We start from the raw sequence: 72,089 nt of genomic DNA on the forward strand, positions 1-72,089 counted from the left end.
TACGCGTATGGTGTGTGTGTTTTGTGAAATTCTGACTCTGCTGGTACGCGTATGGTACGCGTATGGCCAGCGTGACTTGCAAAGTTTTGCTGTTTTGTGATTTAAAGAGTTCAGTGATGAGTAACTCTTATAATGCTGATCTGTTTGGAATGATGTCTGATTTATGATGATTAAGATGAGATAAATCGTATGATTGATTAATATATGATTTTATTTGAATGATGCAATTGTACATATATTTGAACATACTTGATGATCATGATGTATAATGATGTATGAGTAAAGATGATGCTACTCATAGTGAGATGATGATGTTGGTATGTTATATATATATGTGTTTGCATGCATTCATAATCATAGTTGAGGGCTGTATCCTAAAGATGAGAGGATGCAGTGAAGGGCAAGATTCCCATTGTGTGGAATCTGTGCTGGCAGGGCCGTATCTGGATGATGATAGATCGGTCGGTGGATGATGTCCACTGGTGATGTTGGTACCACATGCATAGTGTCAGTTTCATACATGTGCATGATTTGTTTTATAACATGATTATATACGTTATATGATGACTTGTCTGTTTATCTGTGGATGTGTGGTTGATGATTGTCTGAATATGAAACAATTGGATGAATGATATAACTATGAAATGTTATTATTTATGATGCAATAACATTGGTTAACTGTGATGAGACTCACCCGTACTTGTTGCCCTTTTCAGATTGAGGATAGCGGCGCGACTTGGTGAGGATTAGCTCATAAGTCGGTTTTTAGTTATAGTGTCAGTGTCATGCTCTGGTAGATGTAACACTGGGAACGCGTTGTTTTGGAGTTAGATTATAACTCTATTTTGTTTTGTTATTTGTAGTCTTATACATTAATGATGGATGTTTGACTTGATGAAATATTTCCGCTGTGTAAAACATGAATTGATTAATGAGTTATAATCTCAGGTGTTTTCAGTGAATGCATGATATGTACCGACGTGTGTCTTTATTTATTTTATGATATGTGACACCTCTTGTATGTTTACTCTGATTAATAATTGTCTATATGTCGCGGGTTATTAGAGGGGTGTTACAATAGTGGTATCAGAGCATAGTCGATCGTTGTGATCAGAGTCTTAGTGTCAGTCTTTCCGTGTATGCGACTAATACGAGTTATTTGTCGATACTTTTGTTCTGACTGGGTTGTTTGTGTTAAGCAGAACAATGGCTGGAAGAGGAGGAAGAAACGATGATGCTATGGCTGAGGCTCTGGGCATGATTGCTAGTGTGTTGGGAGGGAATGCCAATGGAGCTGCGATTGGTGCTGACAGACAACTGAACAGTTTTCAGAGGAACAATCCTCCATTGTTCAAAGGCACGCATGATCCTGAAGGTGCTCATAAATGGCTTAAGGAGATCGAGAGGATTTTTAGAGTCATTGACTGTGCTGAGGATCTCAAGGTGAGGTATGGTACTCATATGTTATCTGAGGAGGCTGATGACTGGTGGATGTCAACCAGAACTGAGCTGGATGCTGGTGGTACAGCAATTACTTGGACTGTATTTAGAAGGGAATTCCTGAGGAGGTATTTTCCTGAAGATGTCAGAGGCAGAAAGGAAGTTGAATTTTTGGCACTGGTTCAAGGTAATATGTCGGTACCAGGGTATGCGGCCAAGTTTGTGGAACTGGCAAGGTACTATGTGCACTATAATGATGATGAAGCCAGTGAGTTCTCAAAATGTGTCAAATTTGAGAATGGTCTTCGTGATGAGATCAAGCAGGGTATCAGGTACTAGAGAATCCAGAGGTTTGTTGATCTGGTAGATTGTAGCAGGATTTTTGAGGAAGATAACATCAAGCTGAGGTCATCTCACTCTCGCGAGTTGGTTGACAAAAAAGGGAAGAAACATATGGATAGAGGTAAGCCATATGGTAGAGGTAAACCTGCTGATTGGAAGAAACCCAGTGGGGGAGATTCTAGTGCTCGTATCAGATGTTACAATTGTGGTGAGATGGGACATCGTAGGAATGAGTGCAAGCTTGATCAGAAGAAGTGTTACAAGTGTGACCAAGTGGGTCATATTGCTGCTGACTGCAAGAAGAGGGTTGTGACTTGTTACAACTGCGGTGAAGAGGGTCACATCAGTCCTAATTGTCCTAAGCCAAAGAAGAACCAATCGGGAGGAAAGGTTTTTGCTTTGACCGGGTCAGAGACTACTCCAGAGGACAGGTTGATTAAAGGTACGTGTTTCATTCATGGCACACCTTTAGTTGCAATTATTGATACTGGAGCAACTCACTCTTTTATTTCTTTGGATTGTGCTATGAGGTTAAATCTTGAGATATCTGACATAAATGGAAGTATGGTTATTGACACTCCTGCATCGGGTTCAGTAACTACTTCGTCTGCATGCTTGAACTGTCCGGTTGATATTTTTGGTAGAGAATTCGGGATGGACTTAGTGTGCCTTCCGTTGAAACAACTCGATGTAATCCTGGGAATGAACTGGTTGGAATTCAACCGTGTTCATATCAACTGTTTTGCGAAGACGGTGATTTTTCCTGAAGAGGTTAGTTCTGATAGTCTGGAAATGACAGCTAGACAGGTGAATGAGGCTATCGGAGATGGTGCAACAGTGTTTATGTTGTTTGCATTGATGAATGTGAAGGAGAAAGTGGCGAGTAGCGAATTGCCTGTTGTGTGTGAGTTCCCAGCAGTTTTTCCAGAAGATGTGAATGAATTGCCACCGGAAAGAGAAGTGGAGTTTTCTATTGATTTGGTTTCGGGAACTAGTCCCGTATCGATGGCACCGTATCGTATGTCGCCGTCTGAATTGGCTGAACTGAAGAAGCAGTTAGAGGAATTGCTTGAGAAGAAATTTATTCGTCCTAGTGTTTCGCCGTGGGGTGCGCCTGTGTTGTTGGTGAAGAAGAAAGAGGGTTCAATGAGGCTGTGTGTAGATTACAGACAATTGAACAAGGTTACTATCAAGAATCGGTATCCATTGCCGAGGATCGATGACTTGATGGATCAGTTGGTTGGGGCATGTGTATTTAGTAAAATTGATCTGAGGTCTGGGTATCATCAGATTCGTGTGAAAGACGACGATATTCAGAAGACTGCCTTTAGAACGAGGTATGGACATTATGAGTATTCTGTAATGCCGTTTGGAGTTACTAATGCACCTGGTGTTTTTATGGAATATATGAACAGGATTTTTCATCCGTATCTCGATAAGTTTGTGGTGGTATTTATAGATGATATCCTGATATATTCTAAAAGTGAGAAAGAACATGCGGAACATCTCAGAACTGTGTTGGAGCTGTTGAAAGAGAAGCAACTTTTTGCCAAACTGTCGAAGTGTGAATTCTGGTTGGAAGAAGTCAGTTTTCTTGGACATGTGATTTCTAAAAAGGGTATTGCTGTTGATCCTACAAAGATAGAAGCTGTGTCTCAGTGGGAAGCTCCGAAGTCAGTGTCAGAGATTCGTAGTTTTCTTGGTCTCGCAGGTTACTACAGAAAATTCATTGAAGGGTTTTCAAAGTTAGCATTGCCGTTAACTAAACTAACCAGGAAAGGACAAGCTTTTATTTGGGATGCAAAGTGTGAGGAAGGATTCCAAGAGCTGAAGAGGAGGTTAACTAGTGCTCCTATTTTGATTTTGCTGAATCCGACAGAATCATTTGTGGTTTATTGTGGTGCGTCACTGATGGGTTTAGGTGGTGTATTGATGCAGAATCAACAGGTGGTCGCTTATGCGTCGAGACAACTCAAAGTGCATGAAAGGAATTATCCGACTCGTGATTTGGAGTTGTCAGCTTTGGTTTTTGTGTTGAAGTTGTGGCGACACTATTTGTATGGTTTGAGATTTGAGGTGTTCAGTGATCATAAGAGCCTGAAGTATCTCTTTGACCAGAAAGAGTTGAACATGAGGCAGAGGAGGTGGTTAGAATTTCTGAAGGATTATGATTTTGGTTTGAATTACCATCCGGGTAAGGCAAACGTGGTTGCTGATGCTTTGAGTAGGAAGACCTTGCATATGTCTATGCTAATGGTGAAGGAATTGGATTTGATTGAACAATTCAGAGACTTGAGTTTAGTGTGTGAAGGTACTCCTGTTAGTGTCAAATTGGGTATGCTGAAGCTGACTAGTGGTATTCTTGAAGAAATCAGAGAAGGTCAGAAAGCTGATGTTGAATTGATTGATAAGTTGACTTTGATTAATCAAGGCAAGAGTAGTGAATTCAGAGTCGACGAGAATGGTATACTGAGGTTTGGTGACCGAGTTTGTGTTCCTGATATTGATGAACTCCGAAAGCGTATTTTAGAAGAAGGAAACCGTAGTGGATTGAGTATTCATCCTGGTGCTACCAAGATGTACCATGACTTGAAAAAGTTGTTTTGGTGGCCGGGAATGAAGAAGGAAATTGCTGAGTTTGTGTATTCTTGTTTGACTTGCCAGAAGTCGAAGATTGAGCATCAGAAACCGTCTGGGTTGATGCAACCGATGTTTATTCCTGAGTGGAAGTGGGATAGCATCTCAATGGATTTTGTGTCGGGATTGCCGAGAACTGTCAGAAATTGTGAAGCTATTTGGGTCGTGGTAGACAGGTTGACGAAGTCTGCACATTTTATACCGGAGAGAATGGATTATCCGATGGAGAAGCTGGCTCAGTTGTATATTGAGAAGATAGTGAGTCTGCATGGTATTCCTTCAAGTATCGTGTCAGACAGAGATCCGAGGTTTACATCTAAGTTCTGGGAAGGTTTGCAGAAAGCTTTGGGTACTAAGCTGAGATTGAGTTCTGCTTATGATAAGTGCCAAAATGTTGTTATTTTGAGTATATAATTGTGGCACTTATCGATTCTATTCATTCCGTTTTTGTAATAAAATCCCCACTTTTGTGTATATATTCACATTATTTAGTTTTCATATGTTTTATATACCGTTTAATAGTTTTTCCTTTGTTTTTATAGGTATTCATGCTTATTGGAGCCTCGAGGAATAAAGTGTCGAAGGCACGGCTCCGATTGCGCGATTTTGGATCAAATAAGCAAGTTTTGTGCAGAGAGCGCCGCTGAGCGGCGTGTAAGCGCGCTTTCCAGGGGCGAACCAAATTTCCCTGGCCGCTAAGCGGCAACTCTGGCCGCTAAGCGGAGGCCTGTTTACTGTTCTTGATATTTTTGTAATACGTGTAGTCCGCTAAGCGAGATTTGGCCGCTAAGCGGCCGTAGCAGAAATTGTCTTTATATTTCTTCATTTGGGACATTTCTAGGATGGTTTTGGAGAGTTTTTGGTTCCAACTCCATCATTTTCATTCTTAGATTAGGATTAGCTTAGAAAATAACACCGGGTCATGCACTTGGAAGATCGGAGGTGGATTTCTCATCAACCGGAGCTGACAAACCGCGAGATGTTTGGTTTATCTCTTCTATTCTCTGTGTATTTCTTTTGTGTTGGGTTTGTTTGTATAGTTACTCGAATCTTATGTATATTTACCGATTATAATGTTATATTTAACTTGCTTTACAAATCTGTGTTGATATTATCCTGGATTTTTGCTCTATGCTGGGGATTTAGGGTGCTTTAGAGATAAACTTCTTGAATCCTTATCTAGGATGATAATCTGTTGGTTCTGAACTCTAGAGATAGATTTAGAGCTAGCATTCACCGTTTGTATCTGTACGTAATGCTTTCGTGTTTGAGCGGCGCGCGAGAGATCGCCGACGCGAGAATACGGATGTTCTCGCGACTTCGCGTTAGAGATAACCTTAGTTGTGAGATGATCTCGTTTGTGCTCCAGAGATGGACGCTTATGTGAGAGATACGTGATGACATAGATGAGTATCGTAGGTTGAGTATAACGGGTTGGTAAGTGTATGTTTGTGAAGAGTGAATATATTAACATTCCTGATAAGTTATTTCTCTTCTAAGAATGTGTTCGTTATTCTTTCCTGTCTATATCTTTGTTTACTTTTTTCTCATTCAATCCAAAGCTCGAAATCATAGAAACTATTGAATGGCATCTCTCCATCTCTGTGGACGATAATTCCCGGATCAATATTTCCAAATCTTTCTTTTGTTGCTTGCCCTATACTGCATTCAACAAAATGGCGCCGTTGCCGGGGATGGTTGTGATTGCATCGCAATAGTTTTCGTGGTTTTGAGCTTTGTATATATTGTATAGTTTCACTTGTATATATACTTACTTGTACATGCTTACTTGTTTATGTTCACCATATAGTTTTACTTGTATATGTCACATACAAGTATACTTTTGTTGGTGAATGTTGGTGAAACATGTTGATCTCGGATGATCTCTTTAATAACAAATCTTCACTTTTCAACTTGTGAATCCAACATTCACCAACTTTACCTTTTTGTATGATAATAGTTGTTTGTGTTTCATACTTGTGCATATGTGTTTGTTTATGTATATGGTTGTATATTTTTGTTTTTATGTTCGTTTAATTGTTTTATATATTTGTACCCGTAACGTTTGTTGAGTGTTTGGTTAGGACACTTTCTTTAGGCTTGTGCGGTGAGATGTCACCATGGCATGACGAGAGGAGGCTACTTTCCAAACACCGAAACAATAAAGGCGTCGAGCTAACGACGTAAAACAAGCGCTTGTTGGGAGGCACCCCAACGGTTGTAAATTTTGTTTATTTTTATGTTTAAGAGGAATTTAGGTGAAGTGGAAGAAAATTTGAACAGCTGGTGCAGTTCTGATTTTTCTGGTTTTTCTGTCATCCGCTAAGCGAGCCTAGCTCCGCTAAGCGATGACAGTAAAATTTTGTTTTTCTTCTCTGTACCAGTGGGGTTCCCATTCCACTTGGTTCACTCCTTTTCCCACTTTCACCAAGGCTAAGTAGTTATAGATACTAGTTTTATTTTTCTAATTCTTTTTTTGGTTGTTTGTATTCAAATTTTGTTCGGTAATTCGAAGATTTTTGAGGTGATTTTCCAAAGCTTGAGTGTTTCAACTTGCGGATGTATGGTAGGATGTTGTTTTTGAAGTTGTATCATTCAAGGTACTCATTTATCGCTTTCTATAGCATAACATGTTTAGGAAACTTTTCATTTGTACAATTACCATACCATTCATTCTTTTGCATTACTTGCTCGTTGATTGAATCACTTTAGTTCCCAAACCATAAATGTGAGGAAGCTTTCCATTGTTTACATATGCTGGAGGCCACAATCTTTGTTTTAACTGGATTTTATTATGCTTAATCTTTTGTTTATGTTGATTTTATGAAAGCATGAAAAGGATCAAGGCATTTTGTTTCATTTTGAGCACAACCACCATAACCAAATAGTCAATTCACCTTGTGAGTGTGTGATCATTTGTTAACCCTTTTGAGCCTTTTTGTCAATGTCCATGTTGTTTTTCCTAAATACTTATTTTGAGTGTTTAGTTCTCATTTTTGCATGGATGATTGATTCTTTGTTTTCTTGAACCCTCAACCATAATTTTTGGTATGAATTTTTACCTTGCCTTAGAAAGTAGGGAGTATTCATATGATGGTGTGGTTGAATTCAAGTTGGGGAGAGTAATGATTATGTACTTATTTGGTTGTTGCTATGAGGTTAAAAAGAAAAGAAAAGAAAAAAAAATTGAAAAGGAAGGAAAAGAAAAAGAAAGAAAAAATGTGAAAAAGTTTTGAAAAACAAAAAGAAAAGAGAAGCGAATAATTGTGCTAATAAGTATGGTGATTGGTTTGAGAAACTTGTGGTTAAGGAGTAAGTTTAATCGAGATTTTGTTGCTTAGGACTTTGTGGATTGATCACTCCCTTAGGTTTAGGCAAATTTTTGTTTCGATTAGCCTTAGGACATATCCCTTGTTTGTTAACCAAGCCGCATTACAACCTTGAAAAGTCCTTGTGATTCCTGCTTTTATATCTTCAATGTGATTTTTGGATGAATGCATAATTTAATCTTTTGTTTGCAAGATTGTTGGATGAGTGTTAAAAGTCCTTCACCTTTGTGTGTTCTTCATCCATTGATGAAATTTTGCTAGGTGTGATTCATGAGATAGCATGTATTGTGTTAGAATGTTTTGTATGCTTTTTGTGCTTAGGATTAGTTTCATTTACATGTTGTCGTTGTAGGATAGTGGTAAGTATTTACTTTGTTTATACGTTTTTGTATTGAGCCATACATTTGTTTTTGGTTTTCAAAACTTGTTGATTCACGATTCTTTGGTTTATTACTTTTGATTCTTTGATTTATTTGACATTGTTTGAGGACAAACAAAGTTTTAAGTTGGGGAGAGTTTGATAAGTGCCAAAATGTTGTTATTTTGAGTATATAATTGTGGCACTTATCGATTCTATTCATTCCGTTTTTGTAATAAAATCCCCACTTTTGTGTATATATTCACATTATTTAGTTTTCATATGTTTTATATACCGTTTAATAGTTTTTCCTTTGTTTTTATAGGTATTCATGCTTATTGGAGCCTCGAGGAATAAAGTGTCGAAGGCACGGCTCCGATTGCGCGATTTTGGATCAAATAAGCAAGTTTTGTGCAGAGAGCGCCGCTGAGCGGCGTGTAAGCGCGCTTTCCAGGGGCGAACCAAATTTCCCTGGCCGCTAAGCGGCAACTCTGGCCGCTAAGCGGAGGCCTGTTTACTGTTCTTGATATTTTTGTAATACGTGTAGTCCGCTAAGCGAGATTTGGCCGCTAAGCGGCCGTAGCAGAAATTGTCTTTATATTTCTTCATTTGGGACATTTCTAGGATGGTTTTGGAGAGTTTTTGGTTCCAACTCCATCATTTTCATTCTTAGATTAGGATTAGCTTAGAAAACAACACCGGGTCATGCACTTGGAAGATCGGAGGTGGATTTCTCATCAACCGGAGCTGACAAACCGCGAGATGTTTGGTTTATCTCTTCTATTCTCTGTGTATTTCTTTTGTGTTGGGTTTGTTTGTATAGTTACTCGAATCTTATGTATATTTACCGATTATAATGTTATATTTAACTTGCTTTACAAATCTGTGTTGATATTATCCTGGATTTTTGCTCTATGCTGGGGATTTAGGGTGCTTTAGAGATAAACTTCTTGAATCCTTATCTAGGATGATAATCTGTTGGTTCTGAACTCTAGAGATAGATTTAGAGCTAGCATTCACCGTTTGTATCTGTACGTAATGCTTTCGTGTTTGAGCGGCGCGCGAGAGATCGCCGACGCGAGAATACGGATGTTCTCACGACTTCGCGTTAGAGATAACCTTAGTTGTGAGATGATCTCGTTTGTGCTCCAGAGATGGACGCTTATGTGAGAGATACGTGATGACATAGATGAGTATAACGGGTTGGTAAGTGTATGTTTGTGAAGAGTGAATATATTAACATTCCTGATAAGTTATTTCTCTTCTAAGAATGTGTTCGTTATTCTTTCCTGTCTATATCTTTGTTTACTTTTTTCTCATTCAATCCAAAGCTCGAAATCATAGAAACTATTGAATGGCATCTCTCCATCTCTGTGGACGATAATTCCCGGATCAATATTTCCAAATCTTTCTTTTGTTGCTTGCCCTATACTGCATTCAACAGCTTATCATCCGCAGACTGATGGACAGACTGAGAGGACGATACAGTCATTAGAAGATTTGTTGCGTGCTTGTGTGTTGGAAAAAGGTGGTACTTGGGATAATTACCTGCCTTTGATTGAGTTTACCTACAACAACAGTTATCATTCGAGTATCGGTATGGTTTCGTTTGAGGCTTTGTATGGTAGGAGGTGTAGGACGCCGTTGTGTTGGTACGAATCTGGTGAGAGTGCTGTGATTGGTCCAGAAATTGTACAACAGACTACAGAGAAGATTAAAATGATTCAAGAGAAGATGAAGGCTTCTCAGAGTCGTCAGAAGAGTTATCATGACAAGAGGAGGAAAACACTTGAGTTTCAAGAGGGAGATCATGTGTTTATGAGAGTTACTCCTATGACGGGGATTGGTCGAGCATTGAAGTCAAAGAAGTTGACTCCGTGTTTTATTGGACCATTCCAAATTTCTGAAAGAGTGGGAGAAGTGGCTTATCGTATCGCTTTACCGCCGATGCTTGCAAATTTGCATGATGTGTTTCATGTGTCTCAGTTGAGGAAATACATTTCGGATCCGTCCCATGTGATCCAAGTAGATGATGTACAGGTGAAAGATAACTTGACGGTTGAGACTTTACCTGTGAGGATTGAAGACCGAAGACTGAAGCAATTGCGAGGCAAGGAAATAGCTTTGGTCAGAGTAGCTTGGGGAGGACCAGCTGAAGGCAATGTTACCTGGGAGCTAGAGAGTCAGATGAAGGACTCTTATGCAGAACTTTTTACCTGAGGTATGTTTTCGAGGACGAAAACTCTTTTAGTGGGGGAGAATTGTAACACCCGTATAATTTTATTATTAATTTAATTGGAATATTGAATTAATAATTAGAATTATAAAGATTTTGTGGAAATAATAGAAAATAATGGTTTATGGCATTTGGGCCATGTGAGTAAATAGTAAAAGAGGGAGGGTGATTTTATAATCCTTTTTACTAAATTATTATTTTTCATAAAACAATTGGATTTGGGAAGGAAGAAAGAACGTGAAAGAACAGAGGGTTGAGAACACGAAGAACGAGAAGGAGAGCTGTAGAGGGAGAGACCAAGGATCAAAAACTCTTGTCTAAGGTAAGGGGAGACTCTCCATTTAATCTCTATTATCGTGTTATGGATAGTGATGTCGATTAGGAGTGTTGTTTGGATAATTGATTCTGTATTCTGGATTTTCTGTTGTGTTCACCATTTAGATTGGATCTGTGGCTGTTAAATCCCTAATAACTGAATGGATTTAGAGTATGATGAATGAATTCGATTATAGAATCATACACTGTGATTGTTGGGTGAATTGTGTGATGTTATTATTTGAAATTTTTTGGTTTTTAGACCCAAATCGCAGGCTGTACAGGTGAAATCGCGAGGAAGACGAATGGGTAAGTTGCAGGTTTCTGTGAACTGCTGCCCATTTGCGTATGATACGCGTACGGTACGCGTATGGAGGGGACGGTACGCGCATGATACGCTCCCCAAGTGTGCATTAGGTTGCACCATCTGCTCATACGCGTATGGTACGCGTATGGTGACTGGCAGGTACGCGTATGGCAGGCTGATACGCGTATGCTTGTGCTTTGTGTGGAAAAATGGTTCTGCTCATACGCGTATGATACGCGTATGGTGTGTGTGTTTTGTGAAATTCTGACTCTGCTGGTACGCGTATGGTACGCGTATGGCCAGCGTGACTTGCAAAGTTTTGTTGTTTTGTGATTTAAAGAGTTCAGTGATGAGTAACTCTTATAATGCTGATCTGTTTGGAATGATTTCTGATTTATGATGATTAAGATGAGATAAATCGTATGATTGATTAATATATGATTTTATTTGAATGATGCAATTGTACATATATTTGAACATACTTGATGATGATGATGTATAATGATGTATGAGTAAAGATGATGCTACTCATAGTGAGATGATGATGTTGGTATGTTATATATATGTGTTTGCATGCATTCATAATCATAGTTGAGGGCTGTATCCTAAAGATGAGAGGATGCAGTGAAGGGCAAGATTCCCATTGTGTGGAATCTGTGCTGGCAGGGCCGTATCTGGATGATGATAGATCGGTCGGTGGATGATGTCCACTGGTGATGTTGGTACCACATGCATAGTGTCAGTTTCATACATGTGCATGATTTGTTTTATAACATGATTATATACGTTATATGATGACTTGTCTGTTTATCTGTGGATGTGTGGTTGATGATTGTCTGAATATGAAACAATTGGGTGAATGATATAACTATGAAATGTTATTATTTATGATGCAATAACATTGGTTAACTGTGATGAGACTCACCCTTACTTGTTGCCCTTTTCAGATTGAGGATAGCGGCGCGACTTGGTGAGGATTAGCTCATAAGTCGGTTTTTAGTTATAGTGTCAGTGTCATGCTCTGGTAGATGTAACACTGGGAACGCGTTGTTTTGGAGTTAGATTATAACTCTATTTTGTTTTGTTATTTGTAGTCTTATACATTAATGATGGATGTTTGACTTGATGAAATATTTCCGCTGTGTAAAACATGAATTGATTAATGAGTTATAATCTCAGGTGTTTTCAGTGAATGCATGATATGTACCGACGTGTGTCTTTATTTATTTTATGATATGTGACACCTCTTGTATGTTTACTCTGATTAATAATTGTCTATATGCCGCGGGTTATTAGAGGGGTGTTACAATAGCGAGGATAAAACACGTATTCATGCGGTAAATTGGAGCACAATTATTCAACCAAAGGCATTGGGAGGTTTGGGCCTTAGAAATTTATGTCATATGAATCAAGCCTGCATCTCAAAGCTTGGGTGGAAGATGATGGAAGGTAGTAATGCCCTTTGGTGCCAGGTTGTGAGAAACAAATATGGCAGAGGGAGTGACTGTCGCGGTTCAGTGTTTGCTAAGGCACATGATTCGCATTTGTGGAAGAATATTGTCAAAGTTTGGCCCATGCTTCAGGCAGCAAGAGGTTGAGAAATTGGGAATGGTAGGAATGTTAACATTTGGAACGAATGCTGGCTCAAGTCGGGTTTGATCCAATCTATAAGAAATAGGCATAATGGAGTTCTGTTGTTAGAAAATGTGGTAGATTTGGTTGATGATACTAACTCATGGGACTTGCCGCTCCTGAGTAGGATGTTTGACCAGAGGACAGTTGGGGAAATAATGGCAATTCATCCTCCTCATGAAAAATTTGGGGATGATAGCTGCATTTGGAGGATCTCTAACAATAATGTTTTTTCCATTTCAAGTGCTTATAATTTATTTGCAGGGCTGAACCATGGAACAGTTGATGATATTTGGGTGAAGATTTGGCATTTGCAAGTTCCTGAGCGAGTTAAATCCTTTGTTTGGTTGATGAATCACGGGAGACTAATCACTAATTCCTACTTACACAGGCTGATGCTCTGTGCACCATGGTGCGATCTTTGTGATAATCAGGCTGAAGATATGATTCATGCCTTGAGGGATTGTCAAGCTGCTACTACTATTTGGAGAAATCTCGTTAAAACAGATAAATGGCATGACTTCTTTTCCTTAGATATGCAGGACTGGATTCAAGATAATCTGCTGCAGCAATTCAACACTTTTGAGGATCTCAATTGGTGTGACATTTGGGCCACAACCTGCCACACCATCTGGTATTGGAGAAATAAGAGGATTCATGACGAATCCTTTGTTATGCCGAACAATCTTCATTTGCAGGTGATTGTGAAAGCCAAGGAATATGGAGCGAGTGCAGCGCTGCATCGCGTGATTACTGCCCAGCACCAAGTAGTCACTAGTGTAATGTGGAAACCTCCACCTCCTGGATGGATTTGTGTTAATGTAGATGGCGCTGTTAATCATAACCTGGTTGCTACGTGTGGAGGTGTCATGCGTGATGACAAAGGTTGTTGGATAGGAGGCTTTTCAAAATATATTGGAATTTGTAGCAGTGAGATAGCAGAGCTGTGGGCAGTGTTAGAAGGTACTAAATTTGCCATTGGAAAAGGTTACAATAGGATTGAGCTTCAGTCAGACAACAAAAACATCGTTGCGAAGCTCAATGATACGAGTAGTCAGAATGGAGTAGCTAGTGGACTGCTTAGAAGTTTAAAGATTCTTATTGCGGAGAATATAGTTGTGAAGTTCACCCATGTCTTCCGTGAGGCCAATAGATGTGCAGACGCTATATGGCCAAAAAGAGTTCTCTTCATGATCCTAGACCTCATTTCTTTCAAGATTGTCCGGATTCCCTGCTTCCCCTTGTAACTAAGGATTTCTCGGGAGATGCAAGCTCTCGAGTTTCTTTCTTGTAATCTTTTCTTTCTTTTGGGCTTAGGCCCATCTTTGTATCAAAAAAAAAATAACTTATTACAAATCTCCTTGCTAAAAAAATAAGAACCACCATAAATGTTGTCCTATTAATACTACTATAAAAAATATATTTTTGTAACACTTTTATTACGATATAAAAAGTATATTTTGTAACACTTTTTATTATGATAATTTAACCAACTAAAATAATATATATTTATGAAACACTTTTTATTTATTTTTTAAATTCCGTAGTCACAGTTCAATTAAATGACCGTTATGATACGTGAAGTAGTGACACACTTCAAACATAATACATACAATTTTATGTTTTTTCGTTAAAAAAGGATGTGTTGACTTAACTTTTAGTTTCAAATAAAAATTAAATATGTTTTACCACTGTTTATATTAACAACCGTAGTTAAATATCATAGCAGTTCACCACGGTTCTTTTTATCAACCGTGATGTAATATATTATCTATAAAAGCTAACTTATATCAGTTGCGATCAGATTGCGCTCAAGGGAAACTCTGATTTCTCTCACCTCATCCCAATTTCTCAAAACTCCAACATAACATCTCCAACTAGTATGAATCAAGAAAATAAGTCACGAGTCCTTACAAGAGGAAACAAATAGATCATTTCTTTGTCTTCATTCTTCACGAATCTTTTCAATGAAAGGTATGTTCGTGAAACATTTTATGAATTATGATATTGTTGTTATTCAAAATATTTTTCGTGTTTTTCTTGTTCAAAATATACGTGAAACATTTGTCTTGATCCAACCTAGGATTATTGTTTTCTTGTTGTTAAGATGAGATTGTAGTTTTTATATTATGATTATTAACTTGTGCCCTTGGAGCACATGTTAGCTTTTTCCTTTATATTATTATTTTTGTTGAGATAAGTAAAGGGTTTAAGTTATTGTTGAGGTATATGTTGTTGTTTTCTTAATGTAAGTTGTTGTTTATGTAAATGTAAGTTGTTACTTTTGTTGATAAATGTTGTTGTTTGTGTTATTGTAGATTTTTCTATTAAGTATGTTAATGTTTTTATGGAGGTATGTTGTGGTTTTGTTAAGGTAAACTCGTTATTGTTTTTAGGGTTAAATATACAACACCCCCTGCAATATTAATGATGTTTGATTTTAGTTTATGGTAAAAAAAAATTGTAATCCCTTGCAATATCTAAATTCGTTCAATTACCCCCTGACTGCCACATTGCAGCAAATATTCTCTCAAACTGCCTATGTGACAGTCCACGTGGTACTTTCTTTTAATTTAAATTATTTTTTAAATTCATGTGGAAATTTTAGTTTTTAATTTTTTTTAAAAAAATCCTTTTCTTTTTGAAATTTTAAAACTGTTTTTATTATGAAGGTGTAAACTTATACAACACCCCTGTAATGTTAGCGAATATTTATTTACCCCCATAATAAAAACAGTAACAAAATTATAAAAAAAATTTTCAAAAATATATTGTTAAAAAAAGTTGTTTTTAAAAATTTATTCCACGTGTATTTAAAAAATAATTAAAAATTAAAAGAAAATACCACGTGGACTGTAACGTAGGCAGCTAGAGAGAAACTTTACCAGGGGCTAATATTACAAGAGGGTGTTGTATATTTAACCCTTATTTTTATTGATCAATTTATTAGGTATGTTGTTGTTTTTGTTGAGCTATGTTGTTGTTTTGTTAAGGTAAATTTATGTTTTTGTTGAAGAATGTTGTTGTTTGTGTTATTTTAGATGTTTTTATTGAGATATGTTGATATTTTTATTGTTAATGTTACTTTTTGTACATTGCAACTTTCATTTTGTTCAGCCCATTAGAATATGAGTTTATTATATCGTATGTGGTTTTAGTTTTTTACCAACCCTTCGCAAAATATATATAATCTTTCTAATTGAATTAAAAATAATAAAATGAGATATTAAGTTATATTAGAAAATAACTTACACTAATCAATATTTTACGAGCTTTCTGCAGCATATTATCTATATCTTACTCTTTAAAGGCTAAACTTTGATTCAATGCTTCTAATTCTTCTGCTATCACTTTCTTCACTGCTAGTTTTGTCTGCAAAGTAATTAATACTTTGTTGAATAAACTAGTAGAGAAGAAAGTGTTAGTTGAAAAATTAGAAGTATTGAAACAAATTTTAACCATCAAAGAGAAAAATATGAATAATGGGTTGTATAAAACTCGTAAAACATTGATTAGTAATTTGTCCTTCAAATATAATTTAATTTGTCATATTATTGATTTCTAAATCAAATTAAAAAATAATACGGTTAGTGAACAGTTGATGAAATAAGCATTTCACATAAGGTATAATAAACTCAAGTGAGCATATCACCACGATTGGTATCTATAACTGCAGTGAAATATTGTGCCCTTCATCTTTCATTATGATTAGAAGTAACAACTGTAGTGAAATATTGAGAAATCTGGAAAAATGTTAGCGTTGGGTATCGAATTCCTGAGCTCAACCTATTATTACAATTGATTTATACAACCATAGTGATATGTTACACACTATTGTGTTTTTATCACGACTATTAGCCCGTAGTGGTAAAGATGACACATACTACCACACCATTCGTTACCACGGACCACCATGGAATCCTTCTCCAACAATGATAAATCTTCTTTTTATAGTAGTGTGAATGCATGAAATTTTTAGTCATTGCAAACCATAGTTTTAAATTTGACTAAAAAACTTGCACTTTAAAAAATGTTTAGAGTTCTCGTACTTTCCATATCCAACTCTACACCCTAACCTTTCAACATTATTTACTACCTTTTTAAATTGTGTTCAATAGGTATTTTAATATTAATTATTTTTACTGTTATAAATAAAAAGTAAACAATAATAATTTGAAAGTAATTTATATAACATTAATTAAAATAAATTTTAATTAATTAGATTGTACGATTGAAATATAAATAGTTAAAATTTCATTAGAAATTAAAGTAGCAATAATTTTCGAATAAATTATTTTTATACATATGATAAATATTATGGTTCAAGTGAAATACCTTTTAAACAATCTAATACATATATTTGAATTGTCCAAGAATTTATTCTTGAAATTATGGTGTATCCCTATAATTTTGGTAATCAAAACTATTCAAAATTTTTATAAGATTTTAATATTATTTTAAAATTTTCAAATTCACTGACATGCTTCATAAAGAAAAAATCTCAATCCATCCCCTGAATCTCTTAGTCATCTAGCGAAATTTCAATTATACCCTCTGCTTCAGTAGATGTATATCCGAAAGCATTTTTTTTTATAAAAAAATTTAGTTTTTTCCGTAGGTATATCTACGGAAGCATTTTAAACTAGTGTATGTTGGAAAAAAATATACATAAATTCAGTTCAGGGATTGTACCGTAGGTACATCTACGGAATGGCTTAGAGCCAGAATATTCCGTAGATGTATCTACAAAAGTATCCGGTATAGTTTGAATCAGCATGATCACTCCCCCATTGTTACATTTCTTCTTCAACACTCACTCTCACCACCATAAAAAACCCTACTTCATCAATATCATTTTCCACTCAAAAGCTCTAACTTTTTGGTGCAACAAATCAAAGGGAGCAAGAGAAGACTGAATTTATGGTAAATAGCCATCTTTATCCATTGCATTACTCACATTATGCATCATTTTTCTGCAAAAAGTTACGTTGCTTCCGTAGGTACATCTACGGAACGTGTTGAAGATGAACACCTTCCGAAGGTGCATCTACAGAACATGTCTGTGTTGTTATTTCAGCAGTCTTGTAATTTTGCGTTATTGGTTACGAATAGGTATGGTGCACCCCAATAATATCTCAAGAGAATTAGTTCCTTTAGCGGATGTTTCTCCAAATGTTGAAGGGGTAGTCGTAAAGGCGGTAGATGTCGGTGGTGACTTTAATAACAAGCAAGAGTTTGATGACCGGGAAAGCATGCTCACATGGATTCGTAAGAATGCAACTAACCTTGGTTTCAGTGCAGTAATAGGAATATCGGATAATGGTATGGCAAAAGGAAACTCTTTCGTAACAATGTTGTGTGAAAGAAGTGGGAAATACCATCCTCCTCTAAGGAAGTTTAAAAGAGATGACACGAGTACTAGAAAATGCGAGTGTCAGTTTAAAATTCGTGGTTACATGGTGGCTAGCAAAAATGGAGATTTTTAGTGTTATTTGTGGTTTGCAAAACCATGACATGTGTGGAAAATTACAAGGTCATCCTAGTGTATGTCGGCTCAATCCGGAAGAGAAGACATGTATTAATGACATGTCCTTGAATCTTGTCCAACCAAAAAATATACTTTCCACATTGAAACGAAATGAACCCGACAACATATCAAATATAAGGCAAGTGTATAACATCTGGTACCACAATAATAAGGCGGTTAGGGGAGATAGAAGTGAGATGCAACAACTATTGAGGATGTTGGATGATAACAAATACGTCTCGCACTATAGAGCTTGCGACGATGGGGTTACGGTTCGAGATATTTCTTGGACTCATCCGGATTCGATAAAGTTGTTCAACACTTTTTCGACAGTGCTCCTTCTCGATTATACCTACAAGACCAACAAGTATCGACTTTCATTATTTGAGATGGTCGGTGTTACATCCACTGAGAAGACATACGCTGTTGGTTTTGCTTTTTTGGAGTGTTAAAAAGAGGATAATTTTAAGTGGACATTAGAGGTGTGTCAGTCACTTTTGAAGGAACAAGTCGAGATGCCAAGGCAATTGTTATGGACTGCGATACCGCTTTGATGAATGCGGTGGCAAAGGTAATTCCTTCTTCTAATGCATTACTTTGTCGATATCACATAACATGTAATGTGAGAAGTAAGGTTAAATTCGTGGTCGGGACGAAACAAGTAGATACCGAAGGTGGAAAATCGGTGAAGCTCGGTGTGATTGTTGAACGAATAATGGATACATGGAATCATATTGTAAATTCGTTGACAAAATAATTATACGCCGATTCCTTCATTCAATTTCGAAAAGTGTGTGAAAATTATCCTGATTTATTGAAATATGTTGAAAGCACCATTCTTGATAAGGTGAAGGAGAAGTTTGTATGTGCATGAACTGATAATGTCTGACACCTTGGAAATGCAACCACCAATAGAGTTGAATCGATACATGCTATTTTGAAAAATTGATTAACTAATAGCAAGGGTGACTTGTGTCGAGATTGAGACACCATAAATCTCATGATCAAAAACCAATATAATGAGATACAAACCATATTTGGTCGGAGCATTACGGTGTTGGAACATCAATTTAGGGACAATATTCTCTATTCTCAATTAATCGGAAATGTGTCTCGGGCCGAGTTAAACTTTATTTTTCACGAGGCCAAGCGAGGTGAAACTGTTGGTTCTGATAGTGTAAAGTGTGGTTGCACTATTACTAGAACGTATGGTCTCCTGTGTGCTTGTGTTATTACTAAAAAAGTGAGACTAGGTGAGCCAATATGAATGAACGAAGTTATCCCTCATTGGAAAAGACTTAGTTTTAATTATGATGGTTGCATCGATGGAGAAAAATTGAATATCTCTATTCCGTCCTAATTGGAAGTGATACAAGAGAGGTTTTCGATGGCCGATAACAACATGAAACTTCTCATCAAAGAACAATTGCGGAAGATTGAATATCCCGAAACAACCGACATGAAAACGCCTTCTCAACCGGTTAAGACAAAGGATGCTCTGAAGAAATTGAAGCCTACATCGGATGAAAACTCGACTACACGTGCTGCTTCGTATTGTGAGCATGTCGATAAACTTTTTCCCGACTCACGGACTCCTAAATTTCAAAAATCTCAAAAAAGTTCAAACAAAGGAGCTCACATAAGCAAACCGGCTCTGACACATATCCCACTAAAAATTCCAATCATTGAAGAGATGCTTATTCCGCCAAAAATTCCATTCATCAAAGAGATGCCAATTTTTATGCACCCTTACATCGAGCAGATCGTAGATGTTACAGGGGAATGGTAATTGCGGTTACTGAGCCGTCTCGGCGTTGCTTGGTAATGGAGAGGGTAGTCATACACTTGTCTGTCATCAAGTCATCCAAGAGTTGAAGACACATAAATACTCGTATACCCGGTTATATGGAGAGGAAGTTAAATTTGAAGCAGCTAACGAAGTTCTTGTGCCTTGGATGGGCGCTTACGCACCTGTGTCAAAATGGATAAAATTCTCGAAAATGGAACATCTTATTGCATGCGCCTATGATATGGTGTGCATTGACTTAACGCATTATGGTTTTTCGGAAACCTTTTTCCCACTCCGCACCACACCGCCTACAAATTCAAATGATCGCATCATGTGTAATGGATGACTTGTAAAATCGACGCTTCATATCGGGATGCCCCATATCACCTACATTACCGGAATGGACGCTTCATCATACCGTAGATGTCGAGATGTGGCCGGGTGTTTTTGTTGATAGGATGAGCGAATTCAAAAGATTAAACAACTTCGAAAAAGAATCGAATAAGAAAAAGTCAAAACTGGAACCACCAATAGATTTAGCCGGTGACAATTCGTTTGATGTATTTTCTAGTTTCAAAGTGTAATATATGCACGCTTTTAACATTTCAATATCATAATTTTTGTCAATTATAACATTGCACTCTTTACTTTGTATTTTATTTCCCTACTGCTACTGCTATTTAACTATGTTCTGTTAAAAAACTAACAGGGAAACTTCCGTAAATGTATCTACGGAAGTCTCTTATTTGGAAATTTATGGGTTTTTTCCGTAGGTACAACTACGAAAGCAAAACATCTAGCATCCTTTCGTGGATATACCTACAGAACATTCTGTTACAGAGAATGTGTGGTCCATATTCACCTAGATCTTCTATAAATTTGGGGTTTCTAATGTTGTCTTTCACACAAATACAAAAATGTCTCAATATGAGTACAACATCCGTTGTCATGTCGCAAGTGTCTCCTACTCCGACGGCAGAACACCCAGGTGGACAATCAAAGTGCAAGAACACACCTCGCTCAAAGATATCATCGAAGAAATCCAATACCGCCTACCTAACAGTGACAAACGGAAGGTTGTGAAGCTCGAGTATCAGTTACCTTCATTTGACGACAGAGGGAACGTCGTTTCGTTTACAACAACTTTGAGCTCAAGAATCAAGCGGATGTTTTGGCGATGTGGCGAACGTATGAAGGTTTTGAAAAGAAAATCTCACTCGAGTTCGTAGCAACGATCCAAAGAACGGTCAGGATAATTTTAGAGATGTACAAGCGTCCACCAGGCTATTGATATGTAATATTTAATTTTCTATTAGAATTATCGATGTAATACTGACCAATTTTAATTTAAAAAATGTTTCTTTTCTCGTTACAAATGTTGTTTTTTTGGTTTCCTGGTTATGGATTTATTTCGTAGATGTACTTACGAAATGTTTCGTATGTGCATCTCTGGAACATATTTATGCAAATGTAAAAAAAAGGTGCTTCCGGATGTACATCTACGAAAGCAGAGGGGTATTTTTGGAAGCACGCATGGAGGATAAAAGATCCAAGGGGTGGGGTTAGAGTTTCTCTTTATAAATCTAGTAAAATTTCAAATATTATTTCAAATTAAAAAGCCAATCAAGTATAGAAACTCTCCCCTCTCTCTAGCTTTTGGTGTTGTTTTTCCTCATGCACTCTCTCTTCTTTTTCTTCTTCATGCATCTGTTTTTTTCTTCATCATTAAACATAACTCACATACACTTAATTTGATACAAACCTTTTGGCTATTAGGGAGATAGCGAGCAATATCCTCACCCTACTCAGAGATAATAATAATTAAGAATGTTATTCGATGATGCAAAGTAAATAAAAGAGATTTGTATGGAGAAGAAGAATCTTTTAGTAGTATCGTTATCTCATTCGTTATGCTATAACGTCTATATAAGGTCAAATTGGTTACAAGCCAACCAATCATTAGCCAAGAGAATCTAACCATTGATATGTCAGTAAATCTAATAACTTCACAGACTCAGGATCTATCCATAATATATCATTAATAACATTTGGTTCCTCCTTGTTTTTGGTTCAACATGTGTATTTCTCATCATGAATTAGTTTTAACAGATGTTGCATTTCCATGGATGGACCTATGATGGTAGACGAATATATAGATATTGCCTTATACACATTGTTATACTCGTTAGGTTATTATGATCTCTATCTTTCAAAGCGGCAACTATGTACCTTGGCGTCATGTTGTATTTGGTCATTTCATTCACAAACTCTTTCATAAGATTTTAAACGGCCTAATATGTCATTACCCAGTAAATTATTTGCTAGTTCATGATTATGAATACCATATCTAACCGTTATCTTCCATGCACTGTCGCTTGACACAGATCTCAACATAAATGGATATTTACATTTTATACTAAAAGTATCTTCAAAGGAATTCTAGTTCTTATAGTTTCCTCCTCCCAGGCCATAATCAATTTATTTTTTTCTTCCTTTGAGCTGATTTGCTATATTAGAACAAATAATAATAAAAATAATAATAACATGTTATCTCCCAATAAATTATGCACATGATAACACGTCGGTCCAGGAGAGAAATGTCTATCAATTAAAACATATAATGAATGATTTATATAAAAAATACCAAAAGTCGATTAAATATTTTACAAGATAAAAACAATTGTAAGTAAAACATACAACATCAATGGTGAAAAACTAAGTAAAACCGGTAAAAAAACATTCACCTGAGATGCGAATAACAAAAGCATGTTGTATTGAACTACCATATTTTTTAGAAGAGGGCTAAAATACGGTATATCAAATTTTCAAAATATCTTAAAAATCACTATAAGTTTACAAATATATGTGCTATTCGCATTTTACAAGATATTTAAAAGAAATCGATAAAAAAACATATTAGATTTTTAAAAATATAGTAAAAATTGAAATCAGGTTTTTAAATATCCGATAAAAACATGAAATTTTGACTTATATCAGTAAACTGTATTTTTTAAATGTACAACCGGATTTTTGACTTTTTATAACTTCTTTGAAAGTAAATTTTTTTAAACCAAATATAAATTTGAGATGGAATACATAATTGAAAGAACATTTTTTTCAATATGTAAAATTGGGGTGTTAGATTTAATAGGAAGAGTGTCATGATAAATCCTCCTAATAAGGGTGTAAACGTTGGGCTTAGTTGTCCAAAGCTAACTTAAGCCTATAAATAATTGCAACGAGAAATTTGGTCTTTGAGCTTAAAATAAAAGAGTAATCTTCTAGGCACTTCCCTAATTATACTCCATACCCCATAAAAAAATTATTGTTCTCAATATATCTTATTATTTCCCACTTTTTACTCCATATTTGATCCGAAAGTTAATTTTTTTTCTCCTAAAATCTTGAAATATGCAAAATATACACTAAAATCCAAAACATTTAGCACGAGTTGAGACGAGTACAATTTTAAGAAAAATATATTTTTTCTTATCTTTAAAATTAGTCAAATTTCCGGAATGCCTTTATTTCTACACTTTTTTGAAATATCTGAAATGTAATAAACATTTTATTTCTTCAATCAAAAATAAAAAATACAGCAGTTTTTGAATATTTTGGAAGTTTACGACATTTCCAAAAATTGAAGTATGTGGAATTTATTTTTTTCTTCTCTTAAATTAAGCTATGTAGGATGATGTTATAATACACTAATTGTCTGTGAATTATATTAAGGTGTTTACTACTGCAGAAGTATATTTAAGATCAGTTGGTTTAATATATGAATTATTTTTTTTATAGATTTTTTCAACTCGTAAAGACGCATTGTTATTAACACTTATAGTTGAAAAATAATATGAATTGATTATAGTTACTATTCGACCTGACTCGACTAATGAAAAAATCAGGAAGGATAGACAAGAAGATATTGGAATGTGAAAGAGGCAGAGAGTTTAAAAAGAGTAGAAGTTTAACAATTATGCGTTTCAAAAGGATTATATGTCTACTCATGTTAAGATGATTTTCTCTAGACATCCTATTATAGAGCATCTTTAAGGGGCTCATGATGGATCCCTAGAACATTGAATCTTTTCAAGGGTCTTAGATCGGTCTATAGGGGCGAACAGATGCAGGTTAGAGGTCATATCATCCTCGAAACAATATTTTGGTTCGGGTGCAAGTGCCAAAACCATAAAGGTAAAGTATATCGTAGTAGACACCACATCCCTCTATAATATCATTGAGGGAGCCAAGGTCGCGAGCACCTTATGAGGAAGGAGAAGCAGTATCACCATCCTGTTTATGGGGGACTACGTCCTCTAAGAAGAGATTAGCGAGGTCGAGGTCGGATTTGCGCTCGAGATAAAGAACGGTGGAGTAAACATTGTGGTCATCGTCGTGACTGGCCATAATGCGATTCTTGAAAATTTCTTTGGTCTTTATTCGCTGAGGAGGAGAAGACGGGGAGAGGAAATAATTTCCACAGTCGGCGACACTGATCTGACCTGCTTATCAGAACTAGAGATGGGCCAGGGACGTCTGTACAATGTTGGTGATGATGAGGAGGAAGGGGTGTACCTACAAGGCACTCCGACGATCAAGTAAGTAGGAGCACAAATACGTTTTAGTGATTCAAGGTTTTGAAATTGTGTTACCTGGCCCTCTCAAATGAAAGGGTTTTTACATTAGTCCACATCTTTGGGTTGGATCGCAGAGCTAGGCCCAAAATGCGTGACTGCCAGGATTCTATGAGTATGTTTAGGAATCTTGGGAGACTGCCCGAAACTAGCTATTGGCCGGGATGTCTAGCTAGCAGAGGGTCATCTGCCCCCGACGAAAGAGTAGAGGGCCATCTGTCCCCGCCAGAAGAATAGAGGAAATAACTTGCTATAGGCGCAGGTGTAGTGCGGTTACGTGGGGTGGAGCTGCAAGGTTAGCACTATAATGCTCAAGTATGTTTGTGAATAATACGAGGTAAAGTGTGTTTTAAATAAAGTCATACATTTTTGTTGTTCACCATATGGTATATATGCAATGGGTATTAGTTGGGCCTATCCCACATTAGACAGGTGGATGACCCAAATCAGTTTTGCCCAAGGCTTATGATGATGTGACGCACAAGTAGTCTTTTCAAGAAATTGAGCTAAATATTTTTAGGTTAGCTCCTGTGTTGAGAAGTGGAAGATATTTGTAGACATCTACGTTAAATGTCAGCTTCATCATTGAAATGTTTTGTAGGTTATAATTTATAAAATATAAATTAAAAAATACCATTCAAAGCCATAATACATTTTAATATTATTTTCAATTTTTATTTCTTTTTATTAGTGAAATTAATAATCAACCTTTATTTATTTTATATTAAACGAATTATGTTGTTATTGTTTCCAAATATTTTTACTGAATTTTCGATCTACTAAAATGTTTAGGCCTACCAACAATCACACAATTAAGAATGAGAATAGGTCAAATTTACCAACAATCACACAATTAAGAATGAGAATAGGTCAATCCTACCAACAATCACACAATTAAGAATTAAGAATGAGAATAGGTCAATCCTACCAACAAAGTCTTTAGTTTTTATCTATATAAATCTGACTTTGTTTATTTAATAAAAAAGTTAAATTTAGGTTAAATTTTCAAAGAAGCGTTTGGTACAAGCCCTAAATCACAGTTTCTTCATTGTTTATGAAATGTCTAAATCATTAACATGTGTAATACATGTTTCATTCTCCTTTCAGACGGTACTGGTCTACTTGCTGGAGCCATAAATCACTTTATAACATGTGATGAGATGAACCTCCAAAGGTTTGACATTTAAACTCCTATAATGGCTGTTAGCTTTTCCTTCAAATTTGATAATTGATGTAATTTAACTTATATATAGTTATCTTTTAGTTGATTCTGCTATGTGATTTCAGCTTTGTGATTAACCTATTTTCATACAGCTGCAGATTAGTCCCCGGGCATGTGCATCGTATGCTTTTGCTTTACTAGTATTATATAATATAACAGGGCTGCACTCTGCACTACTTGAAGGTAATTTACAAGATTACTGTCTAAAACTTATATTATCTATGATGCAACACTCTCTTCTTAACATACTATTTCGAAGATCAGACTATTTGTAAATACATGAAATAAATAAGTTCATCAACATAAATTTATTATTCTTTAACTGTATGATCATTATAATTATACTGGAGATTTATATTGAAGCATGAAATGACTCTTAAATTAAAAAAATAAAAAATAAACTTAAAAAAATAAAAAATAACACGAGAAAGGAAAGTAGTCGCTGCAGTTAAAAAAAAATCATTAAACAAATAACACTGAGATTGGTAGATAGATCCATTTTGTGCTCAATTTTACTATTTTCTTTTTAACAATGTATATTTTTACTGGAAAATACACTGTTAGAAGCCAAAATCCAATACCTCTGATAAATCCAACATTTGCTCGTCAATGGCATTATTGAAAAGTTTAATTGCCTAAAGGAAAACTTAAAAATTGCATTGGTGGATTTATAGGACTATTGGATTTTGAAATCTAACCGCGTATTTTCAGTGGAAATATATGTTGTTCAATAAAAAAATATTAAAATAGAGCACAAAATGGATTTGTCTGATGATTAATTTTAGCTGCTGCGGTTGCTTTCTTTGTGATGTTATTTTTGATTTTCTTACCTTATTTTTCTACTTTACTAGTTCCATGCTACAATTTAGATAATACCATTGTAATAAACCTAAAGTTAAAGAACAATGATTTTATATTGATAAATTAATATGTTTAATGTTTTTACTAAAGCTTTGAAGCATACAATAAATGATGGTGGTTATGCATTTCACAAATTTGAATGTATTCTTTCGGACTTATCCTTAAGTTGTTAAATTAGAAATAAAATTGATAGAGTGAGTCTGGAGATACATCTCTTAATTAGTTGCTAGACAAGTCGTCTATCCCTAGACTTAGGATTTGTCATTAAGGGGTCTTGGTTTGATCCCCCTTGTGTAATTTGTCTTCTCTTTTTGTTTAATGATATCTTCTTCTTTTGGTTTAAAAAAAAAGTTGGAGCGTGTTTTGGTGTGATCACAGTGCATCTAAAAAGGTATTTTCGAAAAAATCATAGAGAAACTAATTTTTTTTTAAAAAACATATTTTGTATAATTCATTTTAAAATTTATTATGTTTCTAATTTATTTTTAATAGAAAGTTAATAATCAACTTTTATTTTTTAAATGAAAATTAATAAAATTTATTTTGAAGATCAAACTATTTGTAAATACATGAAATAAATAAGTTATCAATATAAAATTATTATTCTTTAACTTTATGATCATTATAATTGTACTGGAGATTTATATTGAAGCATGAAATGACTCTTAAATTAAAAAAATCAAAAATAAACTTAAAAAAAATCAAAAATAACACGAGAAAGGAAAGTAGTCTCTGCAGTTAAAAAAATCAGTAAACAAATAACACTGAGATGTGTAGATAGATCTATTTTGTGCTTAATTTTACTATTTTCTTTTAAACAATGTATATTTCTATTGGAAAATGCACTGTTAGAGGTCAAAATCTGATATCTCCCAATTGTTCGTCAATGACATTGTTGAAAAGTTTAAATGTCCAAAAGAAAACTTTCAAAACTGCATTGATGGACTTATGGGACTATTGAATTTTGAAATTTAACCGTGTATTTTCAATGGAAATATATGTTGTTCAAAAAAATATATTAAAATGGAGCACAAAAATGGATTTGTCTAATGATTTATTTAGCTGTTAGTTGCTTCCTTGTCATGTTATTTTTGACTTTTTTACTTTATTTTTTTACTTTACGAGTTCCATGCTACAATTTAGATAGTACCATTGTAATCAACCTAAAGTTAGAGAACAATGAATCTATATTGATGAATTTATATGTTTAATGTTTTTACTAATAGTTTGAAGTTTGAAGCATACAATAAATGATGGTGGTTATGCAAATGTGGCATGTTTTTACTAATGTTAGCAATGAGAAACTCGCTCTCGCGCTGCCGTTCGTAATGGTCTGCACCGTTATGTACGTCATAAGACGCTTTCTATTGTTGATATGATTAACGAGTTTGCTGAAGCGGTTGATTCTGAGGATGATGGTGTTGTTGTTAAGTATGGTGGATCGGTGAAAGCTCAGAAGATTCTTGCTGATATTATCGAGTCTATTGCTGCTGCTGTTTATGTTGACGTGGATTTTGATCTTAAAAAATAATGGGTGGTATGGCTATTTCTAAACTTTTTAGATTTGTTTATTCATTTGTAAATAGGTTAGAGGAGTTTATGCATTATTCATGCTTGTAATATTTTGTTGGCAGATAATAAGAGGTCTTTTGGAGCTGATAATTACACTGCAAGATTTGGAACAAAAACCACAACCGGTGACAATGCTTTACTAGATCTGCCAAAAGAATGGTAAAAAAGTTGACATAGAACAACACAGAAATAATGCCAAAATCATTGCCAATGTCTATGTTGACGGAGAGTTGGTTGCATCCGCTTCCTCAGATCAAAAGGACATTGCAAGACTTGAAGCTGCCAAGGCTGCCTTGCATAAACTAGAACGCTTACTACCTGCCACTACCACGATGCCTGACTGTTGTGTCGATATTGATGATACCTTTGAAGTTGAAGCTGCAAAACAGAAGTTATACGCCATTTGTGGGACGAAAAAGTGGCCTAAACTGGTATACAGGTAAACACGGCTAGTCTGCCACAATAATTGTTTTTGGAGAGTTGATATTTTCTACTACCTGATTGATATTCCTTGTTATTTTTAATTTGTTCTTTAAGTTGATTTGCTTGTGTCAAGCTTTAAACTGATTTCTTACTTCTTTATAATGTTTGACATCATTGAAAAAGATGAAGGTACTCCTCAGGATAAAATATTTGTCAATGCTGTTCAGATAACTACTCCGGCTGTTATACTCAAACTGCCCGGAGACGGAAAAATCTCGAGTGAAAGATGCATAAAATTCTGCAGCTTCCTTGATGGTTCGGGCCTTACAACAACACAAATATCTGTGACGATTGTTGTAACTAGTTATTTATTTATTGTCTAGTATACCCATGGAACTATGCCTCCCAAAGTATTAGTTTTAAGTTTGTGTTAGTTTATGATTTGTGAGAAATGGATGTTGAGTGTTGTACTAGTTTAAAGTCTTAGTTAGTTTATGACTTGTGAGAAATGGATACTAAGTGTATTACTAGTTCTAAGTCATATAGCTTGTGATTTGTGAGAAATGGAAGTGTAATAGTAGTTGTAGTATAAGTTTAGTTATGCAATGACAAACTTTTAATTTTTGAATGAATTGATTTTGGAAAAGTGATTTTATGTATAAGTGAGATGATTATAAAATTGTTTATGTTTGGATACATTTACTTTAATTTTTCAAAAGTGAATTGAACAATAAAATTGTAAAAAAAAACTTTAATTTCCTAAAATATGTAGAGAAGTAGTGATGGCGATCAACAAAACAACTCTGCATTTGTGCTATAATTACATATTCACTCACATTTTTAGAAATCATAACACAAAATTAGTTTAAAAAAAGTTCTATTGATCCTTTAATTACTAATTTTGCAGTTAATTTTCTGTATTAATATTGTTGTAGCTATAGCTTCTTGAATCCTTTAATAATTTAACCACTCTCTATTAGTTGTGTCATAATCATAAACATTCTCTTTGGAGGTTATTTATTCTCTTAATTATTACAACGGTTGTCGTCCTAAGAACTCCATTGATTGAGTGAACTTATGGATTAGTAGGACTCCATTAAGATAGAAATAACTCACTCTATTATTGTTGGTTACGTGAAGATATTCATCGTCTTTGTCATCATTAGCTTTGACGAAAACAAAAGAATATTATCATGAAAGAGAGATCAAAGAAGAAAAAGATTTAAATCATCTATTCATGTGCTAAGCCATGGAAATATTATTTTGATCGAGGTGCTTGTGGCAAATTAATTTAGTGGTTAAACATTTAGTGCTCAAGTATCTCACATCATCTAAGATTTTAGAAGTTTATTTAGTCATGTTTTCATTCATGAAAGTTTTGGAAAATTAAAGAAACTTGATGTTTTAAAACACGCCAATCGATTGTCATACATGTCATAATCAATTGTCACTTGGTTACTGACTTTGAAAGAGCTTATTTTAAAAGTTTTGATGACAACAACACATGACAATAGCTTATCACCATCGATAATAACCAAAGCATCATATAAGATACCTTAAGATCAAATGCTTATACAAACAGATAATATCCAACAAAATCTTGAAGCTACTCTAATAAAAAGTGTGAAAACTCGTCAAATCATGTCAGTCAGTCAATCCAAGTGAACTAAGTACTGTAAAAATAACATAGTAACCTAACAGTATCAAGGCAACTCTCACAGAAACTTCAAAATAATTTTCTAAGCCAAATACAAGTAACAAAAAATCTATCTAAAACCTGTTCTAACTATCTAGTCGATTAAATATGTGTGCAAATCGATTAGCAAAACTTTTTCATATATCTAATCAATTGTGCCACTTGCATAATCGGTTAGAAGATTGATGATCGTTCGTGAAATCAACAAAGATAGAACATTTAAGACTTGCAACGACTCTATATCCAAACCTTTCTAAATGGGCTTTACAATCGATTAAAATAGAGTTTTCTAATCGATTAAAGCATTTTGCGAATCGATTAGATAATAAAATTGGCATATCGATCGTTTCTTTTCTCGTTGTTTCCAACTACTATATAAGGGAGGGTCTTCCTCACTTCAAACCATGCCACTTTCCATTGATTTTATATTTCTTTGGAACTTATCTTCTTCCTCTCCTTGAAAATTTTCGTATTCCTCTTTTGGTTCCCTAAGTGCTTTTAAGTGAAGCTTGTGAGGGAGATGTTTTAGTAAGTGTCATACTGGTCATTTAAATTCTTAAAGGTATGATACCTTTAAGAGATCGAGTTTTTGGTTCTCGAGATCAACTTGTGGTAAAATATAAGTGATTGGTTTCTTAAGCTTTGTCGAAAAAAGTCTTGTTTTGGTTAAAGAGATCAACCATAAATCACTAATTGATTCGATAGTAGAGCCTAAGGTAAAAGCTGTCTTTTGGATGGGGATAAGCCTATTAAAAAATCAAGATCTGATTGTAATAAGGTCTATGGGCATAACCTCTTAAAAGCTCAAAGTCTATAGAGAAAATCTCAAAAAGACCTCTTAGGGACAGGATTAGGCCAACATTCAACCAACATTGTATAAATCTCTGGTGCAATCTCTCTAAGTTCATCTCTTTATTTTCTGCAGTTTACTTTTCTGCATTTTGTTTCTGTTGTGATTACTCACCTAAACACATAGACTTAAATATTTTACAAAAACACCTGAAATTTTTTTTATACGCGTACTTAATTGATTGAGGATCTATTTAATCAATTATGAGTGTTTTTTGATGGGTTAATTAATTACTAGATTACGGTTAATTGATTAACACATTTGTAATGCCTCCAATTAGATATGAAAGCCTTTATTCGGTTAATGACCGAGGAATAAAAATTAACCAAAGTAGAATTTAAAAAGGTTTGTTGGCATATCCTATAAAAATCTCAAGATATTTTTAGTAGAACTCTTGAGAGGAAACTCTAGGACCAAAATAGGTCAAGCGCTATGTCGACCTATATAAATCGCTGGTAAAATCTCTCCACCCCAATCAAGATATTTTAAAAGGCATGTTATGTAAAAAAATTTATGACAAACAATATTTATTTGATAAGAAAATAATAGGCTACACTTTTTAAAAACAAGAAACAAGCCCTAACTCATGCTTCTTATTGAGAAGTTGTTCCATACAAGTGTCATGAATTCGTTGATAACTTCGCTGTAGGTCTTGCGATCAACAGTCACCTTTCTCTTGCTTACTCCTTCGTTGGTTCTGGTCAACTCTCGCTCCTCCGTGCCGCTAATGTTATCCCCACCATGTAATTTATTAATTAATATTATACCTGTCGCTAGATTTAAGATGAATTTTTTATTTTGTCCCTTATTATTTTTAAATTTTAAATTTATATATCTCAAAATATGTTAGATATTTTTTAAAATAATTTCAATTAAAAACTTTATTGTGCATTTTTTATATAAAAAATATTTAAACTTCCACCATATTTTTAAACAAGCGCTTTATATTTATCGTTTTCTCATAGACTTATTATAAGCTAAAAGTGGGGTAGTGCTTATCAATTTGGAATCAAAATAGGGTGGTTTATCTAGAAACTAACCTATTAATTAGGAACAAAATATCATAAACCAATTAAGTATGAATCAGTCAAATATGATTAGTTCACTTAGCTATTGTTGGTGATATTTGACTAATTCATTTAGCTATTATTCACCATGCAAGTTGAATTTGGTGTAATTTTTGTTGGCTATAAAAATAGGGTGCAACAAATGCTAATATTCCATCCATGTAATGTAATGATGTGTGGAATGTTATGGAGATTTTTTGTTACGTGACTCCACATCTGTCATTGGTAACACACTCTCTATTGTTGATACAATTAAAGGTTGCCTTTTAAACTATTTCAATCTCACAATTTCAAATTTATGTATTTTTTTTTTCTCTATTTTGTGTTATGTTTTCTCTACTCCCTCTAATCTATGCATTCCAGAATTTAGTCAAATTGAAAGAAACACGATCTTTCATAGGAAAAGATTTCATTTTTATTTAAAGGCAAACAACTTTTTTTTATGAATTATAGAACCACGATCATCAACATCATTTTATTGTTCTTTAACTTTAGGTTCATTACAATGGTACTACATATTTATATTGAAGTATGGAATGACTCTAAGCAAAAAAGTTGACAAATAATGTAAAAAATATAGAAAATAATTATGGCAAGGGAAGTAGCTGGAACAATTAAAGAAATCACTAAACAAACAACTACATATCCATGTTGTGTTTCATTTTGATATTCTCTTTTGGACAATGTGTATTTCCACTAGAAAATATAGTGTTAGAGTCTAAAAGCCAATTGCTCCAATAAATCCATTGTTTTTAAATGGATTTATTAGAGCCATTGGGTTTTAGCCTATAACAATATTTTTTTAGTGAAACTATACCTAGTTCAAAAGAAAATATGTTCGCAAAATGAAACTCTCTACACATGTTCTGTGTTGTTTATCCGATGATTTCCTTAACTCATGCAGTTGCTTTTCTTATTGTTGTTATTTTTTATTTTTTACTTTATTTTTTTTATGTTACGAGTTCCATGCTTTGTTATAAATAGTAACAATGTTAGAACCGTAAGTTCAAGAACAAAATGGGTCAGCCGCACGAAGCTCCTTCCAACGTCTCTCATACACCGACAACACGCCAGAAAGCTATTTTATTGTTTTCTGTGCAGAGAGGTAATTCTGATTTTATAAAGGATCTCATTCTTTCAATTTTAATAAATTATGAAATTCTTGGATTAAGTAAATTTTTAATGGATAACATAGAATATGAAGTAGAAAAAATTAACTAAATTTTTTAGGGATGATAGAGTAGAGGAAGTACAGGAAACAGAACCCATAATTTAAAGAAAATAAATGCAAAAATTTAAAATTGTGAGATTGAAACTCGTTGAAAGATTCCGTGGTTGAAATAAAACCCATAATTTGAAGAAAATAAATGCATAAATTAATCAAAGATTGCTATTTGTACCAAAGTTTGATGGGCCTTTTAGTGTTAGGAATTTGGTGGCCCGGGCCTGTTATTATTTGTGTACGTTTTTTTGGCAATGCTTTGTGACTAGTTTATGGAAAATCATATACTATTTTAAATACTTTTATGATATTGCCGAATATAAGTTGTTCATTGATTTTCAATATATTAAAAAAATATGTATGGAATTTCTAGCACTAAACTAAAGACAGAATCTCTTATATTTTGATTAATGAACTCCATTCATCCATCATAAAAGATTTAGATCATTATATGGTCTTCAAAAAGCTGTACACAATATCAAGTTTTAAATTATTTTCTTTTGTTGTTGATATGATTTTCCATAAACTGACAAAAATCTAAACTAAAACAAATGAATGATATCAAAGTTAATTTTTAGAGAATATCTTTAATAAAGAAAAAAATATTTTGAATTCTTATTACTTGTCAAAGATTACCTCTTATCTACATATAATTTTAGAAATGAACAGTTTGTGTAAAAGAATAGTTTGCTCCTACGTTAAAAGTTGACAACAATGTTACTCGAGGTAATATTGATTCAAAATGATTTTTTTTTCTAATTAAATTATTCAACTAACTAATATGTGTATTATGAATAACATATTTTGGTGTGAAAATGATTCTAGCTTCATTGTTTGTAATGTGAGAATACACTTATTACTTATATAGTACAAACAAGGGTACATGATATGATCTATGAGCTTGCATACATGGTCATCTAATCTATAACAACTTCATAACATGCTATGATTTATGAGTTTGCATACATAGTGATCTAATCTCTATCACCTTCATCACATTTATAAATAATGGTTAGTTATTTAGTTATTCTATTGTGATCACAAGATGGTTGATAAATATCAAGCACCATTAACTTGGATAGTAAGCAATTGAAAGGTTGAGGCGATGATTTGGTGAAGAAATCTGTCAATTAATCCTTTCAAGAGCAAGGCAACAACTTCTTCACACCAGCAAACATCTCTCTTCCAGTATGGTAGTCGAACTTCAAGTGTTTGCTTCTTTCATGGAACACAAAATTTGTTGTAATGTACAAAGCACTCAGATTGTCACAATACATCACTGGTATTTTTATGCATTCAACCTTTAAATCTTTGAACAAATATAGTAGTCATTGAAGTTCACATGTAGTTGTAGCTAAAAATCGATATTTAGATTAACTTGATGATCTAGATACATTTAATTGCTTATGGGTTCGCCATGAAATGAGAGATCTTCCAAGGAAGAAGCATTGACCTGAAATTGACCTCCTAGTGTCTGAACATCCATCTCAATCATCATTTGAGTACCCTTGCAGCTTGACCTGTGAATCTCTCGGCTGGAATATTCCTCTTTCAGGACATGACTTCAGTTACCTAAGAACACGATTGGCTGCATTGAAATGATCCATAGTTGGAGCACACAAATATTGACTTAATTGTTTAGAGAAAAATGTGATATCATGCCTGATAGCATTAAGGTATAAAAGTCTTCCAACTAATCACTTATATGTAGGAATATCATGATATGGTGAACTACCATCTCTGTGAAGTTTTGATCATGGATCTGATGGTGTGGACACTGGTTTGGCACATAACATCTTCGAATCTTGTAATAGATCCAAACAATACTTTCTTTGACACAAAGAAATGCCAAGTTTGAAATGAGCCACTTCTATTCCAAGGAAGTACTTTAACTGCCTAAGTCTTTGATCTTGAACTCCTTGTGTAAAGCATCTTTGATCCTTTTCATTTCCTCCAAATAATTACTTGCTACAATGGCTTCATCTACATGTACAAGCATTATAGAAAATGATGATTGATCTTGCTTTGCGAATAGAGATACATTTGCAGTAGCTTTTTTGTATTGGTGTTTGATGAGGAATGAAGTCAATCTTTCATGTCATTTTCTACATGCTTGTTTCAACCTATACAAAGACTTAACAAGCTTAAATACTTGAGTAGGCTCCGTATGTTTAACACCAGGTGTAATAAACAAGTACACATTCTGTTGAAGTTGTCAGTGCAAGAAAGCATTCTTCACATCAAGCTGATAAATATGCCAAATATTAATAAAAGCAATAGCTATAACTATTCTAACTGTTTGGTAATTTGAGTACTAACTATACTTTTTGGCTTGTTCTTCTCATAATTTACAATATATCTTTGTGGTTATCCATGAAGTACAAATATATGATATTATTTATTATGATTTCGGACCCAAGACAACCAATAAACGACATAGATGTTTATCTAAGTTCATTGGTTAAATGTTTAATATTTTTGTGGGAGGAAGGATTTGAAGTTGATAATGCATCTTAGGGTGAAAATTTTAAGATGTGTGTAATATTGTTTTGCAAAATCAACGAATTTCCTGTCTATGGTAATTTTTTTTGCTACAAGATTAAGGGACATAAAGCGTGTCTTATATTTGAAACTGATACATGCCTCCACTAACTAATAAAAAGGAAAAATACTGCTTTTCTTGGGCATCGGGAATTTCTAAGATCTAATCACCCATTTAGTAGATTGCAGAAAGATTTTAATAGAGAAAAAGAGTTTGATATCACTCTAAAACCCTTAACCGGGGAGGAAATTTATCAAAGACAATAAAACCTTGATGTTGTCTTTAGAAAGAACAAAAAAAAAGATGTCGGTGTTCTTTGATCTTCCATATTGGTCTAACCTCGATGTATGATATTGTTTTAATGTAATACACGTGGAGAAAAAAAGTGTGTGATACTGTAACTGGGACACATCTCAACATTCAAGGGAAAAAATGGTAAGAATGTATGTCTAACTATGGTGGAGATGGGTATAAGAAAAGGGTTAGCCCCAAAATAAATAGATAAAAGAACATATTTTCCCATAACTTATCACACTTTGTCTAGAAAATAAAAAAATTGCATGTGTTAGTAGGATATAAAACTTTCCCAAGGGTACACATCAAATGTCAAGAAACATGTACCAACGAAAGATCTCAAATTAATTGGATTAAAATCTCATGATTGTCATGTTTTGATGTAACAACTTCTACGAGAATCTCTTCATTGAATCTTGCTGAAAAATGTAAGAGAAAGTATAACTAGATTGTGCTTATTTTCAATGCTAGATATACTGAAGTCATTGATCCAAAAAATTTTGATTAGTCGAAACATGAGGCTGAAATGATCTTGTGTTAATTAAAGATGTATTTCCCACCATCCATTTTTGACATTATGGTTCACTTAATTGCTCATCTAGTCAGGGAGATTAGATTTTATGGCCCAGTTTATTTAAGGTGGACATATCCAGTACATCGATACATGAAGATCTTTAAAAGGTATACGAATTACAATAAAAGACTTTCATTATTAATGGTTTGTGTTACCACCATGCAACGTTGTGTTGTATGTGATTGCACCATTTTTATTAGCCTTTTGCCTATTGTTTTTCTTATTTTTTGAGCTACATGGCTTATAATTTGTATCTTCCCTTGATACCAAAGACTCGCGAATAAGTGTAATGTCCTCTAGCACCACTTCGCTAAGCATTTCATCCTTTTTATTTGAATTTGCAATCATGGGATCCTCTAATAGTGCCACCTCTTTCTCAACCGACCTTTGCAAGACATCTTATCTGAACGAATATTTCATGATGGCATTTGAAGTGGAAAAATATTTTATGTTATTGATCCTTCTAACAATATATGGAGTATTGATCTCTAAGTTGGTGTTTAACAAATGAACACCGACCACACACAAAAGAAGAATCATATGACATATGTTTGTTCACGTTAGATAACTTGCTTCCTTGAGTTTTATGAGTTCAATTGAATCATTTATATAATAAATATTTGTTTTAAAAAATGAATGTGTATTTCTGAGTTACTCTAAACATAATTGATTAGTTTATTTGATGTAAATATGTATAATTTTTGTTTTGATCTTGCGGTCATTAAATATATGGTACAAAATGTGTCATTTAGGTTCTCTTTTACAAAAATACTGGTTATAATAAAAAATATGTTAAATTCCAACCGATGTGAAAAGTGATGGATATTCCCTCAATTAACCTCTCAACTGAGCGAAAAAGTTGTGCACTTTCTAATTTTCTACATCGGTTAATGGTTCGGGAGAAAAAGTTGTGTAATTTTTATAATACCGTTCGTTATCTCGGACCTCCAACCGATGTAACAATCATTTTTCAATCGAGATAAAAGTCAATTTTTATAGTAATGATATATGACAAGATTTGGTTCATTTATACTTTTAGTGAATAAATAAAATAATAAAAATTTAATTTAAATATATCAGATTTGATTTAAGTTGATTTAAGTTGTGATCTATTATTTTCCTTGATAGAAGTGATATATGATGAGATAAAAGTGAAAATATATATTGACAAATTATTAGTAATTAGATCAATTAATCAATAATAATTAACAAACTTAATATATAAAAATGAAGAACAAGCATAATAACTACCTATAATATAGAGTATTAACAAACTTTATATTGCTAGTAGATTCCACAAAAATGCCTTGTGGGACTCATCTCAAGAACCATTTTGGGAATGGGGTTCAACACCCAAGATGCCATAGAAGTTTTAGAAAGGTTCATTGCTTTTGTCCAAAAAATTAAATAAAGGCTGAGGAATATATTCTTTTACCGACCTTATCATAAAACATCCACTAATACTCAAACTAATCATAATGTAATAAGTTTAATTTCAACTTGCAAATGTTATAATGTCACATTGTCCTAATATTTTTGTACCAAAACTTAACTAATCAAATCAATATGTTGTTTCTAATATGTCATACAGATTAGTTTAATTAAATACTTTAGTGAACTCCAAAACAATGTCACAAAAGAATGAAGAGAAGAAGTGTAGAAAATAAAATGGTTTTAGATAAATATCTGCAATGTTATTGATTTTGCTGACATTATTGATAACATATTTTATATTCATCATAAAATAAAGTAACAAGTGGGTTTGCAAGTAGCAATTCTTATCCAAATTGGATTAAACTTTATGATATCATTGTATGATCAAATTGGTAAATATTAAATATATGTAGATTGTAGAAATATTTCAATCTATCAACAGCCTAGCTATCTACCTGCTCACCTGGTAGGTACCTCATAATTGACTTCATGTATGTATTATGAGACAAAATATAGCTTGTTGTTTTCTAAATTCCACATGAACACAACACTTTTAACAATGTTTTAAAAATAGCAATCCTATTCTCACACTAACTCCTATACTAGATATATTTATACCATATACAATATTATTATTTACCATACTTACACGATGAATAATAAATTTTAATATATATATATATATATATATATATATATATATATATATATATATATATATATATATATATATATATATATATATATATATATATATATGAATGATGACCGTAAATAGTAACATACACGTAAATAATTATCATGAACGATAATTTTTAGTAGTAAAATAAAGTTAGTTAATTAAATATAAAAAATTGATTAATGAAGTGATGAAGTTGGTTAAATCACTTAGATATTAAAAATAATCTAGCGGTAAAATAAAATTGGTTAATAAAAAATAAAAAGTTAATCGAAGAAGTGATGAAGTTAGTTAATAAATTTCAAAATATTAAAAAAATTAATTTTTAGTATAAAACAAAATTAGTAAATGAAAAGTAAAATGTTAATTAATAAAATTATGAAGTAAACATTCAAATATTAAAAATAATTTTTAGTAGTAAAACAAAAGTAGTTAATAATATAAAATGTTGGTTAATAAAATTATAAAGTTGATTAATCATACAATTTTATATCGATATTCTTTAATTAAAATAAAAAATAAAAAAACAAAAAAAAATTTAAATTTTTTTATTATAATACTCCCTCCGGCCGGAATTATAAACAAATATTCTCTTTTTAGATTTATTGAGTAATGAATGTACGTGGTTAACATAAAAGCCCATATACATTCATTATTCATTGAACCTAAAAAACGAATATTTGCTTATAATAATAGTAAGATGGAGTATTTCACTGAACAGTACTCCCTCCGTTTTTTATTATAAGTCGTTTTGGAAAAAAAAATGTATTTAAATATAAGTCGTTTTACAATTCTAATGAATAATTAATGCTATTTTTCCTATTATATCCTTAAATATTTATTATTTTCTCTCCTTTCAATTATATAAATTTATTAATGAATGATAATTATATAAAAACCTTCATAATTTCTCATTTTCATACAATAATTATTATTTTTTTTAATCTGTGTGAAAAGTCTAAAACGACTTATAATAAAAACGAAGAGAGTAATATATAATATAATAGTAAGGAAATGGTGTAAGAATATCATTTCTCTTTTAAAAATATTAAAAATATGATAAGATATCAAAATATTGTGTCTAGAACAAATAATGCTATCAACAAGTTTCACTAAGATATCAAAATATCATGTCTCCAACAATAATGCTACCAACAAGTTTCACTATTTGCCTCTCTTTTCACTTTTATGTCTTGTATATATATGTCTACAACCCTACACTCATTCTCATGCTTACTCTTCTTTATCTTTTTTGTCATAACTTCTTTCACCTTTTCTTCTTCTCTATCATCAATCATCAAAACCATGAACAAAGTTGATAAATCTCAAGTTAAAGTTCTCTCTTTCCTAGCTTTTCTCCTTGTGATCACACACTTTTTACCTTCCTCTCTAAGGCCTACTTACCTTTACTTAATCTTCAACATCCTCATCATTGCTCTTGCTGCTCAAGCCGGACTTCTCTCAGCCTTCTCTGAGCCATCACAAGACACAAAACATCATGTTTTTGTGTCTTTTACGCAGCAACATGCAATGCAAGAGCCAAAAGAGAAGGAAGCTTCATGCATAAACAGTGTAAACTCTATCTCAGAAGAACAAAAAGTTAAGAAGGTTGTTTGTGTTGGTGAAAGTAAAGTTGATAAGGTGAAAAGATGTCCATCTATGCCAAGTCTTTTTTATATAGGAGATGATGAAGAAGATGATTTGGAAGTGAATAAGAAAGAGGAGGTTGAAGGGGAAGATGAGATTTGTGGTGTTAATGGACAAGAACTTTTTGCAAAAGCTGAAGCTTTTATTGGAAACTTCTACAAGCAGTTGAAGATGCAGAGAGAAGAGTCTTGTGCTTCTTAGAAACCATATTTAGGACTTAATTAGATTTTTTTTTCTTTTTCTGAATGAATACTTTTCTAGTTCTGATGAGGTTCCATTGTAAATATTTTGATCTAGAATTGGAGATAATGTAATGTTATAGTTCTGTTTCCAATATTTAATTTTCATTATCAATTATACTTTATGTTAATTAAAATGAGAATTTAATTGGAATATACCGACGGTGTAATCGGAACCGTCAAATCTTAATATCTTAAATAATATTTTACTTTTATTTTAATTATATATAAAGTAAGGAGAAAAAGAATATGCATATCAACCAATGATTATCATGTGTTCTGCACAGTCATACTGAAAATTTTAAATAATTTATATGATAGAGCAGAAACATTTTAAATAACTTATATGACATGACAGAATATTATATTTCAATTAGATGATAGTATAAAATTATTTTACACGTGCATGTCCATTAAACCCATAAAATAATAATTATGAATGGTTGGGATAGATTGACATTGTAAAACTTTTTACACGGACAATACATAACAATTATATTTTAAATTTGATTTATTTCAACTTAATTGCGGAATTAAAAAACTAATTATATTTTATGCATGACTAGTTGCTGCAGCCTGCATAACTATCAAAATATTTGTCTTGAGCTTGTACATATTTTTGTTCCATATTTAATAATAAGCTTGTTTTTAAATATGATTATGAAAGATATTGGTGCTACTTATTGTAACTTAGAGTAAACTATTAAAATACAAAATAATATTCGTTGTTGTTTTCTTGTGTTTCTTAAGTCATGCATGACTGATAAAGGACCAACTTGTGTTTATTATAATAAAAAGTATGTTGGATATTTTTTTTAATCATAATCGAATGATTTTTAGTCAAAAATATGTATAGAATATTCGAAAGTGTTGGGATTTCATTTTCAGCGATCCACAATGTTAGATAGTCGATGGTGATAAATTTTATATTTTAACTTTTGTGTTAATATCTATTATCTCGTGTCATGTGAGTCATTTTTGAAAAATCGTCGGTAAAAATTTTTTTTTCATTGGATTTTGAATATTCTCTTTTTTTTCTTCATTAAATTTAGTTATCAAATATTTGATATGGCATTGACATACTGTATTTTTTGGAGTTTATGCCGAGAGACATGAGTAGCTACAAAACTCTCAGTTTTACTCTTTATTTTTGGAGTTTTTCTTTGCACCAAAATAAATGAATTCCTCCATTTTGTATCTTGGGTGGAGTATCCCTTTTATTTCGGTTATCAATCCATTGTCTATTAAAAAAAATGAATTCCTTCAATTAATCACAAAAAATAAGGATTGTTTCCCAGTCTGTTTAAAATAAGGATTGTTTACCAGTCTGTTTAAAATATCATAACAATACTAATTTGTCTTTCTTTTCAAAGATTTAGGGTCATGTTTCTTGTTTTGACATTTATTTGAATTATGATCAAATTTATCACATTAGATACATCTATAAGCTACACCAGACCTCCTCATCTTTGATCCTATTTCACCATGTTCTCTAAACCTTAACTTCTTAAACGTATCTGGACCCTTCTTATAAGTTGGTGGTAGAAGATCTTCAACATTAACATCAACCACAGGTACATCTTATTGATGGAATTTACATTGTAACCATAACACATTTGATATCCCTCCCTCATATAAGAAGAATCAACATATAGTTCGAGGCTTAGAGCAGTTAGTCTCCAAACCAAAAAGAGATTTTTCAAGGATAATCTCGAACCAAACCGGAAGTTTTGAGTTTTCTATCTTCCGAACCCAACTAAGGTTTTACACTGGTTGACCATAAACCAAGACGATATTTTTACCGGGATGATCTCAAACCTACTAAGCTTTTATACCAGGCTAAACTTAGAAACCAAGAGAGATTTTAATCGGGTTAATCTCAAACTGATAGTTTTTATCTGTCTGGGCTCAAGAATCATTATGGAGATTTTATGAGGTGATTGTTAGAAAGTATAGGATAAATATTTCTAGTATCGTCTCCTCAGGGATTGATGCGATATTATCGCCGTTCTACAGCTTAGTGTATTTTGAGTTAAGGTTCTGGATGTTTTTAGTGTCATGAAAGATAAATAGCATGAAAAGAAATTAAAGACAATAACTTAGGATTTAAAAACGGTTTGGTAAAACTGTGTCAAGATTAGTTTTCATTAGCTTGCTTTTGAATATACTCTGATGATCATGTATATGAACATATCAATGATTAATACAATCACGTATCCTTTCGATACTGTTTATCTCTAAAGCAGTGTCGTGATTGTTATTATATTAACCGTCAGATGATCTCTCATGCCGACAGTTGACATAATAACCTTTAAAGTTTGATACAAGTGATTATCAACTCACAAATCTATCTCTAGAGTTTGATTGTTGATAGATGAATACCCTTTTGGTCAAGATTTGAAACATATCTCTCAATAGTGTATCAAAACAACATATAAACATGAATACAAAGATATTCACCATATATTAATCACCAACAAGGTTCATATACAAAAGATCAAGCTAAATACATACTCTACAAGCTAACTACCTCTAATCTTGACACATGAGAAGTTTAGCTATCCATAGCTTCAACAACAAACATCAATACAAGACCTCCTAGCATAGAAATTCAAAGATGATGAAGAAAAATGCTTGAGAAATCTTGAAGATTTATGAGTTTTTCTCTCCTCTTCTCTTGCCCTAGAGTGTGTGGTTGGTAACAATGAATAACACAAGATAAGGATCCTCAAAAATATCTCTAAGTGCCTAAAAGTAGCCACTTGAAAAAGTACCGCCGCTTAGCGCCCAGACTGCCGCTAAGCGGAGCACCAAAAATATCTGCTTCCACGCTGGAGACCGCTAAGCGGGCTGAGGCCGCTAAGCGGGACTTGCTGAGCACAAATTTTCCTTTCGCCCCTGGAAAGCGCGCTTAGTGGCCGCTGAGCGGCCCTTGCTGAACCAAACTTCTTCATTAAGCCTCCAAACTTGCTCCAAATTGCATCCTTACCTCCTATTACTTGCCAAAATGCATAGAACCTACAAAAAACATAAGAAAAGCTTAAAAAAAATACTATACTTACTACTAAACTCGATTTTATTTATTTACACTATTACGAACCGAAATTAAATAGAAAAGTAATGAGAAAAGTTATCAAAATACCACAAAAGTTTATCAACAAATATCCACATTTTGGATTCTAACAGTGATCTTCACGAACAAAAAAAAAAACTTCGTTACACGGTTACACCCATAAGCAAATGTATGTTGATCATCCTCCCGATTGTATAAAACACTCCTTATTCATGTTTTCAAAATGAAAAGGGCTCTCTACGATTTAAAACAAGATCCTAAGCTTCATTAAATAGATTAACCTAAAGAAATCTAAAGCTCTGCGGTAGTAAAGAAAAAGGAATGTTTCATAGCTTTGAAGGAGTCTTCGTTGTGAATTCAATAAACTTGTGCAAAGCATGTATATACATTGGGTATACAAAAAGAAGCGGTTATGTGGTGACGTTTATCAATCCTAATGTTTTTTATCAAGACGTAAAAGGTGTCTTTCAACGAATGTGATCAAGGTGTTGACGGATGTGTTTAAAGTGTTGACGTTGATAGTATTATTCATCGGTTGTGATCATGAAACCTCTTAGACCAACTTTCGTATCAAACAACTTTTTGCTTTATTGTTGATTTTTTTTTTCCTTTTCTTTTCTCGTTGTTTTAATTTTTTGTCACTTTACCTTAGATAAAACATCGGATTTTTTTTTGTTTGATGACAAGAGGGGAGAAAAGTATTTCATGTGACATATTTGTAAAAGTTAAACTCTTGTTAAATAAATTGTTCTATATTTTTCTCACAATTAAAATGTAATTAGCCTACAAACGACTCCAAAAACTTCACTAAATAGCTAAGTATAATATTATATTTGTGACTATTAGTATAGTTAGTAATTTTTAATAGAAAATTAAACACCCTCCTCCTTAATTATCACTCTACTCTAGCAACTAAGTCAAAGTTATAACTCCCATAGTAAAACAAAACAAGATTATGAGTTTCACCTAATTAAATAAATAATTTTTTTCTGTCTATATAAATATAGTTTAAATATATCTCAAAGAAATTAAATGCAATTTTTCCATATTCTTTTAAAGGTGATGCTAACCACTGCTTTCAGGACATTCTTTAAGAATATTAAATAAAAAAAATATTCATTACAAAAGTTAATATTTCAATTTCTAATGCATTTACAATGCATTGAATACAGACATTTTTTAAAAAATTTACCACTTTAATTTCTTAAAGAGTACTTCAAGGGTGGTTAGCATTTCCCTTCATTTAATTAAAACGACCTTCATAATATGATAATAGAAAATTGAATATTTGCAAACAGAGCTAACATAACATAACCTCTAATTCCAGATCAAAATCTGTACAATGGATCCTCACAACTAGACAATTATTTATTCCTCAGGAAAAAAAAAAAAACTAACTATAACTCTTAAATATGGTTTCTAAGAAGCACAAGACTCTTCTCTCTGCATCTTCAACTGCTTGTAGAAATTTCCAATAAAAGCCTCAGCTTTTGCAAAAAGTTCTTGTCCATTAACACAACAAATCTCATCTTCTACTTCAACCTCCTCATTTTTATTCACTTCATAATCATCTTCTTCGTCTCCTATATAAAAAAGACTTGGCATAGATGGACATTTTTTCACCTTATCAACTTTACTTTCACCAACACAAACAACCTTCTTGACTTTTTGTTCTTCTGAGATAGAGTTTGCATTGTTTATGCTTGAAGCTTCCTTCTCTTTTGGCTCTTGCATTGTATGTTGCTGTGTAGAAGACACAAAAACATGATGTTTTGTATCTTGTGAAGGCTCGGAGAAGGCTGTGAGAAGTCCGGCTTGAGCAGCAAGTGCAATGATAAGGATGTTGAAGATTAAGTAAAGGTAAGTAGGTCTTAGAGAGGAAGGTAAAAAGGATGTGATCATAAGGAGAAAAGCTAGGAAAGAGAGAACTTTAACTTGAGATTTATCAACTTTGTTCATGGTTTTGATGATTGATGATAGAGAGGAAAACAAAGGTGAAAGAAGTTGGTAGGAAGAATAAGCATGAGAATGAGTGTGAGGCTGTAGACATATAAATACAAGACATAAAGGTGAAAAGAGAGACAAATAGTGGAACTTGTTGGCTATAGTTAGGCCTTATCGTGGTACCGTTCGTGAGAAAACTGAACCAAATCGAATTAAATTATGGTAAGAATTTACTCGAACTAAACGGAATCGTTTCAATTTATTAAAAACCGAACTAAAATTATTAGTTTGATATACCGTTTTGAAATTTTGAATCGTACTAAACCGTTAGAACCGTTTATTAAATAACTGAAGTGTAACTGTACTGAACTAAGTATTTTTAGTTTTTAGTTTTTGTTCGATTCGAGTTTAGTATCACTTCGGTTCGGTTTCAATTTTGATTCAATTCTAAAATTGTTTATATATTATGTTTTTTTTCACTAATCAAACATAACGCTATAATTATTTTAACTTCAGTTCAATTCGATTCAGTTGTTAAATTTTTTGAACAGTACTTGCTGTAGTATCATTTTGTTTGATCTCTTATCAGATTTTTAAAACATTGTTTACCCATTAAAAAGGATAGGTAAGTAGAAATCAATAAAAAAAAAAATTGTTAATAATGGTATATTCATGTGGAAATTAGAAAGAAACAAACTATGATTTGTCTGTGTTACACACATGAAGTCAATTATGAGGTTCCCACCAGATGAGCAGGTAGATAGCTAGGCTGTTGATCGAATGAAATAGTTCCACATATTTATAATATTTACCCATTTGATGATACAATGATATCACAAAACTTGACCCAATTTGAACAACAATTGCCACTTGCAAACCCACTTGTTAATTTGTTTTATGAAGAACATAAAAATGTTATCAATAATGTCGGCAAATCTGTAACAATACAGATATTTATTTTAAACAATTAAAAAAACCAATTTCTTCTTCTATTAAAGTAATATATTTAATTAATTAATCTGTATGACATATTAGAAACAATATATTAATTTGATTGGTTGAGTTTTAGCACAAATATTAGGAAAATGTGACATCATTGTTAGCGCAACATCGGGGGAGGGTCGAGTCGGGAGCATTGTTTATTCTGGGACATTCCTTTGAGCAACACACCTTTGTGGGAGAGACACCACTTCTCCACCTAAAACCTTAAGGTGATAGGTGAGTGGGTTCTCCCACTTATATATGCTCAAGTCACCACACACATTTCCAATGTGGGACTATTATCCACACTCACACTTGATTCTCAACAATTATAACATTTGCAAGTTGAAATTAAACTTCTTACATTTTAATTAAATGAGATAACAAGGAAAAGACAAGAGCAATGAAGTAGCTAGGAATGTAAGTTTGCTTTTGAACCTTTCTAAAATTTCAATGGCATGTAAGTTTGCTTTTGAACCTTTCTAAAATTTCAATGGCATCTTGGCCTTGGGTGTTAAACCTCATTCCAAAAGTCGTCCTTGAGATAAGCTCCAGAAGATATTTTTGTAGAATTTATTGAGAAAATAATATAATTTAAGTCAGTACAATAAGTTATAGTAAATGTGTAATGAGTTACATCTTTGTTTCGTTGTGTTCAGATTTTAGGCCGAGATTTTGAGCAACAAGTTGAAGTAAATGTGCAACAAGTTACACCTCTTCCTGCCTTTGTATTTTTTAGGGATTTAGTGCAATCAGTTGCACTATGCAACCACTTGCAGATTTGAAAAGTTTATTTTTCTCATTAGTTGGATAGATGTATTGTTTTGTATGTTGGTTTAAATATCCATGTTGGGTCACTAATGTTAGAATGTCATATTTGTGAAAATGGTTCTTGTTCCAAAAATATGGTTCTTGTTCCAAAAACACTACTAAATGACTTAAAGCATAATGTTCATTCTTAAACCCCAAAAGTTTAAATTATGCATGTTAAAATATACGGATCTAAAACTTAATCCTCGAATGCGCAATTAAAGAGGAGACTCAATGGTACAATACTAATACTCAAATAAAGTTTAAAGAACAAGCAACAAAAAATCATATAGTAAATTATCATTTTCCACATATTGTTCATTCCTTATTTTATGTAGATAAGATGTAATCTTTGACAGGTAACAAGAATTTAAAATATTCTTTTATTCTCTAATAATTAACTTTGCTATTATTCATTTATTTTAATTTTTGTCACTTTATAGAAAATCATATCACAACAAAATAGGGGTTCATTCATTAATCAAAATACGAGATTCCATCTTTAGTTTAGTGTTGGAAACCCATTTGTTTTTTTTTTGTAATATAGTATGGTCGATCTGAACAACTTATATTCGGCCCAATCACAAAAATATTTTAAATTAATAGTATGATATATAATATAAATACAGATACTGAGTAATGATTTTCTGTCATGATTGATTTGTGAAAATAGGAAATATCAAAGACAGAGATACAACTAATATGCATTTTCTTCTAGTTTTGGTCTATGACTGTCATATATTTTCAAATTATTCTACCAGAGGAAACAGAAGACAAAAAGATGAAATTTTGTATACATAAATCAAGACTATAAATGAATGTTTTCCTTTCAATACTGTGCAAGACATCTAATATAGGCCCGGCCCAAAATATTCTAACACTAGAAAGCCCACCATACTTCGGTACAAATAGCAATCTCTCATTAATTTTTTATTAAAATTAATTAATTAATTAATTAAAATTCAAACATTTAATTTAACTAGTTCTATGGCCCGTGCGTTGCCCGGGTTTGATTAGAATTTTGATCTTAATAATTTATATATATATATTATATCATATAGTTAAACGTATTTTTAAATTATATTAAATATAAACAAAATTTAAAATATATGAGAATTTCTAATAATTATATATATATATATATATATATATATATATATATATATATATATATATATATATATATATATATATATATATATATATATATATATAATTTCAATTGAGAAAAGGGGATATACACTGACAGTGTAAAATATTTTTACACTGTCAACCAATCACAACCATGTATCCAATTAAAGCATAATTTTAATTAAAAAAAATTAATATAACATGGCAAGTGTAAGAATTTTGATTGGATTTATGTGTAAAGTTTGTTTACACTGTCAGTGCACTACCTTTAAACTCATTTCAATTATGTTCTATAAATTTGAAAAATTTCACATATTTATGTGAATAATGCAATATTATAAAAAGTGTTATATTAAATTATTTGTAGATAAATATTTATGATTAATCATTAAATTCATAATACATATAAGAGTATATCAATCTAAATTTCAGTTATTCTTTTGGTATTATTCTATAACTTATAAAACCTAAGATTTTTTTATTCAATGTCATGTCCAAAAAAAGTTTTAAATAGTATATTCTATACATATTTTTTAAAAATAAATCATATTATATCTTATCATATTGATTTTTATTTGGTGTTCCTATATTAATCAAGTAACTCCATCCATATTTTTATGATTTTTTTGTTTGTTTATTATAGTGGAAGAGATATGTTCTTACTTGGTTAATGGATTGTTTATTAATACTATTATTTATTATAGGTTAACCATCTGAATAAATTAATTATTTTCACTTTAATATTAAAATTAAAGAAAAATAATTTTGTAAATTAAAATAAAATTTTAAAGAGTTTTTTTAAATTTTATAGGCATTAATGATTTTAAAACTTATTAATTTCAGTTATTAATTTTTTAGTGAAGTTTTCTTAGTTTTTTTATTAAATAGTGATATTTTGATTCTTAAATATACTTTTATGATAAAAAAAATGTAGATTAGTCCTCATATTTCTCATTCGTTAAAAAAAATAAAGTAATTATTCATAATACATATTATTTATATACGTATATAATGATAAATCAAATACTTTATCATTACATAATTTTGAAAGTAATATTCAGAGTTTAGTAAGTGACAACTAAATCGATTATAACTTACCACTACAATTTATTTTGCAATTTTATTTTCCATAAATAATTATGCATTTTAAAAGAATATATAGAGATATAGTTAGTAATTATTATGATATTAATAACAATAATTATAATAATTTAATAATAATAATAATGTAATTACTATAATACACTTTTTTTTTTGAAACACTCTGTAATACATTTAGTACAACATGTATCATAACTATATCAAAATATATCATTATTATCATTCTCATTTATTACACAATAAAATATATTGACAAATGAGACACATTTTTTATGCATATATTATTTTTGAAGTCCTTTGAAGATCGTAAAAAATTAAGTAAATAAATTAAATCAAACATATATTTCTCTAAAATATTTTGGTTAAAGACATATATTTACATGGGTTTTCATTTTTCACATAATTTTCAAATAGTAAAAATAAATATGTAGCAACAATATAAATTTTCTTTCTTCTTTTCATTCACTAAAAAATTGTTACATTCAAATTAATCAATGTAAAGAAGAGAAAAATGCAGAAATAAATAGCATAATAATATATTTGTTCTCAAGAAAGTTATTGCAAAATAATATAACTAAAGTATTTACATAACTAATATAACAGAGTAAAGTTGAGTCTTAAACCTGTCACATAAATCAAAGAACAATTAGAATATATATGTTCAAAAATAACAAAAAAAATAAAAATATAGATACAAAATAAAAAATTAGGTACCTTGTGAACTTTGTTTGAATAAAAGGATAAAGATCTACAATAAAACAAATCATAGTTAAAACTTAGTGAGAATAAGAAAAATAATCGAAAATATCAATTGTTTGAAGAGAATGATGAAGACTTAGCCAAAATATATAGTATAAATATGTCAAATTCATTCACCAAATACGCATTCATATATATAACATACAATAATGGTTACTAAAAACAAAATAAATCTTATTAAAAACTGTAACTCCAAATTTTACTAATTAAAACTTATTATTCATTAATATTATTTTAATTGAGATTAAAAACTGTAACTTACCGTTTAACTACTTTAGATATTATAAGTGAGTGATAAAGAATGAAAAATATTATAATTTATCATTAATTAATATTATTGTAAGTGAGTAATTTAATTTTTAAACATAGAAATTTGTAAAATAGATGAAAAAAAAAAGAATGATAAATATGAAAAAAAATATTTAAAAGCTGGTGCAATAAAGAATAAAAATTATTATTCATATAAAATTGATATTTGTCTTAAATGATTATATTTAAAAAATAATTTTGTAACTATAATAATTTTTTAATGTTACAAATAGTGAATATTTGTAGAATATATTTTATTTCTATATAAAAATTAATATTCCAAAGTAAGGGAAAAATAATAATTGATAGGATTTTTATTTTTAATTAATTTTGATTATCATAATGATTTATTAAAATTTTTGTATAATAACACTTCATAAATGTTGTAACGGATAATTTTAATATATATAAACGTTTTTATTAATATAATTGATGAGTTAAAGGTTTAATTTTATTTAGAAAATGAGTGGTTAAAGTTAAATTGAAAAATAATATAAAATATTTTAATTTAAACAAATTTAGTATATATCTAAAGTAATTATAATCAATATGAGAATAAATAATGATTTACAAAATTTTCTTTTTATTTTCATAATGACTATTAAAATTTTAGTACAATCAAACTCAATAATTATTATACCTGATAATTTTTATATTTAAATATTGTAAATTTTTTTATTAATTTTTTATTATAATAAAAATTTGTGTAACTCATTTAGAAAACACATTTTTTTAAAACAATACTTTTATTTCATCTTTATTTTGAGAAGTAAGTTATTTTTTAAACATAATTTTTTTTAAATAAATGAAAAATAAAAGAAGAAAAATAGAAAAATAAAATTAGAATTTAGCATGAACTAATTTAAGATTATCTATTTTATCGTAAAAATTGATTATCTAAAATATATTTAAAATTTAGTTTTATATTTTTTAAACTTGAAATATAGGCTAGATTTCAAGATTTTATAAGTTTGAAAGATTTTTTTAATAATGACTTTTATTTGGATATTTTTAATAGTGGTAATTGAATATTATATTATTAATATTACTATTATTATTATTATTTTATATTAAGTAGAAGTAGATTATTATTATTATTATTAACTAAATATTATATTATTTTTAATAATAGTGGTGGTTTAATATTATTATATTATTATTATTTATTTTAATATAGAGTTTGTAATTAGAATACTTACCAAGTTGACATGTGGCTAGGATTGTTTTCAAAATGACATGTGGTTAGGATTATTTTCAAGAAGACATGTGGCTAGGGTTGCCATCATGACTTCTTTACATTTATATTAAGTAGATTTAATTATATTATTATATATTTTGTAACAAAACCCCTGAAACATCTTGATCGAAAAACATAAAAACCCTGTTTCTTTCTCTCCCACACCAGCCAACAAGCCACGGGTATGTCGAATTTCCATTGTTAACCTTTGTATCACAAATGCATAATCATGAATTACGTTTGAATGTGGTGATTTCTTTGTAATTTTATTTTCCTGAGTTTCGAACCTTTTTGTTTACTCTGTTTTTTTTTAAGTCTCTGAACATGTCTCGTGGTATAAAACATCGCCAAAGGGCAAAGAGAAAGACCAAGGTATCGTTTTGTACCTCATTCAACCTCTTCTATTGTTTTGTTTCAATTCATTCTGTTTTTTTTTTTTGTGTGTGGCAGTTTCTAATTTTTTTGTGGCTTTGTGAAAAATTTGAAGAACCGGGGTGAATCATCGTCTTCTTCAGGGCCACAGGTTCCAGTGAAAGTGTGGCAACCTGGTGTGGACAAGTTGGAAGAAGATGAAGAGCTTCAATGTGATCCTTCTGCTTACAACTCTCTTCATGCTTTTCATATTGGATGGCCTTGTCTTAGGTAATTTTTTTTGGGTGTTTTCTTTAACTTCTTCTTAGTGTCTGCAATCTTCTGAGTCATAATTTTGTTTTGTTTTAAATTTTTGACAGCTTCGATATATTACGCGATTCCCTGGGTTTAGTACGAACAGAATTTCCGCATACAGTGTATTTCATGGCAGGGACACAGGTTTGGTTTATTTAGCATTTCCTAGTCATGTTTTTTACAAGCTTTTTTTCTTTGCTTCTTTTGCTTATTTTGGAAATCTCATATTGATATGATGTTGCATCATGCATGTACCTTAGGCTGAGAAACCTTCTTGGAATTCTATTGGGATTTTTAAAGTATCCAATATTTCTGGGAAGCGACGTGAGCTCGTGCCTAAACATGAAACTGATGACTCTGGAATGGATGAGGATAGTGACAGCGAGGATGATAGTGATGATGAAGAAGAAGATGGTGGTGCCACGGGACCGGCTTTGCAGGCAAAGTCCTCTTCGTCTGCATTTGTAGTTTTTCATTTCTTGACTGTCGTGAAGTTGATATTATTGACACTTTTTGTTCTGTACAAACTTCAGTTGCGGAAGGTAGCTCACGAAGGCTGTATCAACCGGATACGCGCCATGGCACAAAATCCCCATATATGTGCATCTTGGGCTGAATCTGGTTATGTACAGATCTGGGACATGAGCTCCCATCTCAATGCGCTAGCAGAAACAGAAACGGAAGATGTCCAAGGAGTTGATGTAGTTCAGTCTCCACTACAAAAATTTAAGCACGGCGATGAAGGTTATGCTATAGACTGGAATCCTCTTGTTCCAGGAAGGCTTATATCTGGTAACTGTCGGGTTTATATTTTTCTCTAGCATACATTCATATTTAGTTATCAAATAGATTTGAGGCTTTATGTTGGTTGATCTTCATGCTTGAAGGAGGTTGCAATAATAGTATTTATCTTTGGGAGCCTACATCTGCTGCAACATGGAATATTGACCAAATTCCTTTTGCTGGACATACCGGTAGTGTTGAAGATCTGCAAGTATGTATTCAGACATTCCAGTCTCTAACACAAGTGTTATTTATTTATAAGTATAATTAGAGCTCTATCATTCAATGAATCCTTGCAGTGGAGCCCTGTAGAACCTGATGTTTTTGCTTCTTGCTCTGTGGATAAAAGCATTGCATTATGGGATGCTCGTAGCGGGAGATCACAAGTTGCGTTTTTTAACGCACATAATGCTGATGTGAATGTATTGTCATGGAACAGGTATTATAACATTGATTTTTGGTGTTCCATCATATCTCCATTTCCATTCCATATCTCTTCATGTTGTTCTACTTTATTGTACTGAGTAGGTTGGCCAGTCGTTTGTTGGCGTCGGGTAGTGATGATGGGACTATATCTATTTGGGATCTCAGAATGCTTAAAAAGGTATGAAATTATGAATAGCTTGACTATAGTTGTGAATATTCCCCTTTGTCCATACAGAAAAATCGTACAAAAATTGTAAATTGAAAGAACTTCTAGATGCAATTGGTGAAGAACTGTCGAGACGTTAACTTGATTCATATTGTCTGAATTCTTCCATAAACTAACCTCAAATATTTGTTAGGAATGGAAGAATTCCAACTATTTTGATTTTGCTATTAAATTAAAGATGATGTGATAGTACATAATTTTGTGATTGCAGGGAGGAGATACCGTGGCAGCAGATATCATGGTAGCGCATTTTGAATACCATAAGCATCCAATCACATCCATTGAATGGAGTCCACACGAAGCTTCTTCATTGGCCGTTTCATCCTCTGATAATCAGCTTACGTAAGTAAATATGATATTGATTAAACCCAAGAATCTTCACTAGCTTCTTCATTAGCTTTTAACAAGTTTTGTAATCCTTTGCCACAGAATATGGGACCTTTCTTTAGAGAAGGACGAAGAAGAGGAGGCTGAATTTAAAGCTAAAACCCAAGAACACGTTAAAGCTCCCGAAGATCTGCCTCCCCAACTATTGTTTATTCACCAGGTAATTTGAATTAATTTGCTCAACATTTTCAACTTATTGTATGACATAAACACTTGTGTAAGTGTTTGAAAGATCAAAGAAGTTATGAAAATAGTCTGTCATGTTTTTAGACATAACCTGTTTCTAGACATAACCATACCTTCTTGAATAAGTGTTTAATTCAATTGTTTACCTTGGTATTTATCCTCTTATATCCTTTAATCTGGGAACAGGGGCAAAAAGACCCCAAAGAACTGCATTGGCACACACAGATTCCTGGAATGATAGTATCTTCTGCAGCAGATGGATTCAATGTCCTCATGCCTTCAAATATTCAGAGCACCCTGCCATAATAAGGTGCTTGATATTTTGTGGCCTTGCCGTTCCGTTTTCAAGCACATTATCTGCTATAGCTATTATAGTTTAGATATGGTGTTTTGCAGTGCATGCATCCTGAATCTAGGTGCAAGCATCATGAATCTAATGTAATGTCAAAGAAATTTTGCTTTTGTATTTTTGAGAAATAGACTGCATGATTTAAGTACCACTATATTGATGTTTGTCACTGTTTTTCAATTAAACTACTACTACTGATTTTATTAGTATCAGCTTCATTAAAATGGAACTTTATGGAACTTTCCTTTTAAACTTCTACTTGCCTATCCAACCCTTCAAATCCATAATTGACAAGATCATCATTCCTTTGATTGATAAAGAAGATAAGTACATGTTGAATCATTTCCATGATGGTGAACTATCCTTTAAAGATGCCTACAATTTTCCTTGTCCTGTTGGTCAGCAAGTTAATCTGGCATGCAACTATTCCTACATCCAAATCTATTTTTCTCTTGAGATGCTTGCATTGTAAGTTACCAACAGATGACAACCTATCCCAAAGAGGCTCAACTCTTCTACTAACAAAATAGTAACTCATTTATAATTTAAAAATAGTAACATAAGTAAGTATCAAACTACAAAAAAGAGTAATTTTTGTTAGGTCCTAATTTTAATTAAACCAAAATTTGTATTAATAGTAAGTTTCTAAAAAGAATTGTTCAACAACGTCTAATGGAGGCATGCTCTAATAAAAAAAAGTAGTGTTGCACAGAATAGTACACCATATATTGTTTACTGGAACAGTGGAACTTTTCTTAACCAATTTTTTAGTTATGATTTCTAATATAAGTGAGTGTGTTTGTAACACATGATGAGTTGTTTTATTGATCACACTTTTACTTCAATATATTTATAGAATTATATATTAACTATTTTTTACATAGATCTTATTAATCACGACATTAATCATTTAGGTACTTTTGGGAAATTAAAGTTTTTTACACAAATTTATTGTTCAACTCTATACTAATTCACTTTTAAGTAAAATGTATACAAACATTAATTTTATAAAAATAATTCATTCAAAAATTAAATTTTTTTATTGCATAACTAAACATAAACAACAATTACAATTACACTCATTATCCATTTCTCACAAATCATAAACTAACATACTTAAAATTAGTACCACACTCAGTAACCAATTTCTCAGAAATCATAAACTAACAAAGACTTAAAACTAGTATTACACTCAATATCCATTTCTCACACAAATCATAAACTAACACATAGACTACAACACTTGTCACACATACTTGTGTTGTTGTAAGGCCCGAATCATCAAGGAAGCTGCAGAGTTTTCTGCATCCTTCACTCGAGATTTTTCGTCTCCAGACATTTTGAGTATAGCAGACGGAGTAGTTATCTGAACAGCACAAACAAATATCTTATCCTGCGGAGTACCTTCGTCTTTCTCAATGCTGTGAAACATTATAAAGAAGTTTGAAATCAGCATACATGCTCGATACAAGCAAATCAATTTAAAGAACAAGTTAAAAATAACAAATTAGGACTATAAATGAATGTTTTTCTTTCAAAATGCCATAGCAAATTACCTGTATACTGGTTTGGGCCACTTTTTCTTCCCACAAACTGCGTATAATTTCTGCTTGGCGGCTTCAATTACAAAGGTGTCATCAATATCGCCACAACAGTCCGGCATCATGGAAGTTGCAGGAAATAAGCTTTCTAGTTTATCCAAGGCAGCCTTGGCAGCCTCAAGCCTTGCAATGTCCTTCTGGTCCGAGGAAGTGGATGCAACCAACTCTCCGTCAACAAATACACTAGCAGTGCTTTTGGCACCATTTCTGTGTTGCTCTATTTCAACTTTTTTACCATTCTTTTGGCAGATCTCGTAAAGCATTGTCACCGGTTGCGGTTTTTGGTCCAAATCTTGCAGTGTAACTATCGGCTCCAAAAGACCTCTTATTATCTGCCAACAAAAATAACAACCATTAATCATTTTTCAAGAATTCCAATTGAGTAAATTTAGTCCCAAAATAGAAAAAGCTTAAAAAATAAGCATACCACCCATAATCGTTTTAGGTCGAAATCAACGTCAACATAAACAGCAGCAGCGATAGACTCGATAATATCAGCAAGAATCTTTGGAGCTTTCACCGATCCACCATACTTAACAACAACACAATCATCCTCAGAATCAACCGCTTCAGCAAACTCGTTAATCATATCAACAATGGAAAGCGTGTTGTGACGTACATAATGGTGTAGACCATTACGAACGGCGGCGCGTGCGAGTTTCTCGGTGCTAACATTAGCGGCACGGAGGAGGGAGAGTTGACCGGGATCAACGGAGGTATAAGCGAGGAAGAGATGGTTGCTGAAGGCGAGGCCTAAAACGGCGTCGCCGACGAATTCAAGACGCTCGTAAGAAATAGCTTCAGGGTAAGAAGTATGGGTAAGGGCTTGTTCTAGAAGGTTCTTGTTATGAAAAGTGTAACCGATTATTTTCTCCACTGCACAAATTGAAGCTTCCATCTTCATTTTGTTTCTCAATGTATTGTGTGAGATTTGCTTCGGATTTAGAAATTTAATTAAGCAGAAACAAAGTGAAACTGAAAAAGGCAAAAAATTTACTGCAGTAGTTTTTTTATAACAAAGGGATGTTTGGCATAAGGGAGTGAGTATTAGAAATTTGGAATCCAATGAATATATATAGGGATTTTTGACATAAATGCCACCCTTCTGAACAAATGCCACCCTTTGGGAAAAATATATTTATTTCCCAAATGACACCTCCTGAAAAGAAATTCAAAAACTGCCACCTTTTTATTTTTATTTTTTTAATAATTTTTAGAGTTATTTTTTTGTTTTTATATGTAACGGATTTTTTAATTGTTTTAAATTATATTAAATTGTTATAAGTAGTTAATAATTATGATTAAATTATTTAAATACTTAAAAAATTAATTATAAAATGATTTGGATATTATAAATAATAAATAATAATAAAATAAATAAATAAATAAATAAATAATTTAATAATTAATAATATTATTTGATATAACATAAAATATATTTGTTATTATTAATAAAAAAATTTAAAAATGTTGTAGAATGTTTTCCGTTAAACATAAATCTTGTACAATATTTTTTCTCCAAAATTTTTGGTAGGAGGGGTCTGATCTCCTACAAATATAGATGTGTAGGAAGGTTGAATTATCACTTTTTCTTTGTACTTCACACATTTACTAACTATGTCTGTTTGGACTGTTGTGTTTTCTGAAACAAATAATCATATAAGGGTATGTCTAAACCCACATTGGAATTTCAGAAGAATTGTTACAGACATCAATGCTGGTTTTCGACAACTAGGTGGTCATATCCGAAAAGTTAAAGAAATGTATTATCGTTGTCCGTATAACCTTGATGGATGCAGGCCTAGATGGAACCTACATGTATTATTGGGATCATGTGGAAAGTGATACAGATGCGTATTGTATGTTTTCAACATACAGTGGAGAATTTAAGTGAGGCGTTTAAGATCCACTTGTTTTAGATGTTGTTGTTGAGTAGTTTTACATGGTGTATCTTGTGTGAGTATTAATTTGATGTAATTGTGTTTGAAGTATATGTTATGATGTTATCTTTATTGTGTTGTAATCTAATTTTAAGTTGTTGTGTTGTTGTAAACGTTATTGTGATGTAACTTGAAGTTGGATATTTTAATTAGAGTTGTCATTGTTGTTGAAAGAAATTACAAGGCAGTGATGAAATAAACATAAAATAACAAACACAACTAAGTAGAAGTTCCAACCCTGTTTGGACATGTTTTGCGATGATGTCTGAATTCACGACAAACATCACATATTCTTTTTTTCTTTTCGTAATCATCCATTTCTGTTTGTATGCGGGTACTACTTGGGCGGCCTTCTTTCGTCTTCTCATGGTGCCATTGTGGCATAGAGTGTCTCCTTTGTACCGAGGCCAGCTAGGTTCAGTAGGAACTCCTAGGAAACTTTCTTCGTAGACCTTAAACATGTTAACGACCTTGAACGCATAAGCTATATGCACAAAATAATTCTGGTGTCTGCTTGCGCATGCTGCAATGACATGCGAGCAAGGAACGTGAAATGTTTGAAATTTTCCATACATGTTTGGTTCTTAAGGTTCCATACTTATTATTAAGCTTGATCTATAGGGATTTAGCGGGATGGTAGCATACCCGTAATGCTAAACACGGTCTGTGGCTTAAGTATGGCGTAAGAATCATTGCATTCATATCCTCAAATACGTTGACTAGTAATACGTAGAGTATGTTTCAAAAGAATGCACACTTGAAATGAGCTATGATGTTGTCTTGTTGTATAAGAGAAGTAGTGTGTGGACTTATAATCTTAGTAGAACCTCACTTAAATATTTTTATCTCAGTTCTCGTAGTTAATTATTTTTCAGATAAGCAAATACTCACCAAAGGTAAAGAGAATATCACCTTAAAGATTTTAAGTGGTTTATAACTTAAGTTATCTTCCGTTGCGTGTTTAGTTATTTTGTAGCCAGAGATGTTGTAACTTTTGTAATTTGTAAACATATTTGATGTATCTTATGTGTTCCTTGTACTTATGTCAGATCTATATTGTGATGATGTAACTAGAGCTATCAAAATGGGCTAGCCCATATGGGCCGGCCTGTCAGGCCCGAAAAATCATAGGACTTGGGCCTTAAAATTAGAGCCCATATTTTTCAGGGCCATTTTAGCCCAACCCTGCTACCCATTAGGGCTAGCCCATATGGGTCGTGGGTAGCCCATCAGGCCCGCATAATTATAAATTTTAAAAAATTATATTAATATTTATATTATCTTACTCCAAAATAGCATATCAATTTTTCTCAGTTCACTAAATTTTATCTCTATTTTATTCAATCCTTCTCTTTTAAATATTATACATTAACATAATCAACATTTTTTCATCGTACTATATTAGTTTTTCTCTCATAATAAATATTCAAGTATTATTTTATACAATTTAGACATATATTGTATTTAGAAACACATTATAGTATTTATAAGAGATAATATAGTACTTAAAAATGTATTATGTTTAAAATAATATAATTTTTAATTTTATTTATAATAAATATTATGGAGTTTTTATTTTAATTTTTTTAAATAAAAAAACCCATTTAGGATAGGGTAGTCCGAAACCCATCTAGGCTCGGGTAGTAAATCTCGAGTCCATATTATACAGGGCATTTTTGGCCCAGCCCTAAAAAACCTAGGACCCGCTAGGGCCGGCCCGTTTAGGGCTGGGTAGTCCATATAACAATACCAATATTTTGATGCTCCAATTATAATAATTGTTGACACTATCAATTCGGGGTATTGAATTAACTTATGCGCGCACTAAAAAAACTGAGTGGGCCAAGGAACTATATAGTTACACTCACGTGATGAAAGCTATACATATAGATATATTAATGTGGTTTTTTAGTTGATAAATTGTACTCTTTAAAGCTATTTTATAGTTAATTTACTTTTACTTATCCGCCAAATTTACCAAAGTAATAGGCTATAATATTTCTCTTTGAATGAAATACCATTTTAAGTTAGCCTTTTCTTTGTAAGTATACCCTCTATTATTAGAATTTTCATAAAAAAGAATATAAGTAAATATAATAGAACACCCAATATAAAAAAAATAGTAAAACCATGTCTTAATTTCTCAATTCAAACACAAATATATATATATATATATATATATATATATATATATATATATATATATATATATATATATATATATATATATATATATATAGTTTCCTATTACTATTTTTTTATAAAAATTAAATTTCCAATATTTAATGTTGTAGTAACCCTTCCTCTAAAAATGAAACATATATATGTATAAGTGTCTCTAGGACCATCACAAAGTGATTTCTATAACAAAATTGAGATACGTAATTAACAATCTTTTGGTAAAAGGAAAAGTGTTGGGAAATTTAGTTGAAAAAGATAAGAGATTTTGATATTTAATGTACTTTTGATTAGACAGCTAATTTTTAAATTTATGCCATATTATAAAACCTTCGTTATTACAATTATATTTTTATAAAGATTCTATAAAAATATACAATAAATTTATCACATAAAGAAATAAAAATTGTATCTTGTATATTTTCATGTGTACATACGAGTGTGAGAGAGAGACAGAGATTTACTAAAGATTTTATGTTTAAGTCAAATTTTATAGGAGAATAAATACATCCATTTTAGATTTTTCAAATTGTCCAAAACATAAAATGCCTACTTTAAATAATACTTCATTTAATATCACACTAAGTTTTGATTTTTTTTTTGTTAATCGACCGGTATCCGCGGGGGAAAGGGGCCCCAGGGCGTTTTTGACTCCAGCCGGGATTGAACCCGGGTACTAGCCGGTTCCGTCCCTTTTTGGAGAAAGCTCATTTGCCAACTGAGCCAACCCTTTGAGGTTTATGATATTAGATAGAGCAAAAACACCTGATTGTATATGACCCATGTCAACTTTGAGATGGGCTTAGATGAATAAAATATATGTTTCTCTGTTTTAAAAAAAGTTTTGACAAAAAATGAAATATTGTTTGGTGTACCTGACAACACTATCCCTTATTATCTACACGACTCTATCAAACAATGAATATTTAGCATTGATTCTCATAATAAAAAAGAATTATTCTTGAGTGAAATTTATCTAATTTTTTGAGTAATGATATATAAATTGTGTCAAACAATTTAAGACTAAAATTTACTTTAATATCTTATCACCAAATTGAACATTCATCAATGGTCAAAAGAGTACACCCATATAAATCTATTAGCACAATCAAGAAACATCTTCAAATTTAAGATGATTATTACAATTTAATGCATAAGCAATTATTGACTTGATTCATGTTTTCAAGTAGAAATATAACTTGCTTATAAAGTTCTGGTGTTGCAAACCCAATAAACATAACAAGACATATCATTTACCAAACAATGATGTTCCAACAACATCATTGATTTCTCCTTCACCTGGTGCTAATGGATCTTGGTTCATCCCTATGTTTTCATACAGATGCTCCACCAACCTCCAAGTTGTTGGATCTTCCTGAAACCATTAAACATTAAAAAAAAAAATCATGAAATTCTATATTAGCATGTTATGAGATATGAAATTTGACACGAATACTAGGACACAACACAATATAGATATTTTGACATCAATAATGTTAAGAATATAGAACAACCCGACATCATTACATATTATGCCAAACTATATAATGTGTATCAAATAAGTTCAAAATCAAATTTATACTAAGTTATGTAATAAAAAGTACTTACACGAAAATAGTTATTGAAAGTTGCATTTGTGAGCATATTTGGAAGATAGCTTGCTAGTGCAATGGCAGCCCTGCTGTAATATGAAATAATTTTTATAAGAAAATTTAAAAGAATGAAAAAGGCATATTTCATCAAAATGCTTAAGATAAAGTTTCTTCTCAATCAACCTGTGATTATCCGATAAACGAGAATAACATGAAATTACAAGCTTGAAAAGACGAGGTGAAGGTCGTTTCTCAAGATTTTTCAACATCATGTCCAAAACTTGACGTACAGCAAAAAATCGATCTGCTGCAGCGCAAATATAAGCCAAACCATCACCATCTCCCAGAATTCTTTGAATTATAAATGTTGCTACCTGCAGGAATATACAAATTTGATATATTGGTAACAAAATAATGAAATAAAAATAAGTAGAAACAATTAGGCTAAAAACAATATATAGATTCTAACCGTTCTTGATACTTCTTTTCCGATTTCCATATTGCTCAAACACAAGGGAATTATCTCGCTTGAAAGAAGATAAGTTATTACTTCTTTGGTGCTAACCTGTAAATTACAAGTATAAACAAAAAGAAATTATTACAATTGACACATTACAAATAAAAATAAACAATTACAATGGTGTTCGTGCAATTAAATTAAGAATCAATTTTTATAGTCATTTAAAAATCGTAAATAGTTGTTTAATTTTTTAGTTGTGTTTGTATTTAAGTTTTTTTTCAAAAATTATTTTGTTAAGAAATAATTGTTATTGTGAAAATAAAATAGTTTGTTAGATTCTAAAGAAAATAATTTATAATATAAAAGAAAAAAAAAATAGTTTATGTTGTCTAAGATTTTTCAAGTATATTATATATAGTTTTCAACTTGTATGTTTTTCCATTCATAGTTTATACTTTCATGAAAAATCTTTAAAGAATACTATCCAAATTATTTATATTAAAGTTAATTTTACTAAAAATAGTAATGCGCATAAAAAAATAGAATCAATTCAAATACAATACCTTTACCAATGCACCAATAACTCCAAGGCTAGCAAGCCTCAAATGTTCAAATTGTGGCAACTGGTTTGTTGTTTGAAGAAAAGGATACAAATACAAAGGCATGTTGGCTGTATATCAACAAGAAAAGATAAGTGTGGATAATGAAAAGACTAATAGATAAGATGAATAAGAAACTTGACATTACCATTGAGAAATAACATCTTTGTATCAGGGTGAGATGCCACACACTATAATAAAAATATTAGAGAAAAGTCTTAGAGAAACTTATTTCATATATTTTATATGAGGAAAAAGGGAAATTAAAAATATCATATGTCTTCATGTTAGACATAAGATTCAAAATTTGTCAGGACAAAATTATCTCACCTGAAGTAGTGCAAGAACATTGCACACTCGAGTTGATTGTGCAAGAGTAAGATTTTGCAACGGAATATTAGGAAATATTGAAATTATTTCCTGTAAAATTGTCCAACATAAAAAAAAAGTCTCAATGTATGTCAAATTGCTACCTCATGTTTTTTTGCTATATCTTGTTTCGTAAAAAATAATAAGGTTCTAAAAAATGTATAAACAAAGAAAAAAGTTTTGTAAAAGTAATAATGAAAAGAAATTCAACAAACATATAATATATTGAGTTAGTCTCATATAACATACCTGTAAAAGTATAGCAATAGTGCCAAAAGAATTCCATAACAATGGTGCAAGATCTTGGAATAACTCAGTCCTCTGAAATATTAGAAATTGAAAAATACAAATTTGTGTCTTTAATGGACGAGTTCAAGAAACATTACCAAGCACAAATTAAATTGTTAAGTAACAAATACCAAAATAAAGTAATATTATGTGATACTTGTGTGAGGTAGTAATGCTTATTTTTTCATAAATAAATTTGATGTCGCCACCATCATTATAGTCAATGATTTTATTTATTACATAAGATCGGATAATTAAGATATTGAGTTTTTTTTGTTGGTCGAAGTAACACAACATGAGTGACTTAATATCTATCCAACTACTGATATTGGTTGATTGTAATGAAATGAGTTGTTTTTTACATAGATTTTTTTTATCTCTCATATAGTATCACTTTTAATAACTATATTTATATATCTCTTTTATTTCAATCATATTAAGTATTACGCTTTTATTTTCATTTTTTTCTCTTTCATCAAATGTCTCTCTTAATTGCAAGGTTTTTCTCCCCCCTAGTCATCCCACATGACAGAAAAATTTATCATTACATAAAAAATAAAATAATTATTATTTAATGTACAACGAGCAACACATAACACATACGAAAGAGAAGAAGAAAGACTTTAAAGTGACAACTTCGAAAAGGTTGGTGATTGTGAATCGTTGAAGCAAGCGTGGGAAACCTTAGAAAAGGCATATGCTAGAGATGATAAAGCGAAGGTGGTGAGGTTACAAACTCACAAACATTAACTTGAATTGATTTAACTAGAAGAAAAGGAGACAATCAAAAATTACGTGTCGCGAATTACTCTATTGGTGAATCAAATCAAGGTGTGTGAAGAAACTGTTACATAATTGAATGTCGTGTCGAAGATCTTTCGTTCTTTGACAGCAAGATTTGACAATATTGTGATGGCGATAGAGGAATCGAAGGATCTTGCAACATTGGGCAAAGAGGAGCTTCAAGGCTCTCTTGAGGCTCATGAGCAAAGGATGGAGGATAGAAATAATGACAAGGCAAAGGCGGAAATCGCTTTGCAAGCTCTGTTCAATGAGAAGAACAAGAAGAGGAAAATGGCCCATGAAGATAAGGGGAATTTTTTCAGAATTTTGGTGGAAAATAATCTCAAAATTCGAAGAATTCGACTTGTCAAAAGGGTGAGAGAAGCTGCGACAAAAATGGTGGTCAAGGAAACTTTAGAGGCAAAAGAGAAACGATTGACACGAGCAAGGCACAATGCTACAATTGACAAAAGTTCGATCATTTTGCAAGAGAATGCAACGCGAACAAGAGGGAATCTAAAGGAGATGAAGCCAGGGTTACAAGGAAAGAGGTTGATGAATAGAATACACTCTTGGTCATGATCACAGAAGATGAATGGTGCAACAGCATTCGTTCCGAGAACGTTGTAGAAACGTATTTAGAAGAAAATGTTATGGTGATTGTGAGAGAAGGATCCTAGTTTTCTGAGCAATGGTACTTGGATTATGGTTTTTCTACGCATATGACATGGAGAAAGGATTGGTTTGTCAAAATCAACCAAGCCACGAAGAATAAAGTGAAATTCACATATGACACCACTTTAGCGCTGATGGGATCAATGATGTTTTGACCATGAAAAGGGATGGTGGACATTCCTTGTTAAAAAATGTATTATACATTTCGGAAATCAAATGACCTTCTAAGTATTGACCAATTGCTTGAGAAGGGTTACAATATTTTCATGGAAGAGAATACGTTGCGTGTTATGGATGCAAACGGGGTTTTGGTCCTTAAAGCTCCTATGCTGCCAATTGAAGGTTATGGTGCATGGGAGTCTTGCTACAAAGACAAATCGAGAAGAGATGTTATGGTACTACCATCTTGGGCATCTCAATTTTTGAGATCTCAATGCATTGCAAAAGAATTGGAATGTTAACTGGGCTGCCATCCATCAACATAATGACTGAAATTTGTGAAGAGTGTGTGCAAGCGAAGCAACACAAGGGTAAATTCAGCAAGGATGCAGGTTGTAGAACCAAACATCACTTAGTGGTGGTGTATTACGATAAGTGTGGTCCGATGCAAGTTGATTCGTTTTATGGAAATAGATACTTTGTCACATTTATCAATGATTACAGTAGAAATATATGGACATACCTAATTAAGAAAAAAGATGAGGTATTTGAAGTGTTTAAGAAGATCAAGTCCATGGTTGAGCAAAAAACAATCACAAGTTCAAAGTTCTCAAAACGAATGGTGTAGGCGAATATGTCTCAAATGACTTAGTGAAGTTTTGGGATGAAGAGGGGATAGTGCATGAGGTAGTACCAAACTATACACCATAAAAACGATGTTGCCGAGAGGAAGAATCGATCGTTTATGAACATGGTGAGAAGTATGTTAATAGGGATGAATTTTCCGAAAGAGTTGTGGGGAGAAGTGGTATCCATAGATGCCTCTTTGTTGAATAGGTGTCCTACAAAGAAACTTGAGAAGATAACACCAGAAGAGGCATGGTATCGATTCAAATCGAATCTGAACCATTTAAGATTTTTCGGTTCCATGGCGTATCGACATGTCCTAGGCCAAATTAGAAATAAGTTGAATAACAAAGGGGAGGTGATGATACTTGTAGGGTATCACCCACACTAGAGGTTACAAGCTATTTGATGATGCAAACAGAAGGATTGTGATCATCCAGGACATTGTGATCGATGAGTTGAAGACATTGCAGCACGCTGTAACCCATTATGAGTAGGTTGTAACCGGTTACCAGTAGGGTGTAACCGGTTACCAGTAACCTGTAACTGATTAAAGGCTTAAATTTTTAGATTCTACAAAAATGGGAAGTGCAGAAACGCCATGTGTCAAAGCCCAAAATGAAGAGAATGTTAGAAGGCCAACAAGGCAAATAGGTTTTCCTCAAAAACTCCAAGATTGTGATATGTTTCCTGACAACGAAGTCAATGATGATGGTGATTTCGTCCATTTTGCGCTTATGGCCGAATTCGAACTCGTTATGATAGGAGTGGCCTTGAGTGGTCCAAATTGAATTTGTGCTAAGAAAGAGGAGCTGGAATTGATTAAGAAAAACAATACGTAGGAGTTAGTTGATCATACTGAAGGAAAGAAGGCGATTGGTGTAAGATTGATCTATAAGGTGAAGTCAAATCCCAAAGGTGAAATAATCAAGCATAAGGCTTGATTAGTTGTAAATGGGTTTTTGCAAAGAGAAGATATAGACTTTGTCCAGGTATTTGCACCAGTTACTAGAATTGAAACCATAAAGTTAGTTGTTGGTATTGAGAATAGCAACAATTGGTCAATCGATCAAATGGATGTGAAGTCTGCATTTTTGAACGGTCCGCTTGAAGAAGAAGTGTATGTAGAACAATCTCCTAGTTTTTTTGTTGTTGTGATAAACCAAGAAGGGAGGTTCTACAATTGAGAAAGCGTTATACAGATTTAAAAAATCTCCAAGAGCTTGGAACAAAAAGATAAATGGTTTCCTAATTGAGGTTGGCTTCAAGTAATGTGAGTCCGGACATGGAGTTTATGTGAAAACAGATACAAATGAAGGGATGATCATTCTTTGTCTATACATAGACGATTTGTTTATCACGGGCTACAAAGAGAAGAGTATTTCTAAGTTCAAGAGCAAGCTAATGAAAGAATTAGAGATGAGTAACCTTGGTATCATGACAAATTTCCTTGGCATAGAGTTCCCCAAGTCCAAAAGAGGACTGCTTATGCATCAAAGGAGATATGCCCTTGAGATATTGAAGAAGTGTGAAATGGAGCACTGTGAAATGGAGCATTGTAATCATGCCATTCTACTGTGTGTATTGTAAAATGAACAAAATCATAATTTCTCACCTTCAATTATATCTCTTTCTCTAACCCTCTCCTCTCTCACTCTCTCTTTCTCCACTACTCAAACCCTACATTGTTTACCAATCTTGTGATTGAATGTTCCAACATGATTAACATCGATTTACTTACATTAAAACTTGAACAGAAGCTTCAAATTTTATTTTAAACATATATATTTATTTAAAAATTAAAGAATTTTTTTACTCATGATACACTAAATGATGAAGCTTTTTGATTCATCTATGACTAGAATGACCTAAATGATTAAGCTTTTTGAATCTCCCAAATATCCAAAAAATAACCTTAAAATGACTTAAAATATTATTAAATCTGCAAAAGGAGTTAGCATAACAATCCAAATCGATATTGATAGAGAAAACACATTCAATTTCATACTAAACAACTCGTCTAACAATTGGATTACTCGTGAATTTCATAAAATATATTAAAATTAAAGAAAAAAAGAGAAAGATAGAATGGTACCTTCGAGAGAACATGAAGAGCGTTTTCTCGGAGATCAGGCTTGCGGAGTTCAATAATAAGACGTTCCACATACGCCATCCTTTGGGCAATTGCGGTGCTTTGAGTAGAGGCACTGAGAGGAGCTACAGATGACGCATCGTTGTTGATTGAGAACAAGCGAAAAGGAAAATTTGCCATCGATTAGATCTAAATAAAATGATGCAATGAGAAATCAATTTCGTCACTTTGACTTTGTGTATCAGGGCGTTGATATATATATATATATATATATATATATATATATATATATATATATATATATATATATATATATATATATATATATATATATATATATATATATATATATATAAAATTTATGTGTAAGTTACCTTTTTTATTAACTATTCATTCTTTTTGATAATTTTATGACTTTATTGAAATATTATTATTTAAAATATTAAATTAATATTAATTATATAATCTAGATTTTTTTCCACCAACGCTATCCGATCCACAGGATTGTCTAATCTGATTTGGGGTGCATTATAATCTAGATATTCTATTAAGAAACAAATATTGATAAAAAAAGACTTAAACTAATATATTATTTAGAATTTTATCTTTATTTATAATTTGTGAATTTTTAATTGTTTTTATTGTTATATTACTTTATTTACACATTTAATTTAATATTTATAATTGTGGTTAAATGCAAATTCTAGATGACATAAAAAAATAAAGATTATTAATTATCACTGTTAAATGTATTAAAATAATTTTTTTACAACAAAAACTATGTTAAATTTACTCTATAATATATATCAATCTACATGGTGTATGGGAAGTGATAGGTGTAAATTGATATTTAAGTTTTAATGTTTGCCGGTAAGATTTATTTATATTATGTCGTAGTATAAATAAATTGTTGATATTTATAAATAATATAACTATTTTAAAAAAAAATTAATATATATTTAGTACCTTTTTGACACCTGATTTGTTCTTTAGTTTTTTTAAATCAAAAGGTCTATATATATTCATTTAATTTTGATTTTTTTATTTAATAAATACAATTTATTTTCTTTTTTAATATTAAATATAATTTTATTTCAAAAGGTGTTTTTTTTTTTTTAAAATTTCTTTATATCTCTATCTCCCTCTCTCTCTTTTTTTTCTGTTTTTTTTTTCACTTTCGATATCCAAATCTTTAATGTATATTATAATTTTATCAATTTTATATTTTAAATTTTCAAATTTTTAAAAATGTTTTTAATTTATAGTTATCAACAACTTATATATATATATCAAATGAGAACTGAGAATTTTTAATACTAATCATGCGATTTAAAATTAATGCTTAGATCTGCATTTAAGTGATATGTATTTAAACCATACTCTATCTATTAATTATTGTCTCAATCTGAGACGTTGAATTCAAATATATATGGTTATTATTAAAAAATTTCAGTTCTCATTATAATTAAAGTTCTCATTTGATATTTCCTCATATATATATATATATATATATATATATATATATATATATATATATATATATATATATATATATATATATATATATATATATATATATATATAATATTGAAACATATACGAGCATTTTACACCCACTTTAGTCAAATAACACCTAACAATGGAGCTACCATTATAAATTTATAATATGTATAACAATACAAAAACACTATTCTATCACTCTCGTGAAAAAATTCAAAAATATATTCATCAACAAATTATTAACGACGACAATAATAATAATAATAATAATAATAATAATAATAATAATAATAATAATAATAATAATAATAATAATAATAGGTGACTTCTAAGGTGAAGGCTCAAACAAGTTCCTCACACTAAACCATCTTGAAGAGTCGTTTGATTAATATATTCTATTGGATCTTAGAATGAACTCTTGTACTAGATCTTTTCTTTTGAAAACATATGTCTTACCTACTGCATTTATAACCACTGCATGCATAACCAAGTTTGATTCATTAACTATTTCAGCTAGGACACACTCTTTTGGATAAATTACTCAAGCGGGGAAAGCTCCAATTTTATCCGAATTGACTTCGGCCGTTATAAAACTTGACTCTAACAACCGACTTGTACAGAAGCCCTCAAGTATGAGCAATGTAAAAATGCTTTTATAAATTTCACCAAAAAACGGACATGTACAAATATATAATATACTTACATGACTGTTGTATTCAGACCTTATATCTTTATAAAATCCAATATATATACAGTTATGTGAGTAAACCTTATATCATTATTAAACCCACATGTGCTAATATAGTCTATATCTCCGTACCATATTTTTATAAACCTTATTTTTCTTTTTCTTTATAAACCCACATGTGTTTTGGGGGATTGTAATGATTATGTTGGTGTTCAACTTCCTTATTTTTTGACTTATGCTTAGATTTTAGAGATTGAGTCAATTGGAGGGTTGAAATAACCATTCTTCAATTCTATTTAAGTGTAATTTGGAATAGTCACTACAACAAAAATTAGTTGAAGCAACGACCAAAAACCGTAGCAATAAGTATAAAACCGTAGCCTAATAATAGGTGACGGTTATTCAGACATGGAATATGCGGCCGTTGTCTATTTCCATAGACTAGAATTTTTGCACTTTCTCCCACGTAAAAGGAAAAACGTCGTCTAAAGTATATGAATAGGCAACGATTTTTGAATTAAATTTAGACCGTGGGTTTGATTAAGCTACATGTTTGAAACTGCAGTGTATTTATTAGACCATGGTTTTCTGAGTTGATTTTGATCCACGCTTTGTTTAGCCAACACAATAAAACCGTTGTATATTCTTCATAGTACAACTTTTCGCCTTATTTACTCCTTTCTTCAAACATAAATATATTAAATTACTTTATATATATATTTAATATTATAAACATTAAATATATTGTATACCATTATATTAATTTTTTAAATAATCTTTAAAAATCCAAACCTTCTATGAATTCTTTTAGTAATAGTAATATCATTATATGTAATAGTAATAGCACTTGAAAAAGTTCAAGTCAAAGAGATTAATATTTGAATTGGTATATTAATTATATATTGAATTGACGTGCTAAGTTACAATAGAGAGTGGATTTATTAGAAGTAAATTAAAAACAAACCAAAGCAAAGAAAAACACATCAAAAACTACATTTATATCAACTCAAGCCACCAAATAATTATTAGATATCTAAGAAAATTATATATAGAAAAGTATTGTCCATGTATCTAAAACATAGTTATAGGAAGTTCACATTCTATTTTTACTCACTCATATAATTTTACACTAATAAAGAAGTTGACAGAATTTCATGACACAAAGATTTCAAATACATATTGCTAATCTAATGTTAATGGCAAAGAGTACTAAACCATACCGTAGTTCAAAACCTTAATACACATATTAGTTTTAGTTGAATTAGTAGGCTCAGTTTACAACCAAACAATTTACACATAGCA

At 31.9% G+C, this 72,089-nt stretch overlaps 7 protein-coding genes and 1 pseudogene across 7 annotated transcripts; 5 read left to right on the forward strand and 3 right to left on the reverse strand.

Annotated features, from left to right (window-relative positions):
* Positions 1 to 17,710: 17,710 nt before the first annotated feature.
* LOC131637286 (uncharacterized) lies at positions 17,711 to 18,082 on the forward strand. The gene has a single exon (XM_058907869.1). The coding sequence runs from the start codon at positions 17,711 to 17,713 to the stop codon at positions 18,080 to 18,082; it is 372 nt and encodes a 123-aa protein (XP_058763852.1).
* Positions 18,083 to 18,110: 28 nt separating this feature from the next.
* Positions 18,111 to 18,575, forward strand: LOC131637287 (uncharacterized). Its single transcript, XM_058907870.1, has one exon. It carries the CDS (start codon positions 18,111 to 18,113, stop codon positions 18,573 to 18,575), a length of 465 nt encoding a protein of 154 aa, XP_058763853.1.
* A 9,307-nt stretch (positions 18,576 to 27,882) lies between these two features.
* On the forward strand, positions 27,883 to 29,127 carry LOC131637288 (ribonuclease 3-like protein 2; annotated as a pseudogene).
* An 11,108-nt stretch (positions 29,128 to 40,235) lies between these two features.
* LOC131637282 (uncharacterized) lies at positions 40,236 to 40,928 on the forward strand. Its single transcript, XM_058907864.1, has one exon. The coding sequence runs from the start codon at positions 40,288 to 40,290 to the stop codon at positions 40,828 to 40,830; it is 543 nt and encodes a 180-aa protein (XP_058763847.1). The 5' UTR covers positions 40,236 to 40,287; the 3' UTR covers positions 40,831 to 40,928.
* Positions 40,929 to 45,203: 4,275 nt separating this feature from the next.
* On the reverse strand, positions 45,204 to 45,950 carry LOC131637283 (uncharacterized). The gene has a single exon (XM_058907865.1). The coding sequence runs from the start codon at positions 45,898 to 45,900 to the stop codon at positions 45,361 to 45,363; it is 540 nt and encodes a 179-aa protein (XP_058763848.1). The 5' UTR covers positions 45,901 to 45,950; the 3' UTR covers positions 45,204 to 45,360.
* A 6,380-nt stretch (positions 45,951 to 52,330) lies between these two features.
* Positions 52,331 to 55,455, forward strand: LOC131637271 (protein HEAT STRESS TOLERANT DWD 1-like). The gene is made up of 12 exons (XM_058907852.1): positions 52,331 to 52,395; positions 52,529 to 52,585; positions 52,701 to 52,855; positions 52,945 to 53,023; positions 53,140 to 53,319; positions 53,413 to 53,671; positions 53,767 to 53,873; positions 53,962 to 54,101; positions 54,191 to 54,266; positions 54,526 to 54,656; positions 54,744 to 54,861; positions 55,074 to 55,455. Exons 2-12 carry the CDS (start codon positions 52,538 to 52,540, stop codon positions 55,191 to 55,193), a joined length of 1,413 nt encoding a protein of 470 aa, XP_058763835.1. The 5' UTR covers positions 52,331 to 52,395; positions 52,529 to 52,537; the 3' UTR covers positions 55,194 to 55,455.
* Positions 55,456 to 56,253: 798 nt separating this feature from the next.
* LOC131637265 (ribonuclease 3-like protein 2) lies at positions 56,254 to 57,878 on the reverse strand. Its single transcript, XM_058907846.1, has 3 exons — positions 57,265 to 57,878; positions 56,793 to 57,169; positions 56,254 to 56,657 (listed from the first exon to the last, which is right to left on the reverse strand). The coding sequence occupies exons 1-3, from the start codon at positions 57,739 to 57,741 to the stop codon at positions 56,483 to 56,485; spliced, it is 1,029 nt and encodes a 342-aa protein (XP_058763829.1). The 5' UTR covers positions 57,742 to 57,878; the 3' UTR covers positions 56,254 to 56,482.
* A 4,093-nt stretch (positions 57,879 to 61,971) lies between these two features.
* On the reverse strand, positions 61,972 to 68,801 carry LOC131637277 (uncharacterized). The gene is made up of 9 exons (XM_058907858.1): positions 68,603 to 68,801; positions 64,225 to 64,296; positions 63,937 to 64,026; positions 63,755 to 63,797; positions 63,571 to 63,677; positions 63,017 to 63,112; positions 62,731 to 62,921; positions 62,564 to 62,636; positions 61,972 to 62,330 (listed from the first exon to the last, which is right to left on the reverse strand). Exons 1-9 carry the CDS (start codon positions 68,777 to 68,779, stop codon positions 62,205 to 62,207), a joined length of 975 nt encoding a protein of 324 aa, XP_058763841.1. The 5' UTR covers positions 68,780 to 68,801; the 3' UTR covers positions 61,972 to 62,204.
* Between the last annotated feature and the right edge of the window lie 3,288 nt (positions 68,802 to 72,089).

Source organism: Vicia villosa, unplaced genomic scaffold (genome assembly GCF_029867415.1).
Source record: "Vicia villosa cultivar HV-30 ecotype Madison, WI unplaced genomic scaffold, Vvil1.0 ctg.001961F_1_1, whole genome shotgun sequence".
NCBI lineage: Eukaryota > Viridiplantae > Streptophyta > Magnoliopsida > Fabales > Fabaceae > Vicia > Vicia villosa.

Excerpts from the sequence above, each read along its gene's own strand:
- LOC131637286 (XM_058907869.1), top strand. The coding sequence starts at position 17,711 with ATGGTGCACCCCAATAATATCTCAAGAGAATTAGTTCCTTTAGCGGAT.
- LOC131637283 (XM_058907865.1), bottom strand. The coding sequence starts at position 45,900 with ATGAACAAAGTTGATAAATCTCAAGTTAAAGTTCTCTCTTTCCTAGCT.
- LOC131637271 (XM_058907852.1), top strand. The coding sequence starts at position 52,538 with ATGTCTCGTGGTATAAAACATCGCCAAAGGGCAAAGAGAAAGACCAAG. Across the intron at positions 53,874-53,961 it reads GTAGTGTTGAAGATCTGCAA|TGGAGCCCTGTAGAACCTGA; the intron begins GTATGTATTCAG and ends GAATCCTTGCAG. Across the intron at positions 54,657-54,743 it reads TCCTCTGATAATCAGCTTAC|AATATGGGACCTTTCTTTAG; the intron begins GTAAGTAAATAT and ends CCTTTGCCACAG.
- LOC131637265 (XM_058907846.1), bottom strand. The coding sequence starts at position 57,741 with ATGAAGATGGAAGCTTCAATTTGTGCAGTGGAGAAAATAATCGGTTAC. Across the intron at positions 57,170-57,264 it reads ACCTAAAACGATTATGGGTG|ATAATAAGAGGTCTTTTGGA; the intron begins GTATGCTTATTT and ends TTTTGTTGGCAG. Across the intron at positions 56,658-56,792 it reads TGGCCCAAACCAGTATACAG|CATTGAGAAAGACGAAGGTA; the intron begins GTAATTTGCTAT and ends AATGTTTCACAG.
- LOC131637287 (XM_058907870.1), top strand. The coding sequence starts at position 18,111 with ATGTGTGGAAAATTACAAGGTCATCCTAGTGTATGTCGGCTCAATCCG.
- LOC131637282 (XM_058907864.1), top strand. The coding sequence starts at position 40,288 with ATGAACAAAGTTGATAAATCTCAAGTTAAAGTTCTCTCTTTCCTAGCT.
- LOC131637277 (XM_058907858.1), bottom strand. The coding sequence starts at position 68,779 with ATGGCAAATTTTCCTTTTCGCTTGTTCTCAATCAACAACGATGCGTCA. Across the intron at positions 64,027-64,224 it reads CTATTGCTATACTTTTACAG|GAAATAATTTCAATATTTCC; the intron begins GTATGTTATATG and ends ACAATTTTACAG. Across the intron at positions 63,678-63,754 it reads AAAGATGTTATTTCTCAATG|CCAACATGCCTTTGTATTTG; the intron begins GTAATGTCAAGT and ends GTTGATATACAG.